Source organism: Manihot esculenta, chromosome 7 (assembly GCF_001659605.2).
Source record: "Manihot esculenta cultivar AM560-2 chromosome 7, M.esculenta_v8, whole genome shotgun sequence".
In the NCBI taxonomy this organism is placed as follows: Eukaryota; Viridiplantae; Streptophyta; class Magnoliopsida; order Malpighiales; family Euphorbiaceae; genus Manihot; species Manihot esculenta.
This window is the reverse complement of record NC_035167.2, coordinates 5,835,284-5,888,633: the sequence shown is the minus strand read 5'-3', so window position 1 is coordinate 5,888,633 and position 53,350 is coordinate 5,835,284. Positions and strand designations below refer to the sequence as shown.

At 38.5% G+C, this 53,350-nt stretch overlaps 1 protein-coding gene across 2 annotated transcripts; it reads left to right on the top strand.

Annotated features, from left to right (window-relative positions):
- Window positions 1-45,449: 45,449 nt before the first annotated feature.
- LOC110619354 (DUF21 domain-containing protein At2g14520) lies at window positions 45,450-52,948 on the top strand. 2 transcript variants are annotated; one of them, XM_021762747.2, is made up of 11 exons: window positions 45,451-46,112; window positions 47,650-47,726; window positions 47,802-47,885; window positions 48,301-48,414; window positions 48,499-48,585; window positions 48,873-49,012; window positions 49,107-49,194; window positions 50,320-50,393; window positions 50,487-50,611; window positions 50,771-51,036; window positions 52,596-52,948. In XM_021762747.2, exons 1-11 carry the CDS (start codon window positions 45,935-45,937, stop codon window positions 52,638-52,640), a joined length of 1,278 nt encoding a protein of 425 aa, XP_021618439.1. In that variant the 5' UTR covers window positions 45,451-45,934; the 3' UTR covers window positions 52,641-52,948. The 2 variants fall into 2 exon arrangements, with proteins under 2 accessions (XP_043814377.1, XP_021618439.1); XM_043958442.1 differs by lacking the exons at window positions 48,301-48,414; window positions 48,499-48,585 and having other exon boundaries at window positions 45,450-46,112.
- The last annotated feature ends 402 nt before the right edge of the window (window positions 52,949-53,350 follow it).

Genomic DNA, 53,350 nt, shown 5'->3' with positions numbered 1-53,350 from the left:
TGGAAGGCATCTACCCTCTATGAATACTGGACTGAACCGACAGACTGACACTGTCACTGATGGGTCACATCTAGGTCCACTGACCCAGAGAGGATACTCTAACTCAGAACTGATCAAACCCAATCGCTCTATGGCTCTCGAAGCAATAAAGGAATGAGAAGCACCGGGGTCCATCAAAGCATACACATCTGAACAGCCAATGATGAGATTACCTGACACCACTGTGTTCGACGTGTTAGCCTCCTCCTGTGTCACTGTGAAAATCCGTGCTGGGGCTACCGGATTTCCACCTCGGGAACCTACTGCTGAAGTAGAGGCTACCCCTCTCCCTCTACCTCTGCCACTAGTCTGAGGCATGACTGGAGCTGCTGGCCGTACAACTGGCTGTACCACACTGCCTGAACTCATCTGCTGGGATGGGGCAAAAGTCATCTGCGGACAATCCCGAGCAATATGCCCTTCCTGTCCACATCGAAAACAAGCTGTAGATCCCAACCGACAAACTCCTCCATGTGGTTTTCCGCATCGTCTGCAGACTGGAGCTGTGCCAGAGCTTGAGCCACTACCTATTCCCAGACCTGACTTGACTTTACTCCAGAACTTACTCTTTGTTCCTTTTGCTCTATCCCATCTTTTACTGCTTGGTGTAGGGGCTTTAGAACCCGAAGCCTGTGCCTTTGCCTGTTTCTGAATGTTGGCACTAGCTTCCATTTTCTTGGCTGCGTCTACTATGGTATGGAAACTCTCCTTTTCTGCTGGAAGAATCAAGGAAGCATACCTGGGATGCAGTCTCATAGTATATCTCCTTGCTTTCTTCTGATCAGTATCATAGGCTTGACCCACGTACTGAAGCAGATCCAGGAACTTATCTGTGAATTCATCAACACTCATCTCATCTGTCTGTCTCAACTGTTCAAATTCAATTACTTTCATCTCCCTCGAACTGTCAGGAAAAGCCCACCCTGCAAACTCATTGGCGAACTCTCCCCATGACATGCTGTCCATTCTAGGCTCCACATAATTCTTAAACCATTCTCTGGCTTTCTTGCATTTTAATGTGAAACCTGCCATCTCAATGGCTCTCCTATCATCTGCTCCCAATTCACTAGTTATCATCCTAACTGCTCTGAGGTAATCAAATGGATCATCTCCCGTGTTGTATTTAGGAGCATCCAATTTCAAGTACTCTGTCATTTGGACTTTACCTCCAGATGAACTAGGTTCATGTCTGTCAACAATAGGGGCTACTGGTTCTGATGGTGCTACTGGTTCATTTGGTTCTAGGTGTGCTGCACTTGGATGGGTAGGGGAAAAGGGATACATAGGATATGGTGGATAGTAAGGATAAGGCATATAAGGCATATAAGGAGGATATGGCACAAAACTCGAGTACTCCGACATACCTCCCATCGGATACTCTGGATAGCCAAAACCTGAGGTCTGAGCACCTCCCTGCGACTCTCCCATACCTTCCTCAAAACTGCCTATACCCATGCTGTCATCTCTAGACTGATCAATCTCCATAGCTTCCCTCCTTTCCTCTGATCTTCCTCCCCTAGCTGTTCCTCTTCTGCTCTCGTCGACAGACCTTCTAGGGTCTATTGACGTACCTTCCCTGCTAGATCTCTGAGACCTTGCCCTTGGCAATGCAGGAGGACGAGCAGCTGGTCTCTCATTCTCTGGTGGGACTCCAGTCAATCGAGCTGATTGACGAGTTCCTCGCATCTTTACTCTGGCAACACAACATATAACATACCACTTTAGCACATAAACATCACATATCAATGTTACACATACAACACTCATGGCATATCATAGCAGATAGGACTCAAGACCCTATCCTAGTGGACATGATTTCCTATTGTGCTTGACCACTTCTAACCTGTCTGAGCCCAACACTGTCTCTATAGGTCCGATCATGTGAACCTAGGGCTCTGATACCAATCTGTAACGACCCCAAAATGGACCGTCACCGGCGCTAGGATTCAGGTCGGCTTAAGGCCGCCAGAACCCGTAGCAAGCCTGCTATACTCTCTGTGTACCTGTACCCCCATACATGATCATACATTTTCTGTGAAAATAAAACTCTTTTCTGAACCAAGGCTTAACCTGTGCATGCACTATCTCTGTACTCTGTACTCATGTACTCTGTACTCTGTATCCCTGACTAGAGCTTGCTCTAGATGGGTTAACTCATACCTGTTAAGCCTGGTTTTCACATACAGGAAAACATACATACATATACAGATCATGTACAAAACATACATCACTAGGTCAAGCAACAACTATTACATCTCTTTAATATTACATGTCCACTCTAAGCTATTACAGATCTCTTTCTCTTCCTGTACTCTGCTGGACTGTCCCTGTACACTGTACACTGAACCTGCAAAACTGGGGTTAAGGGAGTGGGATGAGCTCTATAGCCCAGTGAGTAGAACAGTAAAATATCTCAGTCAAAATATGATCTCATGGAATGCACCATATCACAGACAAGCCACATCAAGAGTAAACCTGTCACCACATAGTCCCAGTAACTCTGTGCCAGGGCGTAGAATCGAGCACCTGGTCTTCCTGTCATATATGTATATGTGTATATAACACCTGTGTACTTACCATTGCCAGGGCGTAGTCAAAGGCTCCTGGACTTTGCTATACCTGCCAGGGCGTAGTCAAAGGCTCCTGGACTTCTCTATACCTGCCAGGGCGTAGTCAAAGGCTCCTGGACTTCCTGTCTGAGACTATTGGATCATTCAGCATTCACTCACATCACCAAATAACGATGCAATGCAACAGATTCGTGAATACTAATGCAAGCAACCTATGGCATAAACATGATGCATGAGATATGCTAAAAGCAGTTTGTGATTCAATTAAAAGTCATAAGTTTAGTTCCACTCACCTCTGGCTATCTGGACTGACTGACTCTGCAGGCTCTGAACCTCTGGAGCAGTACTCACTGCTGCTCTCTCTGGTTCCTCTGGTCTGTATAAACACATAAAGACGTAACTGAGGGACCAAACTACCTGAAAATCACTCTAGTGAACTACCCAAGAATTCCCTTAATCTCACTCTAAAACTCATGCAAAGCATGTAAAAGAAAGCTGGACAGAATACTTTCGGCGGCAGGTTCGGCGGCCGAATGTCCTCTCCAGAGACGAAACTCAAGCACCTTCGGCGGCACCTTCGGCGGCCGAATCCCCCAAACAGAGCCGAACATGCAAAACACTCGGGGGCAAGCTGTGGCAACCAAGCCACTATGCAGGAGGTTCGGCGGCCGAATGAACCTTCGGCTGCCGAACCTGAGTTCATCCAGAACTCAGCTTCAACGGCAAACCATCTTCTCCTTCCCTTCAACCACTCAAACCATAGATACACCAACTCCTCAACACACATATACTCACGTATATGATCACAAGGGTCCAAAACTATCTAATAACCCCAAACAACAACACAAACATAACACATAAACATGTAGCCATGCATAAATCTGTAAAACGACCATTAATACCCTAAGCATGCATCTCCTTCCTTTATCCCCATAACAACCGTCAGAAAACAAAAAAACATATTCAAGACCATCACTTACCTCCTGGAACAAGAAGATGAGTGATCGAAACAAAGGAAAACGGCTCAACTCTTCTTCACCCTCACTAACTCTCCAAAGCTCACTTTTTTGCTTCAAACCATTCAAACCCTTGTGAAAGATCAAAACACTCTGCATGAGCTGCTCAGACCGAACAAATAAAGCATAGAAGACGTGGCCAAACTTCTGGCAACAAGTTGGACATAACACCTGTCCACAATGCTGACTCAGGATTGCTCAAAAGCTGGCTGACCAACTCAGCTTCGGCTGCCGAATCGCATGCAAAACCATGCAACATTCGGGGGCCGAACCTGAACTTCGGAAGCCAATCCTTGGGCACTTTCGGCGGCCGAACTTATCTTCGGCGGCCGAACTTGGCTCCTCTGCCTTGGTTCATTTCAACTCAAAACTATAGACCTGTAATACCAAAAACACTTCATACCCCTTAGAAAACATAACTCCTACCCTATCTAGAATCCCAACACCCCGGATTCCGCCAGACAAGAGGAATTCCGGTGCCGGATTCTAACCGGGTCCTACCCTACCTACATGCCTTATCCACCTTTCTATCCACCCTACACACAGTACCCAGCTTATCCACCCTCACCCTTCTATCCAAATCCGGCAAACCCCGCCTCGGGGAATGCTGCACCTCCACCTCCACCACCTACAGAACCAGCAGCCCCAGCTACTCAACCTCCTAGACCTAGCTCAGTCGATGGGAGCAAGGTAAAGATGACAGATTACCTCAAGCTAGATGCTCCCAAATACAAGTCAGGGGATGACCCCTTTGAATATCTGAGAGTGGTGAAAACAATAACTGATGAGCTAGGGGCAAGTGACAGCAGGGCCATTCAGATGACAGGGTTCACTTTAAAGTGCAAGAAGGCACGGGAATGGTTCAAGTGTTATGTGGACCCGAGACTAGATGGTATGACATGGGAAGAATTTGCGAATGAGTTCGCTGGATGGGCTTTTCCAGACAGTTCCAGAGAACTGAAGATGATTGAGTTTGAACAACTGAGGCAGTCAGAGCACATGAGTGTAGAGGAGTTCACGGATAAATTCTTGGAGCTATTGCCTTTTTCAGGGCAAGCTCTAGATTCAGATACGAAGAAAGCCAAGAAATATGTTATGAAGCTGCATTCCAGGTACTCCTCGTTGGTTCAGTCAGCTGAGAGAGAAAGTTTCCACACTGTGGTGGATATGGCTCGAAGAATGGAGGCAAGTGCTATAGTTGAGGGGTCAGTGAAGCAGTCAGTGACCCAGTCTTCAGGGGTTAAGACCCCAAGCAGAGGAGGACCAGGTTTCTCTTCTCAGAGCTCAGGTAAGAAGAGGTGGGATAGTACCACCAAGAAGCCGAAGAAGAATAAGTTTTGGAACAAGTTGAAATCCGGTCTGGGATTTGGCGGTGGCTTGAGCTCAGGCTCAGATGGTACAGAATGCCAGAGATGTGGAAGACCACACAGGGGAGTGTGTCGAGCTGGGACTAATGCATGTTTCAGATGTGGACAGGAGGGACACATAGCTCGGGATTGTCCTAGAGCGCCTTTTATGGGCCAGCCCCAGCAGACAGCTTCTGGTAGTGTGGCACAGCCAGCAGTTCCAGCCACAACTCAGGGCAGTGGCAGAGGTAGAGGGAGAGGGGCAGCCTCTTCTTCTGGTTCCCGAGGTGAAGGTCCATCAGCTCCAGCCAGGATCTTCACTATGACTCAACAGGAGGCTAACACATCCAACACCGTGGTGTCAGGTAATCTCGTCATTGGGTGTTCTGATGTGTATGCATTAATGGACCCGGGTGCATCTCATTCATTTATTGCTCCGAGAGCCGTTGAGAGGTTAGGTCTGATAGTCTCTGGATTAGAGTGTCCCCTATGGGTCAGTGGACCCAAGTGTGACCCGTCAGTGGCAGTGTCAGTCTGCCAGTACAGTCCAGTTTTTATTGAGGGAAGATGCCTCTCCGCCGACCTTGTGGTTCTAGATTTGACAGACTTTGACGTCATTCTAGGGATGGATTGGCTATCTACCCATGGTGCTACCTTGGACTGCAGGGATAAGGTAGTCAGGTTCAGAGATCAGAACGGGTCAGAGGTCGTCTTCAGAGGAGACAAGAGGGGCACACCTAGAGGTCTGATATCAGCTCTTCAGGCTCGTAGGTTGCTTAGGAAGGGATGTCAGGGGTACTTAGCTCATATGAGAGAGCTAGATAGTCAGGTCAGGGAGCTGGCCTCGGTGCCAGTTGTCAGAGAGTTTCAGGATGTCTTTCCTGATGAGCTTCCAGGTTTACCACCTGCTAGGGAGATAGAGTTCGAGATAGAGTTGGTGCCTGGAACTAGGCCGATCTCTATCCCTCCCTACAGGATGGCTCCAGCTGAGTTAAAGGAGTTGAAAGAGCAATTGCAAGAGCTGGTAGAAAAGGGTTTCATCAGACAGAGTACCTCACCTTGGGGTGCTCCAGTCTTGTTTGTGAGAAAGAAGGATGGATCCCTTAGACTTTGTATCGACTACAGGCAGTTGAACAAAGTCACTACCAAGAATAGGTACCCATTGCCTAGGATTGATGATCTATTCGACCAGCTAGCCGGAGCGGGTTGTTTCTCCAAAATAGATCTAAGATCGGGGTACCACCAGCTAAGGATAAGGGATGAGGATGTGCCGAAGACAGCTTTCAGGACCAGATATGGGCATTTTGAGTTCCTTGTGATGCCGTTCGGGTTAACTAACGCCCCTGCAGCATTCATGGATCTCATGAACAGAGTGTTTAGCCAGTACCTGGATCACTTTGTTATTGTCTTCATAGATGATATCTTGGTGTATTCCAGGAATGCAGAGGAGCATGCCCATCATCTGCGGTTGGTCTTGCAGACTTTGAGGGAACATGGCTTGTATGCCAAGTTCTCTAAATGTGAGTTCTGGCTGAGGAGCATTTCGTTCTTGGGGCATGTAGTGTCAGAGAATGGGATAGAGGTAGACCCCAAGAAGACAGAGACTATGGCTAACTGGCCTAGACCCACTTCAGTGACGGAGATCAGGAGTTTCTTGGGTTTGGCAGGTTACTACAGGAGGTTCGTTCAAGACTTCTCGAAGATAGCAGCTCCTCTGACCAGACTGACCAGGAAGAATCAAAAGTTTCTGTGGACCGACCAGTGCGAAGAGAGTTTTGAAGAGCTTAAGAAGAGGTTGACTTCAGCACCAGTTTTAGCTCTGCCATCTAGTGATGAGGACTTTACAGTCTTTTGTGATGCGTCCCGTGTGGGACTGGGTTGTGTGCTTATGCAGAATGAGAGGGTGATTGCTTATGCTTCTAGGCAGCTAAAGAAGCATGAGTTGAATTACCCCACACATGACCTTGAGATGGCAGCAGTAATCTTTGCACTCAAGATGTGGAGGCATTACCTCTATGGGGTGAAATGTGAGATCTTTACAGATCATAAGAGCCTGCAGTACATCTTGAGTCAGAGGGATCTGAATTTAAGACAGAGGAGATGGGTGGAGCTGCTGAGTGACTACGATTGCAAGATTCAGTATCATCCGGGTAAGGCGAATGTCGTGGCAGACGCCCTAAGCCGGAAGTCACTAGGCAGTCTATCCCACATCACGGCAGAGAGGAGGCCAGTGGTGAAGGAGTTATACAAGCTTATTGAGGAAGGTCTACAGTTGGAGTTGTCTGGTACAGGTGCCTTGGTGGCCCAGATGAGAGTGGCACCCGTGTTTCTGGAGCAGGTGGCTCAGAAACAGCATGAGGACCCGGAGTTAGTGAAGATTGCCAGGACTGTTCAGTCAGGCAATGGTAGTGAGTTCAGATTCGACAGCAAGGGGATCCTCCGCTATGGGAGCAGACTATGTGTACCAGATGACATTGGGCTAAAAGGAGACATTATGAGAGAAGCTCATAATGCAAGATACAGCATTCACCCCGGAGCCACCAAGATGTATCAAGATTTGAAGAAAGTTTATTGGTGGCCAGCGATGAAGAAAGAAGTGGCACAGTTTGTGTCAGCCTGCGAAGTATGTCAGAGGGTGAAGCTGGAACATCAGAAGCCGGCTGGAATGCTTAACCTGCTACCTATCCCAGAGTGGAAATGGGAGAATATAGCTATGGACTTCGTAGTGGGGTTACCGGCGGCGTCCAACAGAGTGGACTCCATATGGGTGATTGTGGACAGACTCACCAAATCTGCTCACTTCATTCCTGTCAGGAGTGGCTACTCTGTGGACAAGTTGGCGTAGGTATATGTGGATGAGATCGTTAGACTGCATGGGGTCCCTGTTTCTATAGTGTCAGATAGAGGGCCCCAGTTCACCTTCAGGTTTTGGCGGAGTCTGCAGAATGCCATGGGTACTAGGTTGGATTTCAGTACTGCCTTCCACCCCCAGACTGATGGACAGTCAGAAAGGACCATCCAGACTATCGAGGATATGCTCAGAATGTGTGTGCTAGACTTTGGCGGTTCTTGGAGGCAGCATCTACCTTTGGTGGAGTTTGCCTACAACAACAGCCATCATGCTAGTATCGGGATGGCTCCATATGAAGCTTTGTATGGAAGGAAGTGCAGATCACCTGTTTGCTGGGAGGAAGTTGGAGAAAAGGCCTTGGCAGGGCCTGAGTTAGTAGAGATCACCAGCAGGGTGGTACCCATAATCAGAGAAAGAATCAAGACTGCTGCAAGCAGACAGAAGAGCTATGCAGACGTCCGCAGAAGACAGTTAGAGTTTCAGGAGGGGGATCTAGTATTGCTCAAGGTGTCTCCAATGAAGGGAGTGGTTCGCTTCGGGAAGAAGGGTAAACTAGCCCCACGATACATCGGACCCTTTGAAATCTTGCAAAAGATTGGGAATGTGTCGTACAAGCTGGATTTACCTGCTTCGATGGAAAGAATCCATCCGGTTTTCCATGTTTCAATGTTGAGGAAGTTTGTGTCAGATCCGAGCAAGGTTCTTAATGAGCCTGATGTGGAGGTCCAAGAGGATCTCACCTATGTTGAACAGCCAGTGCGGATCATAGACACCCAGATCAGAAAGTTAAGAAACAAGGAAATCCCGATGGTGAAAGTCCTGTGGAACCACCACTATTTAGAGGAATGCACTTGGGAGACACGGGAGTCTATGCTCCAGCAGTACCCTCATCTCTTTTAAGGTTAGATCCCTATGTGTTTATGTGCCTTGTATGTGTGTTATGTTCTTTGCCATGCTATGTGTGCTAGTGAGGAACATTCGGGGACGAATGTTCTTAAGGGGGGGAGAATGTAATACCCGGCTAGACTCCGGTATCGGAATTCCTACCGTCCGGTGGAATCTCGGATGTCGGAGATCTCTAGAAGGGTAGAATCATGTTTTACAAAAATGTTTTCATGAATTTTAATGGTCTTAAAGTATGAAACTAAATGAGTTTTTGCATGAAAATAGCATTAGAGGAAAACCCAGGTTCGGCCGCCGAAAGTCAAGTTCGGCCGCCGAACATGCATGCGTTTTGGAGGCACGTTAGGCCCCCGAAAGCATGAGTGAGGGAAGTCCAGGTTCGGCCGCCGAAAGCGAAGTTCGGCCGCCGAACATTGCATGGATGCGGAGGCAAGTTCGGCCCCCGAACGTGGCCTGGCCAGCCACCTATAAAAGGGGCACTTAGCCGAAATGGGCGAGCTTTCTCCCATTTCCGGCCACAGCAAGCTTCCGACCTTCCCTTTGCAACTCTTGTGTTCTTCCTCCAAATCTCTACCATTTTTCTTGAGTTTTAAGCTTGCATTGAAGGTTTTGAGCTTTTAAACCAAGTTTTGGAGCTTTGGGAACTCAGGAGCTCATTTTCTTGGATCTCCAAGTTTAGGTCGCCTCTCTCTCGATCTTCAAGAGGTAAGAGCCGATCTTAAGCTCTATGCATGTTTTAAGTAAGTTTTAAGTGATTTTATGGGGTAGAATGGCATGTATAGGGTTATATGAGTTTTAAGCAAATGTTAGGTTTTATGTGATTTTTGAACAATGTGGCATGTTTGAGTATGCTTGAAGTGTTGTAGTTGGGGTATTTGATGTTTTGAGGCCCCTAGGAACTTGTATGCATGTTTTGGTTGAGATATATGCATGATTGGTGAGTTTGGAGGCGAGAATGCACAAAGGAGCCAAGTTTCTGCCCTTTGGCAGAAACCAGGTTCGGCAGCCGAAGGCACTTTCGGCCGCCGAACATGGCTGGGGAGGCAGGCCTTTCGGCTGCCGAAGTTGCCCCCGAAAAGAGACTTTCGTCTCTGTCTGGGACTTTCGGCCGCCGAACCTACCTGAGTTTCGTCTCTGTCCAGGACTTTCGGCCGCCGAAGGTGCCGCCGAAAGTGCCCTGTTCAGCCACTTCATGCATATCTCTATGTGATATTTTCAAGATGTTTTAGGGGGTTTTTGGGGAATATATTAGAGTTATGTTTATGTATGTTTGGTCCCTCATTGGAGTCCACCTGTGTAGGTTCGGACCCGAGGAACCAAGGACCCCAGCAGTGAGCCAGCTGCTACAGAGGTTGTCAGAGTCAGCCAGAGGTGAGTGGAACTAAACTTAACCTTTTAAATTAAGAAATGAAATGCTTTTATCATGCTTCATGCATCATGATCATATTATAGGTTGTTTGCATTAGAATTCACGACTATGCCGCATTGTATTGTTGTGATAGATGATAGTGGATGGACATTAGGATGATTCATTAGCCTTCTATATACGAAGACCTGTGGTGCCCATAATAGGGCCGGGCAATACGAAGACCTGTGGTGCCCATAATAGGGCCGGGCAATAACTCCGAGTACGAAGTCCTGTGGTGCCCATAATAGGGCCGGGCAATACGAAGTCCTATGGTGCCCATAATAGGGCCGGGCATGGAGTTGAGGGATTTTTGAATCAGTCCATCCGTGGTGTGATTTGTTTGTGCAGTGACGCATTTCATGATAGCATGTTTTAAATATTCTTTTTATAGTTCTACTCACTGGGCATCTAGCTCACCCCTCTCCCCTAACCCCCAGGTTTGCAGGTACGGGATAGATAGAGAAGGCAAGACGAGAAAAAGTCATATGTATGTAATAGTTAGTTTGTGGACATGACAATTGTATTATGATGAAATGTAAAAATGTTCAGGATGATATGTAATGAGGTTATTGAGGATAGAGTTGTGCTTGACCATAATATTTTGTTAATCCCTTTTGTATATACATGATCTTATGTTATGATGTTTATGTAAACTAACTCAACACAGGTTATTTTGCCTTTAAGGCTTGATGAGATCCCACAGAGGGACTATGTTATGTATATGATCAGAGTATGCACAGGTTGAGTTAGTTGATGACAGTATGTATGAAGAAAAGTCTTAATTTTTATGCATGTTGTTGATCATGTATGGGATTATACAGGTTTACAGGATATATGTCAGGCTTGCTACGGGTCCCGGCGGCCTTAAGTCGACCCGGATCCTAGCGCCGGTAGCGGTCCGGATTTCCGGGGCGTTACAGTCTTCACATCCATTTGTTTCAATTCCAGATTTTGATATACTACTAATGATAACAGAACCCAGATTGAAATATGTTTTACCACAGGAAAAAAGATTTCATTATAATCTATTCCTTCTACCTGTAAGAAACCCTTAGCAACCAGTCTTGCTTTGAACCTGGGTCGTTCCACACCTAGAATGCTCGGCTTTCTCTTCAAAACCCATCCCCTATAACCTTCTTCTTTACAAGTTTCTTGGTGAGAATCTAAGTGTTATTTTGCTTCAGTAACTTTATTTCCTCCTCAATTGCTTCTTTCCACTTTCTCCAGTGTTTAGATTGTTTGGCTTCTTGATATGACTTTGGTTATTTGATTTCGATCTTTTCTGCAGATGTGAAAGCAAAAGCCACAATCTTAGCCTCATTATATCTTGAAGGGGGTTTAATTTCTCTTCTACCTCTATCCCTTGCAAGCATATAATCACTAAGATCTTCTTGTTAGGAATCCATCTCTTCCTCTAGCCTTTGTCCAAATTCTGCATCTTCAGTGTTCTTGGATTCATCATCTGAAGAGATGTCCTTCTCTTTAGATCCTGATGAATCCTCGATTGTTTTCACAGGAACTCCACCTTGATCTTTAGTCCTTTCATTGTTCTTGTTTTGCAAAGTATGAACTTGAAGGGTAACAGTTTCCTTACCTGAGATTTGCCCTGTAACCTCTTCCACCTGCTCTTCCTGCAAATCCTTGAACACTTGTTCTTCATTGAATTTGACATCTCCGCTAATGACACACTTCTTCTCCTCTAGCAACTAGATCCTGTAACCTTTGATTCCTTAAGGATATCCAATGAATATCTCCTTTCTTGCTCTTGGCAACAGTTTATTCTAGTCTATATGGATGTATACCACACAACCAAACCTCTTCAAGTGTGAATAGGAAAGCCCAATCCCTGACCACATCTGTTCTGAAACATTTAACTCTATAGCTGTAACGACCCGAAAATCGGACCGCTACCGGCGCTAGGATCCGGGTCGACTTAAGGCCGCCGGGACCCGTAGCAAGCCAAACATACATCCTGGAAACCTGTATAATCCCATACATGATCAACAACATACATAAAAATTTAAAACTTTTCTTTCATTCATTTCTCATACACCAAACTCAACCTGTGCATGCACTGAACATATACATAATCATCATAACCTGACCCCTCTATGGGATCTCATCAATGCCCCAAAGGGCGATATACATGTGTTGAGTTTGGCTAACATCTGTATCATCAAAATCTAAGATCATGCATCAAAAGGGATAACAATACTCATAGGGTCAAGCACATCTATAACCTCAATATACCTCATTACATAACATACTGTAATCTCTTACATTACATCATAGTACAATTGTCATGTCCACAATCTAACTATTACAAAAAACATACTTCAAAACTCTGGCTAACCTCCTAGTCTACCCTGTACCTGCACATCTGGGGTTAGGGGAGAGGGGTGAGCTACAAAGCCCAGTGAGCAGAATAGTGAAATCATATATTAAAATTTCATGCCATTATGTAATGCAACACATCACAACAAATCACATCTCGGATGGTATTGTCACCAATAGTCCTCTACAAAGTCCAACTGTGCCGGGACGTAGAATGGGTACAACCGGTCTTTCTCTTATCATAACATATCATAACATACCAATGTGCCAGGGACGTAGAATGGGTACAACCTGGACTTTCTCTTACATCGTGCCAGGGACGTAGAATGGGTACAACCTGGACTTCCATACCATATCATGCCGTAACATCATCATGCCATATGAGGACTAAAGGATCATCCAATAACCAATCCACATCAACATCATAAATGCAATGCAACATATTCGTGAATACTAATGCAAACAACCTACTATATCTCATGGCATTCATGATGCATGGATCATGCTCAAAATTCATATTTCATTTATTTAAAAACTTAAGGTTTATTCCACTCACCTCTGGCTAGCTCTGATAAACTCTGTAGCAGCTGGCTCACTGCTGGGGTCCTCGGTTCCTCGGGTCCGAACCTACACAGGTGGACTCCAATGTGGGACCAAACATACATAAACATAACTCTAATATACTCCCCAAAAACCCCCTAAAAACATCATAAAACAACTACATAAAAACATGCAAGAAATGGCTGGACAGGGCAGGTTTGGCGGCCGAAAGTCCCTCCAGAGCCAAAAGTCAGGCAGGTTCGGCGGCACCTTCGGCGGCCGAAACTCCCAGACAGAGGCGAAACTCATGCATGTTCGGCGGCACCTTCGGCGGCCGAAACTCCCAGACAGAGACAAAAGTCTCTTTTCGGGGGCAACTTCGGCAGCCGAAAGGCCTGCCTCCCCAGCCATGTTCGGCGGCCGAAAGTGCCTTCGGCTGCCGAACCTGGTTTTTGCCAAAGGGCAGAAACTTGGCTCCTTTATGCACATTTGCCTCCTAACTCTTCCAACATTCATATAACTCAACCAAAACATGCATACAAGCTCCTAGGGGTCTCAAACTACCTTAAACCCCAACTACAACACAAATACACAAGCATTTGCAAGCCACATTTGCATAAACTCAAAAATCATCCATAACTCACTAAAAACCTACACATGCCTTTCTACCCCATAAAACAACTTAAATCTTACTTAAAACATATAATGAGCTTAAGATCGGCTCTTACCTCTTGAAGATCGAGAGAGAGACGACCTAAACTCGGAGATCCAAGCAAATGAGCTCCTGAGTTCCCAAAGCTCCAAAACTTGTCTTAAATGCTCAAAACTTGCAATGAGAGGTGAAAACTCAAGAAAAATGGAGGAGATTTGGAGAAAGAACACAAGATCTGGGGAGAGGGAGGTCGCAAGCTAGCTATGGCCGAAAATGGAAGAAAGCTCGCCCATTTCGGCTAAGTGACCCTTTTATAGGTGGCTGGCCAGGCCACGTTCGGGGGCCGAAAGTGCTTCCGCATGCATGCCATGTTCGGCGGCCGAACTTGACTTTCGGCGGCCAAACCTGGACTTCCCTCACTCATGCTTTCGGGGGCCTAACGTGCCTCCAAAACGCATGCATGTTCGGCGGCCGAACCTGAGCTTTCCTCCGAGGTTGTTTTTATTCAAAAACTCATTTCCTTTTCATTCAAAATCATCAAAAACATTAAAACATCTCATTAAATCTTCATACTTAAAACCATGAAATACCTTAAAACATTTTATAAAAACATGTTTCTACCCTACTAGAGGCTTCCGACATCCAAGATTCCACCAGACGGTAGGAATTCCGATACCGGAGTCTAGTCGGGTATTACAATAGCAGTAGGTGGGGACTTATTGATCAGGTACACACATGTAGATGCAGCTTCAGCCCACAAATTTTGAGATAAATCCAACTCATTGAGCAAGCTTCTAGTCTTTTCCATTATTATCCTATTCATCCTTTTTGCAACACCATTATGCTATGGTGTATAAGCACATGTTTTGTTCCTTTGGATTCCCTACTTCCTGCAAGATGAATTAAACTTTTGATTACAAAATTCAAGACCATTGTCTATCCTCAACGTCTTGATCTTCTTTCCTGTCTGATTTTCCACTAAGCATCTCCATTCCACAAACTTCTCAAAAGCTTTATCCTTCGACTTTAGAAAGTGAATCCAAACAATTCTCAAGTAAGCATCAATAAAGGAGATGAAATACTAACACTTTGATAGAGAGAAAGGAATATTTGGTGATTCCTATAGGTCTGAGTGAATGTAGTCAAGAATTTTCTTTGTTGTATGCTTTTTGGTCTCAAAGGACAACCTATGAGATTTACCAAAGATATAATTTTCACAGAAACTTAGACATGATAGATTAGTACCTTGAAGCATACTCTTTTTTACTAGAGTCTCCATTCCCTTCTGAATCATGTGTCTAAGCCTGTTGTGCCAAAGGCAGGTTTGATTCTAAGTAGCCTCGGATGAATTTGCTTCACTAGAAATCATTTTGCCTTGCAAAATATATAGATCTTTTTTCAGCTCTCCTTTCATTATAACTCTGTAACCTTTGACAATCTTCATTATGCCTTTTTGAGCCTTGTACCAGCAATCTTACAATTCAAGTCCACCAAGAGAAATAATATTTCTTTTGAGTTCAGGAATATACCTCACTTGAGTTAACATCATAGTCGAGCCATCATGCATCACGATCCATACTATTCTGACTCCTTTGACGTCGCAGGTTGTGTTGTTTCCCATCTTGACTCTGCCTCCATCTCTTTCTTCAAATGTGGCAAACCATTCTTTTCTCAGGGTCATGTGGAATGTGCAGCCTAAATCCAATATCCACTGTTCTTTAATGTCTGACTCAGTGGTGGACAATACCTCTGAAGTTTTTACAGTCAAAACTTTAGAATCTTGCATATTATTGTTTGCGGTTGCTACTTCACCCTTCTCATTCTAAAAACCCTTCTGATTGTTTTATCTCGAGTAGCAGTCCTTCTTAAAGTGACCTTTCTTGCCACAATACCAGCATTCAACTTTGCTCTTGGACTTCGATCTTGCCCTCAATTTGCTCTTACCCCTGTTCTTATTGTCTCTATACTCAAATCTTCCCTTTACTACCAGAACTTCACCCTAATTTCTTGTACCATTTCAAGCATTGAGTTTTGCTTCTTTGGACCTTGTTGTAGTCTTCACCTCTTCAGCCGTGATACTGGTTCTTGAATACTTCAGAACCTCCCTCAACTGTTCATAAGGGGGAGGTAAAGAATTCAACAGATACACTGCTTGGAAATTTTCCTTCACCTTAACCTGCAGATTCTGCAAGTCGGACAACATCTTCTGGAAAATGTCCAAGTTCTCCTCAATGGTCTTGCCCTCGTCCATCTTGAAGCTCGAAACACTCTGCATCAGATACATTCTATTAGGTAAAGTTTGTTCTAGGTAGAGTTTCTCCAGAAGTCTCCAGATTCCAAAAGCAGTCTTCTCATGGATCACTTTTATGAGAATCTAATCCGAGAATTATCAAGTTCCTAACCTTCTTACTCCTTTCTCTTCTTGACCATTTGACCGACTCCTTTATCTCTTTCCCTTTGAATCTTGCTTATTGATCCGAGGTGATGATTGAAGCAGCCCAGAAGATTCTGAGGTTTCTGGAGTTAAAGAAAGAATTCTTTTCTGGACTAGAGTTCTTAGTTTCTTTGATTCATTCTCTTCCTCAAGATTCCATGTTTTTTAATCATCATTAAGAGCATCTTGCAGCCTCATGATCTCGAGACTTATCTCGATCTTTTCTTTCCAAAGCATGAAATCTCCTTTTCTATCAAACTTCTCAACATCAAGTTTCTGCATCATCAACGCCATTTCTTTCTCAACCAGACTTCAAGAAAATTGACCGGTGATGAACCTTCCTGCTCACAAACCTTGCTCTAATATCACTTGTTGTTACTTTGAGATTGTAACTCCGATCTCTAGTGAGCTATGTAACATAAAATAATAAAATAAAGAAAAGAAAGAGGAAAAAACAAAGAAGAAGAAGAACACAGAGAGTTTTGCGAGTTCGGATCAATCTTTTGAAAGGATCATCCTACGTCTCGAAAGAGGAAATCCTTTATTCATGAAAAGTTACAAAGAGAGAACAACCACACACGAGCATAAGCTCGATTACAAATCAACAATGGCAGAGAAAAACAATAATCATAGTGCTTTTGACACTTTATGCACTTTTCACACTTTATGCACTTTTCACACTTTTTCACACACAAAATAGAGGGACATCTACTCTTTAAATATCAGGCTCAAAGACCTTAGTTTCTAATGTAAAAAACTGAAAAACCCCTTAATTCTTTTAAATGAAGGAGGAAAAACAAAACGTCGTTGTTCCTTTTTATCCTCTCAGACATTTCGAGTTCTTTAAAGAATCTGTGTTTTAGACCTTCCGAGCACTTTGAGGAATCTGTACATTCTGAGCTTCCAGGCATTCTAAACTTCTGCATCTGGGCTACCATTGTCCTGGCGAGTCCTTAAGCTTTTAGGCTACCCTCGCCTTCCAGCCTTCTAGGCTTCTAAGCTCTCAAGCCTTAGCGAGTCTTTGAGCCTTCATGTAATACTTGGCTAAACTCCAGCGTCAAAATTCTTACTTTTCGGCGGAATCTCCATTGGAATCCGAAATCTCAAAACCCAAATATTTAGAAGGGTAAAATGGGGTTTTCATAAGGTGAAAATTTGAGTTTTGGCAAGGCTTAAAGGTTCAGCCGCCGAATGTGGCTTCTCCAGCCACCTATAAAGGGCCTTCAGCCTGAAAATCAGAGAAAATCTTCTCCATTTTCAGGCAGAGATAAGTTCATGCCCTTCCCTTATTGTCCTTGTTAAGATTTCTTCAATTTCCTCATAAAATTCATGAGCTTTCCCTTGTTTTTGAAGATTTGAGTTTAAATCTAGAGTTTCAAACCTTGGAGACCTCCGAAAATTGTTTCCCTTCTTCTCCAAGTTTGGGTTGTTGTCACTGTTGTGTCTTCAAGAGGTAAGTTTAAACCCCTGATCTTCATATGTTTTGAAAGGTTTTTAACTTGTGTTTTGAGGGTTTAATGGGCTGTTGATGCATGTTAGTTTACTCTAGAGTTTTAGGGTTGATTTTCATGATGAAGGTGTTCTCTTGGGTTTCTGTTGTTGCATGTGGAGTTAGAGCTTGTTTTTGAGGTATTTTGTGCATGTCAAGTATGTTCTAGTTGCTGTGAGACCTTTGCATGTGAGTTTAGTTGTGTTTTGGAGGCTGCATGTATAGGGCAGAATCGAGTTCTGCCTTGCTGGAGAACCCAGGTTTGGCCGCCAAATTTGTAGGTAGAGGCAGCCTTTTGGTCGCTGAACCTGCCCCCAAAAGTTACTAACTTTTGGATCTGTGAAGGGGTTTAGGCCGCCAAACCTGCCCCCGAAAGTTATTGACTTTTGGATCTGTGAGGGACCTTCGACCTTTGAATCTGCCGAAAGTCCTCTGCCCAGCCTTCCCCTACTTGTTTTATATGCATGTAATACCCGGCTAGATTCCGGCATCGGAATCCCTACCTTCCGGCGGAATCTCCGTTGGAATCTGGAATTCTGAAGATGCTAGAGGCTTCTAGAGGGGTAAAATGTGTTTTCTAAAAGGTTTTTACTGATTTCATGGTTTTAAATGAAAAAGAATTGAGTTTTGAAAAGAAAAGACTAAGGAGGCATTTGCCAGGTTCGGCCGCCGAAAGTGAAGTTCGGCCGCCGAACATGGAAAGGTTTTGGGAGCACTTTTGGCCTCCGAAAGCTTTGTTTGAATGAGCCAAGGTTCGGCCGCCGAACCTCAAGTTCGGCCGCCGAACATGCATGAGTTTAGGGGGCACGTTAGGCTGCCGAAGGTCTTCGACCAGGCCACCTATAAAGAGCCCTCAGATCGAAAATGGGTGAGTTTTCTCCCCATTCTCGAGCTCAGAGTTTTCAAGCTTAGATCAAGTTTTGGGAACTTGGAGACCCAAGGAGTTGGTTTCTCCCATCCCCAAGTTAGAGCTCGCACAAACCCTCGATCTTCAAGAGGATCGGACTCGAGGGACCGAGGAGGCCATCAGTGTTAGCAGTTGCAGAGTCAGTTCAGCGTCTGCCAGAGGTGGGTAGAACTAACTTAATCTTTCATTTTAAAGAAATCAAATGCCTAAAGCATGCTCATGCATCATGTTTATATGTAATAGGTTGATTGCACTAGTTACACGAATATGAAGCATTGCATTATTTACTGTTGATGGAGATTGGACCAAGGACGACCCCACTAGCCCTAAAGATGTTGTAAGACCTGGCCGGGCCAGGCATACACATACAGTTGTTGTAAGACCTGGCCGGGCCAGGCATACGAAGGTTGTAAGACCCGGCCGGGCCAGGCATACTGAGACTGGAAGGAATATTGGTGGTTGGGTCCAATCTGTGATATGATTTAGTTGTGCTGTGACGTATTTCATGAAAGCATGTAGTTAATGAACTGTTTTCTTTGTTTCTACTCACTGGGCTTTTTAGCTCACCCCTCTCCCCTAACCCCAGTGTTGCAGGTATGAGGTTGATCGGGAAGTCTCAAGAGTCAAGGTTATGCTTGTAATAGTATTAGACTAGTACTTTTAGTGTGGACATGTATTATAAATTGATATAATGATTTGTAAGAGAATGTAATGTAAAGTGAAGTGGAGTTATGTTTATGGATTAGAACTGTGCTTGGCCCTAAGACTTGGTTAGTCCCTGTTTAATACATGATGTATGTATTGGTTTAATGTGGAGTTGTGTTTGAACTAATCTTGTGGCATGTGTTGTTTACCACGCTAGTGTTTGATGAGGACCCTAGAGGAGGTCTTATGTTTGTGGTTTGATGCATGCACAGGTTAGGTTCTAGTTCTTTGGATGTAATCCCAGCTTGATGTATGTTATGTTGACCTAGCTAGAGTGTTGATGAGGGCTCTAGTAGGGGGTTCTTTATGTTTTCAGTTATGTTGCATACAAGTCAAGCTCGGTATTTACATCAGATGTTTTAGTTTTTATGTTAAAGTTTTGATCATGTATGGGATTTGACCAGGTGATAGGATGTATGTTTGGCTTGCTACGGGTCCCGGCGGCCTTAAGCCGATCTGGATCCTAGCGCCGGTAGCGGTTCGGGCCGTTATAGAGGGGTATCGGTTTTCGGGTCGTTACAGAGTGGTATCAGAGCCTGGTTCCTCATCAGTACGGTGTGTTGAGCAAAGATGCTTAAGGATTAGAGATAGCCCGCATCGAAAAGAGGTTGGTTTAGAAGTCATAGAAGGGCAAGCACAATAGGAAGGAATCATGTCCACTAGGATAGGATGTCCAGTCCTGTCTTCTATGAATGATGATGTGAAATGCCATGATGTTATGCATGTGCATTAATGTTATGTACGATATGCTATGTATGCTATGTATGTTGCAGGTTCATGTGTTTTCATATGAACCGTATGATGCTAATGCTTGATTGTATGCTTGTGTGTTGTTCTTCAGAGGAGCCAGAATGCGAGGTGCTCGTCGATCTGTGGAATCGACTAGAGTTCCATCTGAGAGGGAAGGTATGGACACCTTTTCCCCTGCTCTGCCAAGAGCGCAGTCGTGGGGAGTCAGCAGATGGGGAACATCAAGGGACCCTGGAAGGTCTTTTGATGCAAGTAGAGAAGGAATGGCTCCAAGAAGGATGTCAGCTAGTATGAGGGAAGTAGAGATGGATGTTCAGAGAAGGGATGTCAGTTTGGGAATCAGAGTGCCGGAAGAAGGTATGGGAGATTCTCAGGAGGATGCTCAGACTCAGGATTCTAGAATCTCAGGTTCAGGGGGGATTGATCCCTCCACTCTGAGTACAGCCGCCACAAGAGTAGTGAAGTGGGGCAGAACCCTGAGGGGGAAGAAGAAGAAGTTCTGGAAGAATTTGAAGGCTAGTCTGGGTTTTGGTGGCTCAAGCTCTGGCTCAGGTAGTTCAAGATGCATGAGGTGCGGAAGGCCGCACAAGGGAGTCTGTCTGATTGGGACTAATCTATGTTTTAGATGCGGTCAGGAAGGGCACATGGTACGTGAGTGTCCCATTGCGCCCTAGTTGGCACAGTCTCAGCGGGCAACTTCAGGTAGAGCGGCTCAGCTAGCAGCTCCAGCCATGGTTCAGGTTAGTGGTCGAGGCAGAGGAAGAGGGTCAACCTTTTCTTTTGAAGGTTCCCGTGGAGAAGGTCCGTCAGCTTCAGTTCGGATCTTCACCCAAGCTCAGCAGGAGACAGACACATCGAACACAGTGGTGCCAGGTACGCTCACTTTTGAATGTTCTGATGTGTATGTTTTGTGAACCCTGGTGTTTTTCTCTTTCTTTAGTTGCTCTAGGAGCCATCGAGAGGTTGAGTTGAGAGCTTCTGGGCTAGAGTGTTCTCTTTGGGTCAGTGGACTCACGTGTGATCCATTTGTGGCAGAGTCAGTCTGCCGGTTCAGTTCTGTGACAGTTGAGGGTAGATGCCTTCCACCTGACTTTGAGGTCCTAGACTTGACTTTCTGGACGTCAATCGAGGGATGGATTGGTTTCTGCTTATGGTGCTATCTTGGTCTGTAGAGACAAGGTAGTCAAGTTCAGAGGACAGGATGGGTCAGAGGTAGTCTGTTGAGGGAACACAGTAGGGATGCCTAGAGGTTTGATGTCAGCCTGTCAGGTTCGTAGGGTGCGTAGGAGGGGTCGTCAGAGGGTTCGAGTTCTTGTTGAGAGTTTAGCAGTCAGGTCGGGGAACCAGCCTCAGTGTTAGTTGTTAGAGAGAGTTCTTAGTTGTTTTCCCAGGCTAGTTGTTAGGTTTACCACCTGTCAAGGAGTTAGAGTTGAGCATAGGAGTGGTGTCTGGACCCGGAACCATTTCTATTCTCCCCTACAGGATGGCGCCAGCATAGAGAAAGGTAGTAGTCAGAGTAGAGGCGAGACTTGGTAGACAGGGGTTTTATCCGACCTAGTACCTCACCCTGGATTGTTCCAGGGTGGTGGTGGGAAAAGGAGGATGAATCCTTGAGACTTTGTAATGACTGTAAGCAGTTGACCAAGGTCACTACCAAGGGTAGGTATTCCCATGCAGGATGGATGATCTATTGGGACAGCTAGTAGGAGCTGGTTGTTTTCCAAGATAGATCTGAAATTTGGGCACTACCTGTGAGAGTTAGAGTTAGTTTTGGGTTAGCAGTGAGAAGAAGCCAGTTAGTAAAGATGAAGAGAGAAGAGTAAGGATCAGAGTGGCGCTTGGGAAGCGTGTTGTGTTTCAGGAGAAGGTTGGGTATTGCTAAGGTGTCCCCATTAGAGGGGGTGATTTCCTATGGAGAAAGTCCATTCGGGTTTCCATGTTCCTGTGTTGTGGAAGTTCGTGTCAGGTCCTAGTAGGGTTCTTAAGGAAGCAGAGGTGGAGATCTCAAGGGATTTCACCTATGTTGAGCAGTTGGTGGGGATCATGGACACATAAGTCAAGAGTTGAGGAACAAGGAATCCTGATGGTGTAAGTCCTTTGGAATCACCACAGTATGGAAAGGTGTGTTTGGAGGACCCGGGAGTTCTTACTCCAGCAGTGCCCGTGTCTCTCTTTTAGGAGAGAGGTTTTTAAGTTTTGCTTGCATGTTGCTTACTTGTTTATGTATGATTGAAGCTATGATTTGAGATGCCTATTTGTTTGTGGAACATTCGGGGACGAATGTTTTTAAAGGGGGGAAGAATGTAATACCCGGCTAGATTCCGGCATCAGAATCCCTACCTTCCGGCGGAATCTCCGTTGGAATTTGGAATTCTGAAGATGCCAGAGGCTTCTAGAGGGGTAAAATGTGTTTTTTAAAAGGTTTTTACTGATTTCATGGTTTTAAATGAAAAAGAATTTAGTTTTGAAAAGAAAAGACCAAGGAGGCATTTGCCAGGTTCGGCCGCCGAAAGTGAAGTTCGGCCGCTGAACATGGAAAGGTTTTGGGAGCGCTTTTGGCCTCCGAAAGCTTTGTTTGAACGAGCCAAGGTTCGGCCGTCGAACCTCAAGTTCGGCCGCCGAACATGCATGAGTTTAGGGGGCACGTTAGGCTGCCGAAGGTCTTCGACCAGGCCACCTATAAAGAGCCCTCAGATCGAAAATGGGCGAGTTTTCTCCCCATTCTCGAGCTCAGAGTTTTCAAGCTTAGATCAAGTTTTGGGAACTTGGAGACCCAAGGAGTTGGTTTCTCCCATCCCCAAGTTAGAGCTCGCACAAACCCTCGATCTTCAAGAGGATCGGACCTGAGGGACCGAGGAGGCCATCAGTGTTAGCAGTTGCAGAGTCAGTTCAGCGTCTGCCAGAGGTGAGTAGAACTAACTTAATCTTTCATTTTAAAGAAATCAAATGCCTAAAGCATGCTCATGCATCATGTTTATATGTAATAGGTTGATTGCACTAGTTACACGAATATGAAGCATTGCATTATTTACTGTTGATGGAGATTGGACCAAGGACGACCCCACTAGCCCTAGAGATGTTGTAAGACCTGGCCGGGCCAGGCATACACGTACAGTTGTTGTAAGACCTGGCCGGGCCAGGCATACGAAGGTTGTAAGACCCGGCCGGGCCGGGCATACTAAGACTGGAAGGAATGTTGGTGGTTGGGTCCAATCCGTGATATGATTTAGTTGTGCTGTGACGCATTTCATGAAAGCATGTAGTTAATGAATTGTTTTCTTTGTTTCTACTCACTGGGCTTTTTAGCTCACCCCTCTCCCCTAACCCCAGTGTTGCAGGTATGAGGTCGATCGGGAAGTCTCAAGAGTCAAGGTTATGCTTGTAATAGTATTAGACTAGTACTTTTAGTGTGGACATGTATTATAAATTGATATAATGATTTGTAAGAGAATGTAATGTAAAGTGAAGTGGAGTTATGTTTATGGATTAGAACTGTGCTTGGCCCTAAGACTTGGTTAGTCCCTGTTTAATACATGATGTATGTATTGGTTTAATGTGGAGTTGTGTTTGAACTAATCTTGTGGCATGTGTTGTTTACCACGCTAGTGTTTGATGAGGACCCTAGAGGAGGTCTTATGTTTGTGGTTTGATGCATGTACAGGTTAGGTTCTAGTTCTTTGGATGTAATCCCAGCTTGATGTATGTTATGTTGACCCAGCTAGAGTGTTGATGAGGGCTCTAGTAGGGGGTTCTTTATGTTTTCAGTTATGTTGCATACAGGTCAAGCTCGGTATTTACATCAGATGTTTTAGTTTTTATGTTAAAGTTTTGATCATGTATGGGATTTGACCAGGTGATAGGATGTATGTTTGGCTTGCTACGGGTCCCGGCGGCCTTAAGCCGATCTGGATCCTAGCGCCGGTGGCGGTTCGGGCCGTTACAGAGGGGTATCGATTTTCGGGTCGTTACAATGCATGTTTTGGTATGTTTTACGGGGTTCTTGGAGAGTTATTTAGAGTCTTGCAAAGGTTATGTTTGGTCCCTCATTTGAGTCTATCTATGTAGGATCAGACTTGGGAGACCGTAGAGGCCTGCAGTGAGATAACTGCGTCAGTTTTAGGCGAGCGTCGGCCAGAGGTGAGTAGAACTGAACTAATCTATCTTTTTAAAGAAATCAAATTATTAAGCATGCTCATGCATCACAAATGCCATGTATATGTATTAGGTTGTTTGCATTAGAATTCACGAATGTGATGCATTGCATAATTTACTGTTGTTGTGGATGGATATTAGATGACCCACTAGCCCTCGAGTATGATATGTTATGACAGATATGGAAAGACCAGAGCTGCCCATTCTATTTCCCTGGCACTATGTAAGGGAAAGACCAGGACTGCCCATTCTACGCCCCTGGCATTATAGACATGTTATGATATGTTTAAGAGGAAGTCCTGAGGAGCACCCATCGTAGGCCGAGCACTATTGGAATTTGTAGAGGATTACTGGTGACAAATCCATCTTGATGTGAATTGTTTGTATTGTGACGCATTTCATTCGATCATATATTTGTTGAACTGTTTTTATGTTCTGCTCACTAAGCTCTTGTAGCTTATCCCTTTCCCCTAACCCCAGGTTTGCAGGATCAGAGTTAGCTCAGGGAAGTTGGCTGAGTTGCTGGTATAGCCTTTTGTAATAGCATAGATGTGGACATGTATTGTTTTATGGTTTTAGAATTGTACTTTGCCCTAGTGTTTTGTCCTTATAATCCCTATTTACGTGATTCTTATGTAAAAGTTTTAGTTACGAGTTATATTTGAACTAAGCTTGAGGCATGTGATGTTTACCATACTGGAGCATTTGATGAGGGCTCTAATATGGGTTTTATGTTTTCAGTTTTGATGCATGCACAGGTCGAGCCTTGGTTCATAGAATGTTTATGTTCATGTTTTCTTGTGATCATATATGGGATTTTATCAAGTGTAACAGAATGTATAGTAGGCTTGCTACGGGTTCCGGCGACCTTAAGTCGATCTGAACCCTAGGGCCGGTAGTAGTCCGGATCCCGAGTCGTTACACTCCAGGTTTCCTTTCTGCCTTGCAAGCTTCTGAGTATTCAACCTTTCTTGGACACTTGGCCTGCCTTGACGAGCATCCGAGCTCCCCCAGCCCTACGAGCATCTCAGGCACTCTAACCCTTCTCTCATCAGGCCTACCTCACTCAGCCCTGCTTCCATTAGGCAGGTTAGCCCTTCCTTCTGGCAGGTCTACCCTTCAGTAAATCACCCCATCAACAGGTTGTCATACGCCATCATAGGTTCTCACCACGTCTGACCATTTGCCAAGCCATCAACTAGTCATATGATTTCTCTCTCTATTTTTACCCAAAAGTTCTGAGCTCTTTTGAAGAATTTGAGCATGTAACGACCCGAAAATCGGACCGCTACCGGCGCTAGGATCCAGGTCGGCTTAAGGCCGCCGGGACTCGTAGCAAGCCTAACATACAACCTGTAAACCTGTTTAATCCCATACATGATAAGCCTAACATACAACCTGTAAACCTGTTTAATCCCATACATGATCAAGAATATACATAAAAATTAAAATTTTTTCTTTCATACATTCTATCATACACCAAACTCAACCTGTGCATGCACTGAACATAAACATACTGTAAACATTGACCCCTCCGTGGGATCTAATCAATGCCCCCAAAAGGTGGCATAACATGTGTTGAGTTGGTTTATATCTACATCATAAAACATCTGAGATCATGTAATAAAAGGGATAACAATACCATAGGGTCAAGCACAACTTCTAATCCTCATATCATTATACATAACATGACTATTCAACTCTACATCATCTTACAATTTTATCATGTCCACTTTCTATCTATTACAAACATATGACTTTAGTCTTCTTGACTTCTCTGTCTAGCCCGTACCTGCAAGGGAAAAGGGGTGAGCTACTAGAGCCTAGTGAGCAGAATAATGAAAAACAACATTTAAATTCTCATGCCATCATGTAATGCAACACATCACAACAAATCACATTTCGGATGGTATTGTCACCAATAGTCCTCCACATTCCAAAGTGCCGGGACGTAGAATGGGTACAACCGGTCTTTCTCTTAACATAACATATCATAACATTCCAATGTGCCAGGGACGTAGAATGGGTACAACCTGGACTTTCTCTTACATCGTGCCAGGGACGTAGAATGGGTACAACCTGGACTTCCATACCGTATCATGCCGTAACATCATCATATCATATGAGGACTAAAGGATCATCCAATAACCAATCCACATCAACATCATAAATGCAATGCAACATATTCGTGAATTCTAATGCATACAACCTAATTCATCTCATGGCATTCATGATGCATGAACATGCTCAAAACCTTATAATTTATTTGCTTTAAATCGTAAAGGTTTATTCTACTCACCTCTGGCTAAAGCTCTACTGACTCAGAAGCAGCTGAACTCACTGCTGGGGTCCTCGGTTCCTCGGGTCCGAACCTACACAGGTGGACTCAAATGAGGGACCAAACAACTAGAACATAACTCTAAAAATATCCCCCAAAAACCACCTAAAACACCTCAAAACAATCATGCAAAAACATGCAAAGGAAGGCTGAACAGGGCAGGTTCGGCAGCACCTTCGGCGGCCGAAAGTCCCAGACAGAGACGAAAATCTCTTTTCGGGGGCAGGCTTCGGCAGCCGAAAGGCTTGCCTCTCCAGCCATGTTCGGCGGTCGAAAGTCCTTCGGCTGCCGAACCTGGTTTCTGCCAAAGGGCAGAAACTTGGCTCCTCTTGCCTCCAATGCCTCCCAAACCTTATAAACATGCATAATCCTATTCTACAACACACATACTCAAGCATACAAGTTCCTAGGGGCTTCAAACCAACTAAAACCCCATCTACAACACATTAAACAACACAAATCCAACATACATTGCCCATAATCCAACAAAAACCCAAAAACTCATAAAACCCTACACATGCATTTCTACTTCAAGAACCTACTTAAAACTTGTTAAAAACATGTAGTGAGCTCAAGATCGGCCCTTACCTCTTGTAGATCGAGAGGAAAATGACCCTAGCTCGGAGATGGGAGAGATTTGAGTTCTTGAACCTCAAAGCTCCAAAACTTGCTTTAAACTCGAAAATCTTCAAAACAAGGTGAAAACTCATAAGAAAAACATGAAAACTCGAAGGGAGAAGCTCAAAACAGAGGAGGGGCGATGGAGAACTCACCTTGGCTGAAAACGGGAAGAAAAGCTTGCCCGTTTCGGCCATGGGGTCCTTTTATAGGGCTGTCCTTACCACCTTTCGACGGCCTAACGTGCCCCCACAGCGCATGCAAGTTCGGCTGCCGAACATGAGGTTCGGCGGCCGAACCTTGGCTGATTTAAACAAGGCTTTCGAAGGCCTAAAGCGCTCCCAAAACCTCCTCACGTTCGGCGGCCGAACCTGGCAAAGTCTCCAAGGCCCTCTCCACTCAAAACTTGGATTTATTTTCATTAAAAACCATAAAATACTTCAAAACATTTTAAGAAAACATGGTTTTACCCTTCTAGAGGTCTCCGACATCCAAGATTCCACCGGACGGTAGGAATTTCGATACCGGAGTTGTAACGATCCGAAAATCGGACCGCTACCGGCGCTAGGATCCGGGTCGACTTAAGGCCGCCGGGACCCGTAGCAAGCCTGACATGCCTCCTGAAAACCTGCTTAATCCCATACATGATCAACAACATACATAAAAATTAAAACTTTTCTTTTCATGAACATCAACCAAACTCAACCTGTGCATAAACATATACTTAACATGATCATAACATTGATCCCTCCGTGGGATCTCAACAGTGCCCCCAATGGGTGACACAACATATGCTGAGTTGGTTTACATGAGGACATAAAATAACCAAGATCATGTATAGAAAGGGATTACAACATCTATGGTCAAGCACACCTCTAATCATATATAAACATCATTACATAACTACTGTACTTAAGACATTACATTACAATTTGATCATGTCCATTACTAGCTATTACATATACATAACTTCTTTACTCTATCTGGACTCCTGCTCTATACTGTACCTGCAAGCCTGGGGGTAAAGGGAGAGGGGTGAGCTAAAAGCCCAGTGAGTAGAACTATAAAACATAATAACGCTGTGCTTTAATGAAATGCATCATAACACAGACAATTCACATAAGGGTTGGGTGAACTTGTCACCAATTAGTCCAAGTTAACTCTGTGCCAGGCCTGTAGAATGGGGTCCTGGTCTTTCCTGTCAGAACATACTTTACTTACCATTTCCCCAGGGCCTCCTCTGAGCTCCTAGTCTTCGAGTCCCGTAACCGTGCTAGACCGTAGGATGGGATCCTGGTCTTTCCTTACTCTGTGCCAGGCCTGTAGAATGGGGCCTGGTCTTTCTTACTCTGTGCCAGGCCTGTAGCATGGGGCCTGGTCTTCCTGTCATGGACTAATTGGGTCATCCGACATTCACCCACATCAACAACAATCGATGCAATGCGGCATATTCGTGAAAACTAATGAAATCATCCTATTGCATAATCATGATGCATGATACATGATAAAATATTTAATTTAAAAGATTTAGTTTCGTTCCACTCACCTCTGGATGACTCTGACAATACCGAAGCAGCTGAACTCACTGCTGGGGTCCTCGGTTCCTCAGGTCCGAACCTACACAGGTGGACTCAAATGAGGGACCAAACATACGTAAATACAACTCTAATATACTCCCCAAAAACCCCCTAGAACACCCTGAAATCATCACATAAAAACATGCAAGAAATGGCTGAACAGGGCACTTTCGGCGGCAGGTTCGGCGGCCGAAAGTCCCTCCAGAGCCGAAAGTCAGGCAGGTTCGGCAGCACCTTCGGCGGCCGAACCTCCCAGATAGATCCGAAAGTCTTCTTTCGGGGGCAAGTTTCGGCAGCCGAATGCTGCCTCCACAAGGGGATTCGGCGGCCGAAACTCCCTTCGGCTGCCGAACCTGGTTTCTGCTAGAAGGGCAGAAACTTGGTTCACATGAACCCCTTGCCTCCCAAAACCTCAAATCATGCATAAATCTCAACCAAAACATGCATACAAGTTTCTAGGGGTCTCAAACAGTCAAATACCCCAACTACAACACTTCAAACACACACAATCAACACACATTGCTCAAAACATTAATATTAACCCATAACTCAACATATAACCTAACATGCCTTTCTACCCATAGATCTTGCATAAAACTTATTTAAAACACATAAGGAGCTTAAGATCGGCTCTTACCTCTTGAAGATCGAGAGGGAGACGACCTAAACTTGGAGATCCACGAAAATGAGCTCCTGAGTTCCCAAAACTCCAAAACTTGGTTCAAATGCTCAAAACTTGCAATGTGAGTTTAAAACTCAAGAAAAATGGAAGAGATTTGGAGGAAGAGCACAAGAGTTGCAAAGGGAAGGTCAGAAGCTTGCTGTGGCCGAAAATGGGAGAAAACTCACCCATTTCGGCTAAGTGCCCCTTTTATAGGTGGCTGGCCAGGCCACGTTCGGGGGCCGAATGCGCTCCCGCATCCATGCAATGTTCGGCGGCCGAACTTGACTTTCGGCGGCCGAACCTGGGTTTTCCTCCAAGGACTTTTCATGAAAAAACTCATTTAATTTCATACTTAAAATCATAAAACACATTAAAACATTTTTATAAAACATGCTTTTACCCTTCTAGAGGTCTCCGGCATCCGAGATTCCACCGGACGGTAGGAATTCCGATACCGGAGTCTAGCCGGGTATTATAGGAGTCTAGCCGGGTATTACAGGAGTCTAGCCGGGTATTACAGAGCATCAGTCCTATAAATAATTTTATATCTTTAGCGCATTCCAACACTTATCCCACTTAATAAAATAATAATAATAAATAGGAGCAATTAAAATTTAAATGTGAGAACTTTCGATTTAAAAGTTTTGATATCATATTAAAAATTTACTCAACTAAAAAGCTTAAACTTGTAGATAAAAATCTTAAGGATAATCTAATGTCTCTAGTTCTCTGAGTTAACATTTAATCTTTTAATATGTGTAAATGTTAAGGAGATTAAAAAGTAACTAATTCTCTTATTAGTATTCAAATACCACTAAAGGTTAGTTTGGTGTGGAGTTAAAATGGTGACATATTATGGAGTAATAATTAATTTCATTTATTTATTGGTTAGTTTTGTGTTAAAATTTATATTAAATTAATATATCATCTCTAATGAGTGCATATTCATTACATTATTTATCCCTAATACAATATCCAGAATAATATTATATAAAGTTATATTGTTTATGTAGTTGTCACATTTTGTTCTACCCAAAATGAGCATTTAGATCACTGTGAGAAGGGTATATTCACGAGCCAATCATGAGGTATATAATCTCTCTTTGATTTCAACAACCTCATATGAGTGCATAGATTTAACACAATTTCAAAAGTCATCTTTTAGTTGCATTCTTAGAAATTCTTTTTTGAAATTGTAGAATAGATGTCTGCGATAGAATTTGTAGCATACATTTGAAAATAACTTTTTAACAGAATTAATCAATCCTTGCAAAAAAAAATGATCACCAATAATTAATAAAGAATAATAAGTTAACTTTTTTTTTTCTATCTGACATGAATGTTCAAGGTTTATTATATGTCCCAATTTTAATGCAATGATACAAGTTCTTCAAAAAGAAAGTTCAGCTACTAACCACTCAGATTCCACAAATGCAAAAACTAATGGAAGCACACCCCTATTGACATCCAATATTACAGCTGATAAAGATCTCACATGAGGCCCCTTTAAGTAGCAATCATCTAGTCTTATAAAGGGTTTACAACCCTCTAGAAAATCTGCCTTAATTGCTTCAAACAATATAAACAACCTTTTAAAAACTCTTAGATTTTTCTTCACTTGTTGTCTTTGTTTACAATTTCACCATAGTTCTATGGTTATACTTCTGCAAGAGAAACAAACATTTTTTTCAACTTTCTATAGCTCTTGGCATACTCTCTAGTGTTTTGTATTTTTAAAAGATTTCTTGTCCTATACCACTGCCACAACAAGTACTTCAATTCCCCATTTCTCAATTAAAAATTTGATGCATCAACTCATATGACATATCACAACCTACCCTAAGAAAACTCATTAGTTTCTCTTATATTTATTTTGTGTTTGAATTAGAGTTCTTATTATCTAGAGGTTTCATATAAGTATGCATTATTAAGAGTCTTAATCACAAAAGTTCTTTGATCCTGTAAGACATTTATATGGAATCTCTATTAACACTCTTCAAAAGTACAAACAACTATCACCTTCATGTTATCATTCTTTTTTTATGTGTACCTCATATTCTTCTTTAACTGCATAATTCCTTAGAGCCTCCCTAATAACTTTTACATAATTAAAAATTTGACCCACTTTAAAGAAATTAAGTTCACCTCCTTTACTTTCAAAAGAGCATGTATATAAACCTTAAAAGGATCTCTATAAGTATCAATATTTTGTGAACTAAGTTCGTCTTCTATATTATTAAGTATATTAGACAATCCATCATCATTATCACCATCACCTTCTATTTCTACATTATCACTCTTTATTTCTTCATTAGTTTTATACCTAATATGAGGACACTGATTTTTAACCTCTTCAACACTACTAGATTTAGTGTCACTATTAATAACATTTGGTGACACATTTGGTGTAATATGAACATGCCCTCTTTGCCATACATTACCATTATCCCTACCCTTTCTATCAACATGTTCAAAAGATACATGTCTTTCAGATATAGAATTTCTTCTTCTAGATACATAATTTCCTCTTCTTCTAATAAGGATACTCCTACATCTGCCTTTCCTATAAAATTGACATGCAAACTCAATACCCTCACTTTTTATGTCACTCTCAATAATTTTCTTTTACCTTTCTCAATAACATTATCCTTTTGGCCCCTACGTTACTTGAACTCTCTCCCCTCACATTAGATTTTCTCATGGCACAAATTGACTTTTGATTCTTGAAAGAATCATATTGTTGTCCTTGTACAACTCAAACATAACCATAAGGTCTACATACGTTTCAACCCTAAGACGGTTCCCAAACACAATTGTTATGTAATCAATATTCAAATTAAATAACTTATACTCATCAGACAATAGATCAAAGTAGGACTGCTTATTAATTTGTACTTTTTTGAGTTCACTCTCATTGTCTTTAAATGTAATTTTAAAGTTATACCATTATGTGTATTGTATTTTTAACCTGAATAAAAGGGAAAAATCTGTATGAAAACACTATTTGAATAACACAAATTGCTTCAATACTACAGAAATGTGATATTGTAAAACTCACGAGACATATGGCATATTATAAATCCTAAAAGATGTCAAGTAAATGCCACTCGATAAAACCCGTCAAGTATGCTTAAGTACAATACACATTACATATTATAAATCCATCAAATCTCAATGCATCTATATTTTGATACTTGAATGGAAGATTACCTACTATTTGTGTCTCTTCTAAGGATGCAATAGTGTGACAGGGACCACCATAGTGGAGCAGGACCACAATAGCATAGGTGACAAGGACCACAATAGTGCAAGCAATAAGGATTGCAACAAGGATCACTCTCACTTAAGCGATGTCGTCCACTCTCCCTCTGGTGATAGGGATCCCTCTCACTTAAGCAATGTCAATCACTCTCACTCAATCGATGTCGGGACGTGTATGGAGAACAGCTAGAGAGAAAAAGAAGAAAGAAAGGGAAAAGAAAGAAGGATGATAGATGTTGGGGGCGTGTTGGGATCCAATCGATTAATTAATCGGAGATATCATAATTATAGGTATTATGGAGATATATGAGATTGTGTCTGATAATGGTAACTTTATTTGAATACTTGATCTCTTTAAGAGAAGGAAAGTATTGACGAAGAACTGAGTGGTATAGCGTGCGGGTCTTCTTTTCCACAAGCAGAACCGCATATTGACTTATCAAACTCTTATTAGTGACTCTATCTTATAGCGATAGCTTATTATTTACTTTGCGCGGTTCTTGTATTATATCACTATTTATCATTTTTTTAAAGTTTTTTTTATCTTTTATTCTCTATTTATTAATTTAAAACTAAATATAAGCATTTTAACATTGAGTTTCAACCCCACTGGGGTTTTATATATCCTTAAAAAACATAAAAATTTCTTTTTTCTTTTTTTTTTAGAAAAAAAAGAGTTTCTTAGTCAATTACTTTTCCTAGAAATTAATGTTCTGGAAACTTCCACACGAATATATGTAAAAAACATGAATTGCATATTTTAATAAACCTTTCCTATAACATTTATCCTTGAAGTTAAATATAATCTTTTAAGACATTGAGAAATTAAACATAAGTGGATTAAGAATTAAATCTATATAAACTCCAAAATCAATTTAAATAATATAAATTATTTAATTATAAATAATATAAAAATTAAGAATATTTTAGAGAGTCTCATTATTTATTTTTAGATAATTAAAAAAATTATATTGTAATTTAACATATTTTCAAATAAAGTTTTATATTTTAATTTATAATAAAAAATATTATATTCTCATGCCATTAGCATAGTGAGATATTTTATCTAACACCATTAAATATTATTGATAAATTATCAATTTAATCCCTGATATTTAGTAAAAGTTAAGTTTTAGTTCTTATATTTTTAAATTTAATTCTTTAAATTTTTATTTGATTAATAAATTAAATCTTAAATTCACACTTATAGTTTTAAATAAAATTAATCTTATATTTTTATACATTAGTTCCTAATTATTATAATTACTAATAAGTTCTTATATTTATAAATTAATTTATCTGTTTATTAAATTTTAGTACTTTATAGGTAAAAATAATAAAATAAAAATTAAATAAAAAATTTGACATTTCCTTTTTATCATAATTAAATAAAAAAATGTTAAGAAGGAAATCTTTAATTTGAATAGATATATATTACGTTAAGATTCTTGATTTAATTTTTATTTTGTTAATTTTATTTTTAAATATAAGATATTAAATTTAATGAACATGTGAAATTCATTTATAAAAAAAAATATAAATATTTATTTATAAATAATTATAATATTTAAGGACCAATATATAAGGATATAGGGATGAATTATAATTAAAAGGACTATTTTATTATAAAATAAAATTTTATAACAAATATATGAAGTAAATTATATATTTTATAAAATTTTTAATATTAAAATATAATTTACTTTAATTAAAAATTATTTTTAAATACTAATTCAACATTTAGTAATGGTGTTATAGAGCAAAATTTTATAAATATATGAAGTAAATTATATATTAGTTTGGTGATTTTTTATTCATTTTAGTTCGGTTCGGTTTGATTTTAATTTTAAAAATTTTAATTATTTTGATTCAATTTAATTTTAATAAAAAATGAACTAAACCAATTAGCGATAATAATATATTATTTTAAATAATATAGATAGATTATATCATATTAAAATTAAAATATTCTAATTAAATTTTAAAATATTAAAAATGACGGGAAAAAAATGAAAAATTTATTAAAAATTCAACCCGATCAAACTAAATTGAATCGAACAGAATCAAATCAGTTCAATTCGATTCGATTCTGATCAAAATTGATTTTTATAAATATTAAAATTTTAATTTTCAATTTATTTGTATTTAAAGTTTGAAAACTAAATAAAATTTTTATTTATACAATTATACTCGTTGAAAATTTTGTAAACATGCGTTAGAGAGCTGGACACAAAATCTTTAAACCCACAACATATAATATTCAAAAAAAATTTTCTAATTTAGTTTAAGTTTTTAAAATTTAAGAAATTAGTGAAAAAATTATTCTCGTAATTTTGACAATTTTTTAAAATTAAATATTTAATAATAAGAAATAACGCTTATTATTTTCTTAAACAGTTTCAGACCATGTAAATTAATATGGCTAAAATATTAAATTTTTCTATCAATTATATAACAGAGTTAAAAATATTAAATTTTATATTTTAATTTTAAAATTTATTTATAAAATGTTTTAAAATATTAAATAAGGTAAAATAGATTAAGGTGAATGTATCTCACTATGCTCTTAAGTTGACAATGACGACTTTATTATTATTTTTAATTTAGAGATAAATATAAATAAAAATAAATAAATTACATTTAAATTTTTAAATTTAATATAATTAACAGATTAATTTTTATATTTTTAAAATCGTATATTTAAATATCTATATAATTATTCCATTTAGATTAGACGTCCCTCCATTTATAATTCTATTAGTCAATGGTCAAAATAGAATAAACATTTCAAATATCTAAAATACTCTCATTAACACTTAAATTCTTTTTAATATAGGTGATAATTTTATATTATGTAAATTACATTTTAATTCCTATGTTTTAGCGTTATTGACGGATCTATCCTTGTATTTTTTAAACTAAATTCTTAAATCCCTTTATATTTAATCCATCTAAAATTACGATTCTTCTATTCAGTATAGACATTAATTTAAAACTAGTGGATGGTCAATTTTTCTTTCGAAAGTATAATTTTTTTTTAAAAAAAAATATTCTTTATAAAATTTTACAACCTATTTAAAGGGTATTTTGATATCACTTAAAAATAATTGAAAATATAAGTATTTTTTAAAAAAATTGAAGTTATAAATATTGAAATATTTTAATGAATAGAAATTGAAAAACAAAAATTGTTAAAAAATTAGTTAAATGAGACATTATAGACAAAAAAATTTAAGTGTTCTTTTAAATAAAAAATGAATGATCAAAATATTTAAATTGTAATAGATGAGGACGGACTAATCATAGAGAGATTTAATTATACGATTTTAAAATTTTAAAAATATAGGGATTGATATATTAATTCTTTCCAATATAGGTGATAATTTTATATTATGTAAATTACACTTTAATTCCTATGTTTTAGCGTTATTGACGGATCTATCCTTGCATTTTTTAAACTAAATTCTTAAATTCATTTATATTTAATTCGTCTAAAATTATATTTTTTTATTCAATATAGACATTAGTTTAAAACTAGTGGATGGTCAAATTTTCTTTCGAAAGTATAATTTTTTTTTAAAAAAATACTCTTTATAAAATTTTACAACCTATTTAAAGGTTATTTTGATATCACTTAAAAATAATTGAAAATGTAAGTATTTTTTAAAAAATTTGAAGTTATAAACATTGAAATATTTTAATGAATAGAAATTGAAAAACAAAAAGTGTTAAAAAATTAGTTAAATGAGACATTATAGACAAAAAAATTTAAGTATTCTTTTAAATAAAAAATGAAGGATCAAAATGTTTAAATTGTAATAGATGAGGACGGACTGATCATAGAGAGATTTAATTATACGATTTTAAAAATATAGGGATTGATATATTAATTATGCCAAAACTCAAGGACTCAAGTGTAGTTTATCCATTTGAAAAGGATAATAAAGATATTTTCACACTTTTAACGGAAAAAATGGATGGAGGAACCTCTAATTTGGATGAACTGATTATAAAGAGATTTAATTGTTTGGTTTTAAAAATATAGGAATCGATTCGTTAATTATACTAAAATTCAGAAATCTAAGTGTAATTTACCCTAAAAAAATGAAATTAGCAACTTTAGTAGGTTTGTATAGTTAGGATAAATCTAATAGTTTTTGCTAAATAGAAAGATAAAGAGAAAGAGAAAGTGAGAAGGGAGATAGTTGAAGCGGCGAGGGTCTTGTAGACTAGTGGGAGGAGGCTTAGGTCTTTGAGCTTTTTTCCCCATCTGGTCATATCTAGTTTGTTATGTTTTGATGTATGTTTGTGTGGTGTTTGATTTTTGTTTCTGTAAGTTTTTGGATCTCTATTTGTCTTCAGGTTTTAGTTGTCTTTTTTAAGACATTTTGATTTTAGCTTGAGGAAATGACTCTTCTATTTGACTGCAATGTCTCAGGATTGCACTGTTGTCCGGCGATCAACACTCTCACTAGCTTCAACAAGGCTAAGCTTTGTCGCGTCCCTATCTTTCATGTGGTGTTGTCCTTTTGGTGAATCAAGTTCTTTTGGAGATTAAGTTGCTAATTGATGGTGAAGAACCTCTCCTGTTGTTGTTTAGTTCAGTTATAATTTTGGGTTGGTTTGCTTTACTTTTTGGATTTACATATCTAGTTGATTTTGCTTTTTGTGATTTGCGTTTGGTTTTTGCATGTCTTTGTTTTGTGTGAGCAATCATTTTTTGAAAATATTTTCTTCGCAGATTGTGGTAAGGGGCAAGTGTTAGCGGTAGTTGTTCAGTGGTTGAGTTTCTAACAGTATTGGCTTGGTCGTCTTCTGTTTTAGGCTTGTGATTATGGATTGGATTTTTAATAGGGTTCGTGAATGAGATAAGATGATAGACTTATTTTTCATGTAAGTTTTGCTTAGTTATGGTCTTGTTAAATGATATCCCTACAGCTTTGCTAAAAAAAATTCATACTAATATTATGAAACAATTATATTTTTCTCTATATATATATTACAAAACTAATTTGAAACAATCATCTGCCCAAACTGGGTTCCTTTGTGTTCTCTCGACTTTTTATATCTAGCTCCATAGTATTCTTCTTTACTCTTTTTTACCTACCAATTAGCATCCTCCTTTATGATCTCCCTCTTTTATCTCTTCCTACCCTATAACCTTTATTCCTTCCAACAACCATGAATGATCTTGGCTTAACTATTATTGATCTTATTAATAAAACAAAAAATCTACAATGTTCAGAGCCAACACTCCAACTAGTATTTGATGACACAACCCACTTAACCATTCATAAGCTTATTTTAGTGGGGAAAGTCATCTCCACTAAAATTTTCTCAACAAACACAATTAAAGCTACTCTAGAAAAGTCATGGCTGATTAAAAGAAGGTTTTAGATTGCAGCAAAAGGAATAAATATTTTTCAATTTACTTTCGAGCATGAAGTACATGTGCATTTTGTGCTGCAGAATAGGCCTTGGACAATTCAAAACCAACACTTGTGCATTAGAGAATGGCCACCAACTTGGCTCTAAGTTCACTCTCTTGCCTTTTTGGATCCAGGTGCACGAATTAGCCCCAAATCAAATGAATCCCATTAATGCAAAAGCCATAGGCAATCTAATTGGGCAATTTGTGGAAATGGATCTTGCGCAGGAAGGAGTCATTGGATACCCATCTTATCTTCGCTTGTGCACTCAAGTTAATATGGAAAAGCCTTTAATTCTAGGATTTTATAGCAAAACATCATATGGCAATATTTCATGTATTATAATTAAGTATGAGAGAATGGAAAAAACTAAACCCACTCTTCTGATCTAAAAAAATCCAAAAATTCTTTAGCTGCAAGGAATTTAAGCCTTGTTAACCGTTGCACCCCTTTAGATATACCAACTAAAGATTATGAGTTTCAGCAGATTATGTCTTTAGATAATCTTATCCCTTTTGCAATATAATTATTCCATCCAAATGCTTTGAAACAAAATATGATGTAGAGTCATACTCAGTAAACTACTGCAGTGGCACCTAAAGCTACTCAAGAGATTCCTTCTAAGCACAAATGGAAAAGATTGGCCAGAACAAAGAATAAATAGAGTACATGAGTGATCATTGAAGAATTGAAGGAGGGAAAAATACATTCAGAATGTAATGAAAAGAGAAAATATATTGAGAAGGATGAAAACAACAATAAGAGATGCTGCACTCTTGTTTTAGAAACTGAAAAGGTGGAGAAAACTAGCCCCAACTGGTCCCACCTTAATAAATGAAGATACTAGCTTGAAATTGTCATGGTGTGGGGAATCCCCTAATAATTCACAATCTAAAAGGAATTTCTAAATTATATTTCCTTGATGTGGTTTGCATTTTGGAAACAAAAAACTAGGCACCAGTTGTTAGGAAACATGTTTAGAAATGTGATTTTTGTAATTTTTTTTTTGTGGACCCTAGAGGCCTGGTTAGGGGTATTTGTATGGTTTGAAAAGAGTCTTCTGATATTAATATTATGTCCTCCTCTTCTTTTTTGTTCATGCTCAAATAACTGATCTGCAATTCAATTTGGTTTGAGGTATTATTGTAGTGCACCTTCACTTTGATGATAATGCAAGACATGCTCAATATGATTTTTTGCTCAACCTGAAACAGAATATGCTTGGAGAGTTTATCATGATAGGGGACTTCAATTCCTTCCTCCACTCGAATGAAAAATAAGGAGGTGATACTCATTATGCAGCCAAAATTCAATCCTTCAGGGACTTCTCTAACATAATGGGGATGCTGGACTTGGGTCACAGTTGCCTTTTTTCATATGGAATAATAGAAGGGATGGTTCTAAGAATATCAGAGAGAGGATTGATAAGACTTTTTACTCATCAACTTGGCTGGCTCAATATCTAAATTCCATGGTGCAACATCTCCAAGATGAAGGCTCATATCATAGACCCATTTTACTAGATTCTATGCTCAAACAAAAAATCAAAACCTCAATTTTGCTTTGATGTGAGATGGCTTAACGGACCAAATACAGAGAATATCATTTCAAATACTTGTAATACTCCAGTCCATGGAGCCAATCTGTATCAAGTATGGGCTAAAATAAATAATTGCAGATAGAAGCTTTTTGATTTGAAGAAATCTTCGAATCAAAATGCTAAAAGTCGAATTACTTATCTTCAACAGCAACTAGAGTCAGCCAAGAATGCACAATGCTAGGATAACTCCATAATCAGGGGCACAGAAAAAGATTTGAAACAAGAGTTGGAAAGGGAAGAACGATTCCGGAAATAAAAGGCTAGAGTCAAATGGCTTCAACATGGAGACAGAAATACCTCCTTCCATGCCACAGTCTTACAAAGACAGAGACGCAATCAGATTTTGAAATTACAGGATAAGGAGGGTCGATGGTGGCAATCTCAATCCAAAATCTCTGATATTGCTATTGATTGTTTTCAAGATATATATATGTCCTCCAATCCTATAAGCTTTGATCAAGTTACTTCTGATTTTCAACCAAGAGTTTCAGTAAGCATGAATGCTACTTTTATTCAACAAGTGAGTATGGATGAAATTAAAAAAGCTGGTTTTTTCCATTAATCCAACAAAAGCACCGGGGGTTGATGGCGTTAGTGTATTTTTCATAGACCATTATCTTGAACCTTTTTGTATGTCATTTTATTTATTAATAAAAGAGATTTTATTATCATTATTATTTGTTTACATGTTACATAATAATGATTAATATCCCTGATTACTTATTATTATGATGATAATAATAAAATATGATTAGTATGATTATTGATTAATAATTATGAGATGATTATGTGTATGTTGATATAAATCAATAATCATAGATACTTGTTAGAAAATAAAGTAATAGATAGACCAACATTGAGATCACTACATGGGTTATTGTCCTAAGTGAATCTTAAGATAGTTATGATTTAATCATTTGACTAGAGATTGTTATAGTTTTCAACATAAGGACTGTTATGTTTTGACATAATCAAATATTGTTTTTAATCGGATAATCATAAAGGTTATGATTGAGTATAATAGAAATTATGTAGAAAATATTGAACAATCAAGATAAAATTTGTCCCTCTCTTTGAGAGAGATATCTTTTGAACTCCTCGATAAGTGAGACTGAGAAATGCATGGTCATGCTCAATTGAATTGATAATATGATCAACATCTTTTTGTTTTATCAGTCTACTTAGAGATTGAGAAATCATAAGTTTGAACATTATAAGTTTGACATTGACTATGACTTATGTTCAAACTAGATATCGTGTGACAAAGAGATTAATACATATTTTGTTTATTAGATTTTATTGGATTATCTATCCTCATATTAATTGGATAGTCATAATGTCTTGCTAGAGACCGCTTATGATTTATACGCCTTGTGGGACTGGGCTTATTATCAATTAATGTGTGCCTATTGGGTCACACACAAAAGAACATCATTGATGCGCTATCATATTAATGGGTTAATAGCCCGTTAGTATAATTAATAATAATAAAAATGTTATGATTATTATTAATATTAATTATTTTTATTATAAGATAATAACATTTAAAAGATCTGCAGTTTGCTTTCAAAAAAAAAAAAGATCTGCAGTTTATCTGTAACTGTTACAAATAAAGGATTTTTTATTTTTTATTTTTGAAAAGGACATACAGATATATGAGTATCTACGATATTGTGATAGTTGATTATGAACACAACTCTTTTACGAAAAGAAGTGTGGGAAAATGAAAAGATTGAAAAACGAGTGAACATAAAAGACCTTCTTTAAATTGCGGTAAAAAGGTTTTTTTTTTTTTTGAGTGATCATTTTTCTGGATTGCAGATCGGAGAGCACATAGCTAATCCATCCGCTGAGAGAGCTAGCACTCCAGATGGAAACGTTCGTGTGGATACCATTGAAGGTGTTCGTTTCAGAAGTAGCACCATCAGTCTGGAATAGTCTCTTTTCGTCAAGGCTAAAAGGTTAGTCTCTTATCCTTCCTTTCGAATTAAACGAAACACTCGGATCCTGAAAGGGGAAACAAAGATTTTTATTTTTTGCTGCGTAATTTTGGATTGCAATAATCTCTGGATTTCCTTACAGATGGCATGACCGGTCATTTCTTTCACAACTATTGTCACATCATTGGCAATGACACTAGTGAGGCTATTCTTAACTTCTTTCAACAAGGAAGAATGCTCAAAAGTTTGAATCATACAGTGATCACTCTCATTCCTAAAGTCAAATAGATGCACTCCATGAAGGACCTTAGACCTATAGGTCTTTGTATCGTTATTTATAAGATTATTTATAAGATCATTGCTAAGATTCTTACAAACCGATTGCAACTAATGATGAATGATATTATTAGTGAACAACAAAATGCCTTTGCTAAATGCCATCTCATATATGATAACATAATTATCAATCATGAAATCATGCACCATTTGAAACATAGAAAAAAAAGGAAGAAACTATGGTCTCACTCTTAAGCTAGATATTGGAAAAGCCTATGAAAGTGTTGATTGGGGCTTCTTGAAGCATATGATGCAGAATCTAGGCTTTCATGATATATGGATACATTGGGAGATAGAATATGTCTCATCAGTTTCGTATTCCCTTGTTATCAATGGACATAAAACAGGAATGATCAAACCATCTAGAGGACTTCGTCAGGGTGATCCACTCTCACCATATCTCTATCTCTATCTCTTTTGTGCATAAGGCCTTTCCTACCTTCTGAACTCCTCCCCACTTCAAGGCATCTCTATATCTAGACATGGGCCAACAATGAAACACCTTCTGTTTGCTGATGATTCAATTATATTCTCTAAGGCCACTTATGCGAAAGCTCACCTTATTCAGGGAATTATTCAAAAATACGCAAAAGTGAGTAGACAATAGGTTAATTTGGAAAAATCCTCCATTTTTTTAGTGCCAACACTCCAATGAACATACGGAGACATATAGCCACCTTGCTTCAGGTAGAAAACATTGGAGGTCAAGATAAATTTCTAAGCCTTTCTATGCTTTTCTCCAGATCCAACTTTTGAGCAGCTTAAGGCAAAAATTTCTAGCAAAGTGGCAGAGTGGAAAGAAAAACTCCTCTCATAGGGTGGAAAAGAAGTGATGATCAAAGCGGTGGCCATTGCTCTTCTGGCATATGTTATGTCTTGTTTTTCGGATGAGTGTAGATCTTTACAAATCTATTAATAAGATGTTTTCTAATTTCTGGTGGGGTCAAAAGCAAAAGGAAAGGAAAATACATTGGATCTCTTGGAGGAAAATGTATTATCCAAAAGCACAGTGTGAACTTGGTTTTAGAGATTTGGAGATGTTCAATATGACATTGCTTGCTAAACAAGGGTGGAGAATTCTCTCTCAACCTCATTCCTTAGTGGCTAAAATCCTTAAAGGGAGGTATTTTCATTCCACCTCTTTTTTACGAGCAAAGCAAGGTTATGGCAGAGCATTTTGTGGGGAAGAAGAATTATGGAAGAAGGTGCTCAATGGAATCTCAATAATTGTAACACCCCTTACCCTATCAAAGAGTAGATAGAGCAAGGAATGTCACAAACTATGCCACTTTTGATATATCCAGACTAAAACAATTTCCTTTATCTGTAAATACCAAGTTTTTAGGTACTGTATGTAAATTTCATCAAATGATTAACATAAATGTGAGATTTTTAAACCAAAATTTTCGGCAGAGTTTTCTCTGTTTCATATCAATCTCCAACTTCATATGTCCATGTGAAAATTCAAGGAAAACAGAAAATCAAAGAAACACCAAACCTTTCTTTAATTCCTCTTTCCTTTTTCCACTTCTACTCTCTAGCTATCTCCTTTCCCTTTGATGTTCCTTCACCTAGGTCAATTTATATCTTAGGGAAGGATTGAATAAACTATAAAGCTTTATAATTCAAATTCATGCATGAATAAATGAAAAGATGCCATTTCCTACACACTTCTAAGCTCACCTTTGATTTTCAAGGTTGATGTATATGGAACCCTACACTTTTCTTCTCCAATCTTTTCAATATATGGCTGTTCCTTTCGTTCTTGATCTTAGGGTAAATTTTGGTTAAAGGAAGAAGTTGATTGAGTGAGATTTGGCTTGACTTTGGTGGAAGGAAGACAAAACAAATCTTTGGTTTTCAATGGATGTGAGCTACGGCAATTAAATGGTGGAGAAGACAATCCCTTTCTTTTTTTTTTTTTATTTGCTTGGTCAATTCTTCTTTCCTTAGCTAGGTGACACATGTTGGGTACATTAAATTCTATCTTTTTAACTTTTCATATTTACACTTTAACCCACTAAACTCTTTACCATGTTTCAATTTAGTTTTCAAACTTTCAATAATCATAGATTGACCTACCAAAATATGCTTTTAGCCTTTAAAAGTCCTTTTCACTTAAGCTAGCATAATGGATTTAAACAATAATGGTAACTCAATTCTTTGCAAACATGACATATAGGTCCCTAATTTCTTTCCTAGGACACTCTAGATAAGACCAGATGCAGACCTAAATATCAATATGGTTTTTTAGCTTATGAATTCAAACTCTCACTCTTGGGATATCAACAAGCTCAAATATGTTTTTAAAGATGAAAAAATTCAGAATATTTTGGCCATCCCACTCAATTTGTTTGATCGTGAGGATTCCTTGGCATGGCGTTTACTACTTTTGGAGAATACACAGTAAAATCAAGTTATTGGGTTGCTTGTAAGCTTAAAGCATATAATGGAAGCTTCTCAACGGCAGGTCTTGGTCCCAATACTTCAGCTTCCAATAAAAAGCTTTGGAAAGAATTATGGAGCCTTTAACTGCCACTTAAAATTTCTATTTTTATGTTGAAATTTCTGAAGGATAAGTTACCAAAAAATGAAGCTCTTCACAATATTATTTCAACAACTTCAAATACTTGCAAATTTTCAACTAATCATTTGTTTTTTAGCTATCCGAAAGCCTCTTAAGTATGGCTAGCTTCTCCTCTTATGTTGTGCTCTTTTAATTCGAATGGTACCAATTTGATGGATTGTTGGTATGAAATATTAGAATTCCTGCGGACATCAGTAGATTTTAGTAAGCTTGTGATTGTAATGGTCCTCCTTTTGTGGTTTATATGGAAAGCTAGGAACGAACTGCAATTTTGAAATCAGACATAGGATCATAACATATTATTTTAGCAGTCTTAAACTTCTCTCAGGAATTAAGTGAGATAGAGCTGTAATAATATCAATCTCAAATGGAAAACCATCACTTTCGGCCTTCTTGGTCTTACCCATCCCTAAGAACTGTTAAAATAAATTTCGATGGAGCTATGAATATCAGACATAAATGTGGTTCTATCACAGTAGTGACTAAGAATGAGATAAGACAAATCATTGATTGGAATTGCAAGCAAATTTTGGATATCATAAATCCTACAATAATAGAAGCGATGGCTCATAGAGAGGCTGCACAACTAACTCTTCAATATCAATCCTCTCGCATTTGAATTGAAAGCGACTATCTAATAGTTATCAATATCTTACAAAGATCCTCAAATGTTCTTTCTATTAATGATACTTTATATACAACGAAAAAAATTTATCTTCTGCAATCTTTCATCATATCAATAGAATTAGAAATATGGTAGCACACTCACTAGTCAAAAATGTCTTCATCATGATTTTTTTATTGTTAATTCTTTAACCCAACTTAACTATATACTTTTTTTTTTCTTTGGAACTTGAATTTTTAATAAAATCCTTCCTTTGCAAAAAAAAACTAATTTGATTTGCATGTTAACAACAGATTAAAAATAATAATAATAATAATAACACAGAAAAGCCGCATCCTGGGACAGCTCAGCCAGCCAACTTGATATATACAGAACTTGCGCTCGCGGTGTCTTTCCATCAGCCTCACCCTTGAAGATTAAAGACATCGTCAAATCGCGCATACACTCTCTCTCTGACGTCATATCATCTCAAACCCGTCTCTTTCCTTCTCTCCTTTTTTCTCAACCGCCGGTGACTTCTCCGTCATTCTCTATTCTCCCCGGAAAAAATATCTTCTCGTCTTCCTCTACTCCGAAACAGTCTCTGCTTCCTCAGCTCCCCTCTCTACCTTTCTCTGTGTGCTTGTGTAATAGTAGGTTACGAAACGTCTAGAGATTGTGTACTGGCACTGGTTTTACGTTGGAGAGAAAAGAAACCGTTTCGAAACGCTAAGTTTCTTTTTAATGTTCGTTTATGGAGAGGATTTTTTTAGCAAAAATGGAGGTGATTGAGCTCTGGTTGTCGTTTCTCTAACAATTAAGCAACTGCGATTTTCCTTGTGTTTCTTTTTGGATTTTTCATTTGGTTGGAGAAGAGAAATTGAATGGCGGTGGAGTATGAGTGCTGTGGAACAGATTTCTTTTTACACATTTTAATAATAATATTTCTGGTGATGTTTGCTGGATCGATGTCTGGGCTTACTCTGGGGCTTATGTCTATGAGTATCGTTGATCTTGAAGTTCTTGCTCAATCCGGCACCCCGAAAGATCGCAAACATGCAGGTAGTATCTCTTCACTCTTCAATGACTTTAGCTTTTATTTTTTCTTGCTCTCCTTTATGCTAGGATACTAAGAAAAAATGAAGAGATTTGGGGATTGATTTTGGATGGTGGAGTTTGATTTTTTGTAGGGCCAGCAAGCTGAAGCGAAAATGTTGCTTAACGTATGCTTAAAGATGTTAAGTTTGTTTTAATCTGATTTGTTTATTGTCTTGGGGCGTGTCTTAACATTCATTATGAATATAGAATTAGCGTCTTCACTCGTTCTTAAATTATTAGATAAAAATCAACAAAATTTTCTTTTAAAAAAATATGAAAGTAAAAAAGATGAATGGACAGTTAATGTAAGAATAAAGGAGAGAATATCTAGTCAGACAAAAAATAAAAGAATTTGATTGATCAGACAATGAAGAATAAAGAAAAATGACAGTGAGAAGACTGATCTATGTTTATCATATTATATGAGGTAATAATTTTCCATATCTTTGTGATTTGATCTTTGGTGCTGCTTCAACTGCCTGTGCAAAACACTTGGAGCTGATTTGCAGCAACCAAATGCCAAAACTTTCCTTAAGAAGAAAATTTCTGAAATTTCTCCTTCAACCTTGTTGGTATCTATTAGTTTGCCTTGTGCTTTTGTTTCTCGACTGATCAATTTCATGGCTGGTTTTCCTTGCCTTTTTTGTGCTGCCTGTTAGTGTTTGGCGTGTCTAAATTTCTGGAATCATTTTCGAAAGGTTCATTCGTTCTTGTTGTGTGCTCTTTGTTGCTATTCTCTTGTTCAATTTGGGTGTTTACCATTTACTCAAAGCAGCCAGACATTAATCTTTCAACTAGCTGTTTGGCTTACTAGCCTGGAGTCCTGTAATGTTTGTGATCACTTGAAAAATTGTGCAATTTTGGAGACTTGTTAAAGACTTTGCTATGGAAATTAATGTCGAAAGCAATTTAAATTTGTAGCATGTTGATCTAACAATATTTCAAGAGTCACTATCACAGTCACTTTGAATTATTATAATTGTAGAAAACTCTAGCGTGGGTTTTTGTAGCCTGATGTTACTGAATACAACCTATGTGTCAAAAAATAGCCCTATGTTCATGATTTTAGACTGTTCATGTCCTAGGATATGTAATTGAGCTAGTTGAATTATCTTTTAAGGCTTCATCATTCATTAGAGGTTTTGAGGTTGATGGTCTGAGGAATACTGCATCAGAAAAAAACTAAACTGTTAGCTGATAGTGATGATTCATCTGAGGAAGAGAAGTGTTGTTGATAGCTTTTTATTTTCATTTTTAGCTATTAAAATATGAAGAAACATATATTTCTATATGAAGACTACTTCAGGATTTAGTTTTTTCATGTGCAATAATAGTCAATTTTGCTTGATGACTATTGTTGGAGATCCAAATTCCAATAATGTACAATTTACAGCTTTTGCTGCATCTCTCTCAAATGCCTGTTCCGTAGGTGTTATTCTTGGGAAGTTATTTTACTTTGGTCATACACAATGTACTTATTATTTGTCCTTTGTGATAACAGCAAAGATATTGCCAGTTGTCAGAAAACAGCATTTGTTGCTCTGCACGCTTCTCATTTGCAATGCTGCCGCCATGGAGGTACATATTAATGACATGTCTTTTGTGGTTTGATTGCATGGTAGAAAACAAATCACTTACTGTCCTCTTTTTCAGGCTCTTCCTATCTTTCTTGATAGTCTGGTGACGGCTTGGGGTGCTATTCTAATATCAGTTACCTTGATTCTCCTGTTTGGTGAGGTGAGAAAACCATTTAGTTTTTTTATTTTTTTATTTTTTATTTTTTTTTGTGTTTATGTTGAGTTGGTGAAGGCAGGACTGGTGAATAATAGACATATAGTGGAATTATGCAGTTTGAGAGTCTGAGCCACTTGCACATTACCAATCATATTTTTGCAACCAATGCGGTATTTATATGAGGATCCACTAGATGTCAAGTCTTCATTGCTGAATAGCATAGTATTTAAAGTCTGTTGTCTTTCTTTGTTAAAAAAAGAAAAAGAAATGAGCTGTCTTTTTTGAAGAGAACGCTCACCTTGGAAGCTTGAGTTGCATAGCTGGGCACCTTAGAATTTCTTATATATGTAATTAAGATAGTAGTATGGGAAATACAATTATGTGGATGTGCTAATTGATCTTTACTTTGGATGTCCAGATTATACCACAATCTGTCTGTTCCCGGTATGGTTTGGCAATTGGTGCAACAGTGGCTCCATTTGTTCGCATTCTTGTGTTTATCTGCTTCCCTGTTGCTTATCCTATAAGCAAGGTGATATATGTCAGTTTAAGGGAACTTTTTTTAATCCTCTTCTATTAGTGAAGTAACTTAATATTACATTTGATAATTTTCCAGCTTCTGGACTTTCTGCTGGGTCATGGGCATGTAGCACTGTTTCGCAGAGCTGAGTTGAAAACACTTGTAAATTTTCATGGTAACGAGGTGTGTTTGAGAACATTACATTATTGAACAGTACTCTGTTTTTGTTCTGAGTTTCTATTGGTGGGTAGTTTTTAGCTTATTCTGTTACTTTCCTTCACTTTATAAGCTTGTCTTGCTCATTGATTACCCTTGTGAAGTTATGATGTCAATCTGTTGTAGATTTTGCTGTACCCTATTGTTCATTTTCTATTCAGGTCCTACTATGTCCAGTTTGGTTGTTGTTACGCTGTCCTACTTGTTTTAGTATCTACTATTATCTTTATGATCCTAGTATTGAACATTATTAGGCAGGAAAAGGCGGAGAACTGACACATGATGAGACAACGATTATAGCAGGAGCACTTGAGCTCAGTGAGAAAACAGCTGGTGATGCCATGACTCCCATATCTGAAACTTTTGCGATTGATATAAACGCCAAACTTGACAAGTAAGATGTTTTGGAGAGATTAAACTGAAAAGAAATTTGCTTATGTTGCATAAATTCATCCTTATTAGCTGCATTGCATACTGCTTATGTACAGGGATTTGATGAATTTGGTATTGGAGAAAGGGCATAGCAGAGTGCCAGTTTATTATGAGCAACCTACAAATATAATTGGACTTATTCTGGTAAATTGACAATAGTGACATTCAATGAAGATGAAAGAAACCTTTTTTTCTGGGGTTCTGTATTGAACATATTTTGGGAGATTCTTTTTTCCTCCCTTATATTATGTAGTTTCTCTATGAATTGGCTTTTGTTGAATAATCTGGTTTGCTGTTGAATAAAATGATCAAGGTATTATTAGCATTTTGAATCACAGGGTTGCTTGGTTTGTATTTGTTTTCCTTAAATGAATATCCTCCGTTTGCTGTTGAATATTTATGAAGCTCGCTTGTGGGTCTTAGGTGATACAAGGAAGGTGTCCTTGTATGCTACCTTGGATATTTAAGTATTTCAAAAAGTGAAGTAATAGTCCTAGGTTGAGGTGTTCTATTGTTTGAAGAGATTGGTTTAAATGCAGTGTAATTAGTCTGATGTGTTTTGTCAAGAATTTATTTATCATGTTTGGCAGATAGAGGTATTCAATAATGCGGTGATTCAATGCATTTGCATTATCATATTGCTGTTACATGCCACCTGCAAACATATAGACGCTGTTTACTGCCCAGTTCTCACATGGGTTCATCATATTAGGAGTGAATAGACATATATTTTCTGCTGATGATAATTTTTCGTTATTTCTTTATGAAACTAAAAATGTAATATTTTTCACAAGGTTTAAGTTAATAGATTTTTTTTCCTTTATCAATTTCACGGGTTCAAGCCACAGAAACTGCTTCTCTGCAAAGTAAGAGCCTAAAGTGTGGGATGCTTCATGCATTGAGTCACCCTTTTATCAATTAAATAAAAATAAGACGGAGAGACAGATAAGAGGTTTTGGAGTTGGGGGGAGTGTTCGGGAAACTTTAGGGGCTGAAAGTGTCATGTCAAAAATCTCAGAAGAGGCAAGAACAAAAGAGGCCCAACCACAAGGAAGCAAAGTATTAGCTTACATTAGGAAGGAAACAAAAAAAAGAGATTGTAGACTGTATGCTAATTGATACTATTTGGCACTGTTGGTCTTGCCTTTACTTCATCTCTTTCAACATGATCTCATGTAATAGATTTGTTGTCAGATATTCTTGTTTGATTTCTACTATTTTCTTTTTATTATTTAAATAATGTTTAATAGTTTTTTCCCCTTTTTTTAGGTCAAGAATTTGTTGACAATTCACCCAGAAGATGAAACACCTGTGAAGAATGTTACTGTACGAAAGATTCCCAGGTATCATTTTTGCAGTTAAATTGTTCTTTACAACGTTCAATGTGATTGATATTACCTTAAAACTTATGCTCTTATGTGCTTTCAATGCTTTAGGGTTCAAGAAAATTTGCCATTATATGATATCCTGAATGATTTTCAGAAAGGTCACAGTCACATGGCTGTTGTTGTAAAAAAGTGCAGCAAGATGGAGGAGAAGCCAACCAGCAATGGTGCTGGTGGTAGGTGCCAACTTGATAATTCCTTTTTATCTCAAAACCTGTTTAGTGGTATCATGATAGACTTATCATATAAATCATGGGGAAATCATTTTGATAATATCTTCTCTCTCTCTCACTCTCTCTCTCTCTCTCTCTCTCTCTCTCCCCACATGTAAATAGATCCATTGAAGGAAGTTAAAGTTGATATTGATGGTGAAAAGCCTGCTCAAGAGAAGACTTTAAAAAACAGAAGGCCGCTTCAGAAGTGGAAGAGTTTTCCCAATACTGGCAGCAATTCATTTAAGGGCTCAAGGAGCAAGAAGTGGACAAAGGACATTGACTCAGACATCTTGCATATAAATGGCAATCCACTCCCTCAAATTCCTGAAGAAGAAGAAGCTGTAGGCATAATAACAATGGAAGATGTCATTGAAGAGCTTTTACAGGTATTTATGGCATTTTACCAATTTTACTTTATCTTTCAAATAATTTCTAATGGAATGGACATGAATCAAGTGGGTTTGGAGCCTTTATTAGAAGGGATTCTTATGGTTGGAATGGAGATGTATTCTTCTTTACAAACATCTTTGAATTTGGATGCAGAGGATAAGGTCATTGCAAATAGGAGTTCAAAATAACCACCGAACATAATTAATTTGGAAATTTGGTTTGGTTTTGTTTTGTTTTAACTTTTAAAAAATTCGGTTATTTCGATTGAGTTCGGTTTTGATCAATCGGTTTTGATAAAAAAAAAAATTTGATCAAGCCGAACTGAACTAATTAGTTAGCAATAGCAATATTATATCATTTTGATAATATAAGGAGATGGACTCTAATTAAGATTGAAATGAACCATATTCAAATAATAAGGCTTAAAAAATAAGTTTATTAAAAAACCGAACCAAATTGAACTAGATTGGTTCGTATCAAATCAATTTCTCCTCTAATTCAGTTCGGTTTGATTTTATAAATACTCAAATTTCAGTTTTTAATTTAATCGGTTTGATTTTGAATCAAATCTACTAAATGTTCAATCCTAAGTGCAAAGGCTCCCACTTATGTTATTACTTTTTGAAAAATTTACTATTTAGTCTCATAGTTTAATGAAATGAATTACTCAGTTTCTGTATTTAAAAATACACTGAATAATTCATGTCTATTATGTGTGTAATGTTTCTGTTTAATATCTAAAATTTCAAAATATAAATATTTAGTCTTGTAATTTCAAAATAACAACTTTTTGGTCACCATAATTAATGGGAAGGACTAAATAGTTAATGATTGGAAAAGATATGGACGATCTATTTAGCGTATTTCTAAAAACAAAGAGAGTAACTAGTTAATTTTAATATACTACAAGGATTAAATAATAATTTCTTTTTTTTTTGCTTAGAAGTCTTGGGTAGAAATTAATGATTAATGAAGTGCTTGGAAGTGTTCTCACTCTAGCCAAGCATAAAGGGATGTTTTATATAACCTCTTCATTTTCCTTCTTTTTTTAAAAAGAAAAAAGAGGCGATGATTTGTATGGTTCTAATGTGAGGTCTGCATACTAGTGAAAAATTACTACTTAGTCTTTAAGGTAAGAAAAAATTCACTAGTTAGTTCTTTAGTTTTGAAAAATATGTGAAAACATTCCTGATGTTTTAAAAAGTCTATTAGTTAATTTTTTTTTAATTTTTCCATTAAGTATTTTACTATTTAGTTTCTGTAGTTTTGAAAAACTTAGTAATTGATCTCTTAGATTTTTAAAAAATTTACTATTTAATTCCTTCGTGTTAGGGACATTTTAAACTTTTTAATAATACTTAAAAATTAAAACTAACGGAGGGACTAACTAGTACACTTTTTAAAACGTTAAGGACGTTTTAATGTAATTTTTAAAATTGAATGATCAACTAGTGAGTTTTTACGTATTATACGAACTAAATAATAATTTTTCTTTTAGTAAAAAACAAATTTGATAGGGTGGGTTTTATCCTAACCTTCGTTTTACACTATGTAGGAGGAGATCTATGATGAGACGGATCATCAATTCGAAGATTCATAACACCGGCCTTCTTCTGGGTGAGCGAAATGTATTGCAGTATAGATAACCACAAAAAATTTGTTAAATTTACTCGAGGATTTGAACTGTAAAACCAAGAATAGGGTGATTTAGATGCTTTGTTTTGCTATTGTACTGTGTTTATCAAAGATATTGTTTGCAAGTGTGAAGGAAAAAAGGACTATTTGTTCCAACATTGAGATTCAAGATTCAGGTATGAGGCAGAGACCATAAGCAGCTGCCTACTTATCTTGGTTGTAAGATAGCCATGAAATGAAAATGATATGGTATTTTAGGGTTTGAAATATGAACATATGAGCTTAATTCAATCAAGAAAAAGGAGTTTGGTCTACCTAAATTTTTAATTTCTTTTATTGAGAAAAAAAAAGAAGAGATTTTATGTGCAATTGTTTTATGATAGTGAGTTTCTTTATTTAATAATTAGACATTGATAATCTAATTTAAAATTTTCTACTCTTAGGAGTATGTTAGAAAAAAATAAATAAATTTATTTTACCTTGTTCGGATTTTCTCTGAAATCAGACATTTTTGTAGATTAATAACGGTTGTCTTACAATAAGAGAATTTTGTGATTAAATATGAAATAGTTTTATTTTTAATAAATAAAATCTATTAAATGATCTATTAAAAAATAAAACTCATTAAATATATTGAATTTAGAGAAAAATAATAAAAAATGCAATGACAAATGT

Coding starts and splice junctions, on each gene's coding strand:
- LOC110619354 (XM_021762747.2), top strand. CDS start 45,935: ATGGCGGTGGAGTATGAGTGCTGTGGAACAGATTTCTTTTTACACATT. Junction 49,195..50,319: donor ATATAATTGGACTTATTCTG/GTAAATTGACAA, acceptor CCCTTTTTTTAG/GTCAAGAATTTGTTGACAAT. Junction 50,394..50,486: donor ACTGTACGAAAGATTCCCAG/GTATCATTTTTG, acceptor TCAATGCTTTAG/GGTTCAAGAAAATTTGCCAT.